The sequence below is a fragment of the Lynx canadensis genome, chromosome A2 (genome assembly GCF_007474595.2).
Source record: "Lynx canadensis isolate LIC74 chromosome A2, mLynCan4.pri.v2, whole genome shotgun sequence".
In the NCBI taxonomy this organism is placed as follows: Eukaryota; Metazoa; Chordata; class Mammalia; order Carnivora; family Felidae; genus Lynx; species Lynx canadensis.
The window spans coordinates 77,825,704-77,897,792 of NC_044304.2; the positions used below are offsets into that span (position 1 = coordinate 77,825,704).

At 38.6% G+C, this 72,089-nt stretch overlaps 1 protein-coding gene across 1 annotated transcript; it reads left to right on the forward strand.

Annotated features, from left to right (window-relative positions):
- The first annotated feature begins 3,694 nt into the window (after nt 1–3,694).
- NAMPT (nicotinamide phosphoribosyltransferase) lies at nt 3,695–42,995 on the forward strand. Its single transcript, XM_030307779.2, has 11 exons — nt 3,695–3,853; nt 19,510–19,666; nt 21,032–21,135; nt 23,074–23,202; nt 27,111–27,269; nt 27,862–27,998; nt 32,880–33,105; nt 33,911–34,030; nt 36,745–36,885; nt 37,970–38,104; nt 40,080–42,995. Exons 1-10 carry the CDS (start codon nt 3,797–3,799, stop codon nt 38,069–38,071), a joined length of 1,332 nt encoding a protein of 443 aa, XP_030163639.1. The 5' UTR covers nt 3,695–3,796; the 3' UTR covers nt 38,072–38,104; nt 40,080–42,995.
- The last annotated feature ends 29,094 nt before the right edge of the window (nt 42,996–72,089 follow it).

Here is a 72,089-nt window from a genome sequence, read left to right on the forward strand (position 1 = left end):
TATCTGAGTACCTCTGACACACATCATATGCCATCAGTGATAAGCAAACCACACTTAGGAAAACACTGCAATAAAAAATCTTGACAGTTTTTATAGTTCTAATGGTCTTTCTCTCCATCATTGATTTTGGCCATTGAGTCCTAAGGTGACCATCAGGAAAATGCATAAATACTTATGACCCCCAAATCCCCATACATCATAACATATGCACATTTGCCTTACTTTATCTTTTTAAGTTTATTTATTTATTTTGATAGAATCCCAAGCAGGATCCATGCTGTCAGTGGGGCTTAATCCCAGGAATCATGAGATCATGACTTGAGCCAAAATCAAGGGTTGGGTGCTTACATGACTGAGCCACCCAGGGGCCCCCGCCTTACTTCTACAGATGAATCAAACCTTTTTATTTTTGCTCTTTACCATTATTTCCCACTTTATTTGTTTGGAATTAGAAAAATGTATGTTTGGATATAATAGGAAACAAAAACACAACTAATAAAGATGGGGAAATTGATGCAGCATACATAGATTGGGAAACTTCTTGCAGGATATGACATGTGGAGGGTTTAACATCAGATGGATGATCAACCCAGCACTGCCCAGGTACATAGTGGGTGTAGCAGACCACAGGACATTTGCAATGGAATGACTGTGCACAATCCATGTATGTGTGCTAATCCTTCCTGTATGTGGGTTACACTTATTCTATCACTTCTGTACTTTCAGAAGAAGACTCAGCAGTTTCCTGGGTGTGTCTGTGTGACTGCAGTGAACCCAGCAGACTGAGTCATTAAAGGGTCACCAGCACTGATAATCGGATCCACGAAGACCCACATCTTTCTGTAGATGAGTCCTTTTCCTTGGGAAATCACAACTCTGGATGGTCCCCAAAGTGCCATGGAAGTTTGAATGAACTTCTGTGTAATTAAAAAGGTTTTCTTTTTGTCTTTGTGACAACTGTTGATGCTTGGTAAAGCTAGAGGAAATTATAAAGGGTGATGGATAGGACCATTGTCAGGAGTTGCAGATGGGTGAATCCCAGACCTACTTCTCTGTTTGGGGTTTACTTTTTTTTTTCCTGTTTTTGTTTTGTTTTTGTTTTGACAGTGTTTCTTACTGAAGTGAAACGTGGTCAGACCGGAATATCTGAGGCAACCTTTAAACACAAACATGTACCAAAGTCTGTCTGGAAGAGTGTGGGGCAACAGAAGTGATGTAGTAACACCCACTTTGCCTGATCAAATGTATGAGTGGCAAACTTTCACAGCACTCTGAGGGATACAAATAAGGAGCTGGATGCCCAATTCACCCTGCTTGACTGGCTATTTGGTAGGAATGGTAGATTAATCCAGGGCTTTGAATAAAGTGAAGGGGCCCAAATAAGTCTTTGTATTGACATTATTTGTCATGTGTGGGTACTCACGAGAACAGTTTCTCAGAAACTTTTACATGCTACTAGATAAACATACTAAATGCTAGCTGTTAAACTGTCTTTCAAGGGAGGCTATTTCAAAATGAAATCTAAACTTTGTATTTGGTAATAATTTCATGGTTCTAAACCCCAATTAATTCAAAATTGGTCCTGCATCAAGCATGTAGGTAGTTACATACAGTGTGCCTGATTCTGTCTTAGAAAAATGGTGATTTTCTGTTGCTAACATATCTTCTTTTCCTCTGGAGATGGCGTTGATGGTTTAAGTCACTGATAATGTGTGTAGGCCTTGTGACTTTCTACATTTAACAAGCAATGTCAATGAAATATTAACATTTTTGCTTGTCCTGATATTAAACTTTTTCACCTTAACAGTGCAAATACAACGCCAAGACTGTAAGATCAAATTTTATTTTGCCTTAAAAAAATGCTACCATAAACAAAGCCCATTTTGTAATCAGAACCCTATTTTTTTCCCGTGTAAGGCAGCATAGAACAATGGTCAGTTATACATACATGGATTCCAGGAAGCGAAGCCAAAAAAATTTGTCATTTAAGTAAAGTAGGTTATGGAAATTTTAAAATGAAGAAACAAGCACCAAATTAAGGGAGGCATACAGGATCATTTTCCTTCTTTGAATCACACTGCATGACTTAAAATTTCCCAAAATTAAAAAATTTTAAATAATTCACTTAAATGTTTTAAAAAGTTATTTTCCCCAGTAAACACAGAGTCAACCAAAAAAAAGCCTCTTTTGTTTTCAACCTTTTTGGTGAAAATTACTCTAAATGTATTATTATTTACTACTCTGGTGAGTGTACTGTCACTTACTACCTTAGTATCTCACCACTTCCATGATCTTTGCCTGTACGGACTCCATAGATGAAGGTGACTGTCCAGAACCTGTACTTACTCCAAGACCATAGTCTAGACCCAAGTTGCTATTAATTGAAGAGGTCTCCGTTTTCTTGTGATGAATTTCTCCATTCACAATGTACCTGTTTCCACCCCACTCTGCAGATAAAATGAGAGATTTTCACTAACTTGAAAAATAGTCTGTTAAGTTCCTGTACCAGTTTTCACTGAACCGTCCCCTCCATGGCTACTTGTAACTTGTAAAACCTAAATCTTACAACTAAAAAAATAATAATAATAAAATAAAATTTAAAAAAAGGCAGCACCAGCTACTGACCATGTGGACAAAGGAAATCTGTTTCACGCAAAAATGCAACCACGTATGGGAACTGCGCAAGTGGATGGTCTGTACTTAGATGAAGTCATCTGACGTCGTTTCCCTTGCTTCTTATTTGGAGGTTGCCAAACCATTTCCCAAGATTTAACGATTCCAACAATGATGAAAGTCAGTTTTGCACCGTGTCAAAATCTTGGCCCGTTGCCGTTTACTTCCGGGCACTATTAGATTCAATCAGGCCTTGTAGTTTCATTAGATGTGAGGACTGAATTCAACCCCCGCCTTCCCGCGCAGGGTATTTTCTCTGGGAAAATATCAAAACATCATTGAAAGGATCAAAGAGCTCAGCCACACAGGCGGAGGAAAGCGGAGTCGATGTGGCAGAGTAAAGGGGCCCCTCAGACCTTATTCCTCACCGCAGCTCTTCCGATTTTAAAGAGTGGGTTAGAAGGACCAAGAGGGACAAGAGGGATGGAGGCAAAAGGTTCGCTTTTCAATCCCAGCCGGAGACAAAGGTAAGTAACTGCGCGGGGGGGGATGGGGAGAGCGGCAAAGGGAGGCTCCTCGGCCCCCAGCCGGGTGGCGTGACTTCTGGAGGACTCAGAAAACGGGCCAGGACTGGGTAGGACGGGAAGGTGTCACGCGGCGGGCGAACCGGCTAATCGCAGAAGAAGCGAGGCTGGGAATTACCCCTCCCCCGCCCCTCACCGTCCCGCCGGGAAATGAAACCGAGGCAGGAACACAAATCCCCAGCCGGGACTGCCCAGCAGCCTCCGGTTTCCCGGAGCCAGCGTGCGGGAAAAAGAGCGCGTGCCTCACGTCCTCTCCGCCCAGCCCCGCCCCCCGCGCGTTGCGCACGCGCGGCCGCGCCCCGCCCCTCGCCTCTGCTCCGGGATGATGGGGCGGGGGCGGTGAGCCGAGGTGAGGAGTCGGTCGGAGTCCCTGGGCTGAGAGCGCGAGAGCTGCCGCCGCCACCACCCCCCGCCGCGTCACGGCTCCCGGGCCCGCCCTCCTGTGGCCCCTCCTCCCCACTCCTCTTCCCCCCTCTTCTCCCCCGCCCCTCCGGCCGAGCGGTGACTTAAGCAACGGAGCGCGGTGAAGCCCATTTTTCTCCTTCCTCGCCGCCGCGCTGGGCAGCTCGCGGCGCGTGGCCCGCACACTCCCGCCCGAGATGAATGCTGCGGCAGACGCCGATTTCAACATCCTCCTAGCTACTGACTCCTACAAGGTAGAGGTTCGGGGCGGGGGCAGGTGAAGGAGGAGGAGAGGGCGCGTTCGGGACGAGCGCGGGGCTGTGGGGCGGGGGGCGGCCGGTCTGGGGTCGTGGCGCTGCGCGAGCCCGAGGGAAGAAGCGGGCGAGTGGCGGCGGCCGGATGAGGCAGGTGAAGCTGGCGCCGCAGTGGGGAGGAGGTGGATGGAGGAGGGATGGAGGGATGGACGGCAGGAGGCGGGGCTTTGGGGTGCGTGGTTGGGGGGGGCGCGGCGAGGGGCTGAGGCGGGCCCCAGCCGGCGCCGCCCGCCTGCCCGCCGCGGGGCTCGGGGCTCGGGGCTCAGGCGGTTGTGGCGGGGTCGGGGCCCGGGAGGCTTGGGCGTCACCGGCCGAGCGCACGCTTTCCCCAGGAGCTCGGCCTTTTGGCCTTGGCCGGGTCGGATTGGGCCGGCCTGGGCGAGGGCTCTGCCGAGGAGAGCGGGTCAGTTAGGTAACGGCTCCTGGGGCTCGGCCCTGGAGAAAGGGAGTGGGGTTTGAGAAGTGGGTTTTCCCCGCCTAGCTGAATCGAGTGCACTTCCCCGCCCTTGCTGAGCAGGTACGTCCCTTCCCGAGGAAGAGGTGGGCGAGGACCTAGTAGGGGTGCTAGTAGGGGTGCCGCAGCAGCCAGCCACGTTCCTCTGCCTGTGGCCGGGGTGTGGAGGACACCTATCTGCCTTCGGGAAACATGCTGGATTCCCTCGTCCCACTCCACTGGGCTCCGTTTCAAACTCGTTTGCTCCTGGTGATCACTCGTGCTCCTTATCCCTGTTGTAAAGGCCGATCCCCTACCCTTACTCCATTAGGGTCACTACAGGATTTCTGTGAAAAGGAATGTGAATCACGAGTTAAATGAACTGTAGTTTTAACCCTGGAGAACTTAGAGTGGCACAACACAACATTGTGTTAATATGCCTATTGGACACTTCAGTGTATTGCTGCCCCATTAATTTTGTTTGAAACCCACACAAATTAGTAAAGGAAAGAATGATTAAAGGAAAATGTGGCAAAGTTTTTCCCCCTAGTTTCCAAATTACATGAAGTAAACTGAACTATACTTTGCTAAAGCATTGTTGGCCAACACACTTAAAAGATGAAATGTCAGGCCAGAAAACCCACTTGAACAAAATAAAGTTCAGTTTTTACTTGACAACGTGGTGGTTTGAAATACAAAGGGAAAGCATATTTTTGGGTTTAGTTGTGAGGTTTTGCTTTTTGTTTCTTTCCTTAAATTTAATTGGACAAAGTATTTTGGAGAATCCCGTTTTACTTAAGTTCTGTTTTGTTCATTTCTTCCCAGGAGTTTAAGATTCTACTAACGATAATTTAGACGGGTAGTTACTTAAAACAGAGCCAAGTTTCCTTAACAAGTGGTCTTTTAAATTGAATTTTAAAGTGGAAATCTACACCATTGTAAGGAGATCAAAGTATTACCAACTATGGTTTTCTAAGCCTTAAAACCTTCTCTTGTCTTAGGTCCTAGCATTTTGAGTATCTTCAGTAGTGATTTTAGAATGGTCTCATTCATAGTTTTCTCTTAAATTTTTTTCACCCAGTTTTTTTCCTAACTAAATCTTTAAAATGATTTCCAATTTTTATAATATAGTAATTTATGATTTAATTGAAAATGGGAAATAGTTGATGGGTCTAACTTTTAAAAACAAAATGAGTGTAAATTCCTTCAGTTTGTGGTTCCTCGAGCCATTATACGTAAGGAATGTAAAATTGCCTTAACATCAGTTTTCTGGGATGCTTTTAATTAGAAGAATGAATTACCATAAAGTTTTCTAATCTAGCAGGGCATACTTAATGCACTAGTAAAATTTGTATCTCTTTAATAGCTTATTCCTGCCCATTTTCAAATCAGACTGGTATATTTTATTCTCTAATATGAAGCCTATTTGTTTTTTATATGTTTTTAAGTTTTTACTTTAATTTCAGCTATTTAACATACAGTGTAGTATTCATTTCAGGTGTACAATATAGTGATACCATCACCCAGTGCTCATCACAAGTGCCTTCCTTAATCCCCATCACCTATTTAACACATCTCCCCCCCCCCCCCCCCCCGCCTACCTCCCCCTTGGTAACCATGTTTGTACTCCATAATTAAGAGTCTGTTTTTTGGTTTGTCTGTCTTTCTTTTCCCCTTTGCTCATTTGTTTTGTTTCTTAAATTCCACGTATGTGTGAAATCATGATATTTGTCTTTGACTAGTTCACTTAGCATTATACTCTCTAGTTCCATCCATGTCTTCACAAATGGCAATATTTCATTCTTTTTCATGGCTGAATAATCCATTGTGTGTGTGTGTATACACATATATACACATATATGTATGTATACATATATATGTACACACGCACACACACCACCTCTTCTTTATTCCTCAATGGAGGAACAGTTGGGCTGCTTCCATATCTTGGCTATTGTAAATAATGCTGCTGTAAATATAGAGGTGTATGTATCCCTTTGAATTAGTGTTTTTGTGTTTTGGGGGTAAGTACCCAGTAGTAAAATTACTGGATCGTAGGATAGTTGTATTTTTAACTTTTTGAGGAATCTCCATACTGTTTTCCAGATTGGCTGCACCAGTTTGCATTTCCACCAACAATGCAAAAGTGTTCCTTTATCTCCACATCTTCGCCAACACCTGTTGTTTCTTGTGTTGTTGATTTTAGCCATGTTGACAGGTGAGAGGTGATATCTCATTGTAGTTTTGATTTGCATTTCCTTGATGGGGAATTGATGTTGAGGATCTTTTGATTTATCTTTTGGCCATCTGTATGTCTTTGTTGGAGAACTATCTGTTTATGTCTTTAGTCCATTTTTTAATTGGATTATTTGTTTTGTGGGTGTTGAGTTGTAGAAGTTCTATATATATTTTGGATTCAAACCCTTTATTAGATACGTCATTTTGAAATATATTCTCCCACTCAGTAGGTTGTCTCTTTTAGTTTTGTTGATGGTTTCCTTTGCTGTGCAGAAACTTTTTATTTAGACATAGTCTCAATAGTTTATTTCTGCTTTTGTTTCCCTTGCCTCAGGAGACATATCTAGAAAGAAGTTGCTACAGCCAAAGAAGTTACTGCCCGTGTTCTAGGATTTTTATGATTTCAGGTCTGACATTCAGGTCTTTAATCCATTTTTAATTTATTTTGTGTATGGTGTAAGAAAGCAGTCCAGTTTCGTTCTTTTGCTTGTAGCTGGCCAGTTTTCCCAGCGCTCTTTGTTGAAGAGACTGTCTTTTTCCCATTGGATATTCTTTCCTGTTTTGTTGAAGATTAATTGATATGTAGTGGGTTTATTTCTGGGCTTTCTAATCAGTTCCATTGATCTGTGTATCTATTTTTGTGCCATACTGTTTTGATTACTACAGCTTTGTAATATATCTTAAAGTCCAGAGTTATGATGCCTCCAGCTTTGCTTTGCTTTTTCAAGATTGCTTTGGCTATTCGGGGTTTTTTGTGGTTCCATACAGATTTTAGAATTGTTCTACTTCTGTGAAAAATGCTGTTGGCATTTTGATAGAGATTGCATTAAATGTGTAAGTTGCTTTGGTTGTATAGACATTTTAACAATATTTGTTCTTCCAGTTTATGAGCATGAAATGTCTTTCCATTTCTTTGTGTTGTCTTCAGTTTCTTTCATGAGTGTTTTACAGTTTTCAGAGTACAGGTCTTTCACCTCTTTGGTTAGATTTATTCCTAGGTGTCTTACTATTTTTGGTGCAAATGTAAATGGGATTGTCCTCTTAATTTCTCTTGCTGCCGCTGCAGTATTGGTGTATAAAAATGCAAGATTTCTGTATATTGATTTTGTATCCTGCAACTCTGCTGAATTCATTTATCAGTTCTAATAGTTTTTTGGTGGAATCTTTTGTGTTTTCTATATATGGTGTGACCATGTCTTCTGAAAACAGTGAAAGTCTTACTACTTCCTTACCAATTTGGAAGCCTTTTCTTCTGATTGCTGTGGCGGGAACTTCCAGTACTGTATTGAAAAAAAGAGGTGAGAGTGGACATCCTTGTCTTTTCCATGACCTTAGGTGAAAAGCTCTCCATTTTTCCCCATGCAGGATGATGTTAGCTATGGGTTTTTCACATATGTCATTTACTGCATTGAGGTGTATTCCCTCTAAACCTACTTTACTGAGGGTTTTTATCATGAATGGATGTTGTAGTTTGTCAGATGCTTTTTCTACATCTATGGAAATGATCATGTGGTTCTTATCCTTTCTCTTATTTGTGTGCTATATCACATTAATTGATTTGCGAATAATCAGCCACTCTTGCAGCCCAAGAATAAATCCCACATGATCGTAGTGAATAATTTTTTAATGTATTGTTGGATTTGGTTTGCTAGTAATTTGTTGAGAATTTTTCATCTGTGTTCATCAGAGATATTGGCCTGGAGTTAGTGGTGTCTTTATCTGGTTTGATAACAGAGTAATGCTGGCCTCATAGAATATATTTGGATGTTTTCCTTCCTTTTCCATTTTTTGGAATAGTTTGAGAAGAATAGGTATTAATTCTTTTTTAAATGTTTGGTAGAGGGACACTGGAGTTGCTCAGTTGGTTAAACGTCTGACTTCGGCTCAGGTCATGATCTCACAGTTCGTGAGTTCGAGCCCCACATTGGGTTTTATGCTGACAGCTCAGAGCCTGGAGCCTTCCTCAGTTCTGTGTCTCCCTCTCTTCTGCCCCTCCCCTGCTTGCCCTCTGTCTCTTTCTGTCTTTCTCAAAATTAATAAACATCAAAAAATTTTTTTAAATGTTTGGTAGAATTTGCCTGGGAAGCTGTCTGGTCCTGGCCTGTTGTTTGTTTGGAGTTTTTTGATTAGTGACTCAATTTCTTTGCTAGCAATAAGTCTGTTCCAGTTTTATGTTTCAGTTTTGGTAGCTTATACGTTTTTAGGAATTTATCCATTTCTTCTAGGCTGTCCAATTTATTGGTATATCGTTTTTCATAATATTCTCATAATTGTATTTCTGTGGTGTTGGTTGTTATTTCTTCTCTCTCATTTGTGATTTTATTTATTTGAGTCCTTTCTCTTTTTTTCTTGATTAGTCTGGCTAGAGGTTTATCAATTTTGTTTGAGTTTTTCAAAGAATTAGCTCCTGATTTCATTGCTCTATTCTATTGCTTTTTTTAGTTTCTATATCATTTATTTCTGCTGTAATATTTATTATATCCTTCCTTATGCTGGTTTGGGGTTTTGTTTGTTCTTTTTCTAGCCTCTTTAGGTGTAAGGTTAGGTTGTTCATTTGAGACTTTTATTGCTTTTTGAGATTGTCCTGTATTGCTTTAAACTTCCCTCTTAGAATCGTTTTTGGTTGCATTCCAAAGGTTTTGAACGATTGCGTTTTCATTTGTTTCTGTGTACTTTGCAATCTATTCTTTTATTTCCTGATTTACGCATTCATTGTTTTTTAACCTCCCTTGCCATCTCTCCAGATTTTTTCTTGTGGTTGACTTCTGGTTTCCTAGCATTGTGGTCAGAAAAGACGCATAGTGTGTCTTTGATCTTGAATTTGTTGAGGCTTGTTTTCTGGGCTAACATGTGATCTATTCTGGAGAATGTTCTGCGTGCAATTGAAAGGAATGTGTATTCTGTTTTAGGATGGAATGTTATGAATATATCTGCTAAATCCATCTGTTCATTCAAAGTCATTGTTTCTTTATTGATTTCCTCTTTAGGTCATCTGTCCGTTGATGTAAGTAGGGTGTGTTAAAGTCCCTTATTATTATTGTATTCTTATCAATTAATTCCTTTATGTTTGTTGTTAACTGTTTTATGTATTTGGTGTTTCTATGTTGGAGGCATAAATATTTACAATCGTTATATCTTCTTGTTGGATTGTCCCCTTTTTTATTATATAGCATCCTTTGTCTCTTGTTACAGTTTTTGTTTTACATTTATTTTTGAGAGACAGAGAGAAAGCACAAGCGGGGGAGGGGCAGAGAGCGATGGAGATGCAGAATCCAAAGCAGGCTCCAGGCTCTGAACAAGCTGCCAGAACAGAGCCCAATGTGGGGCTCGAACCCACGAACCACAAGACCAGAACCTGAGCCGAGTTGGACACTCAACCAACTGAGCCACCCAGGAGCCCCACAGTTTTTGTTTTAAAGTCTACTTTGTCCGATAAAAAGTATTGCTATTCCAGCTTTCGTTTGACATTATTTGCATGGTAGATGTTTCTTCATCCCCTCACTTTAAATCTGCCAGTGTTTTTAGATCTAAAAGGAGTCTCTTGCAGGCAGTATGTAGAAGGATCTTGTTTTTTATCTATTCTGTCACCCTATATCTTTTGACTGGAGTGTTTAATCCGTTTACATTAAAAGTAATTATTATAAGATATGTATTCATTGCCATTATTTTTTTGTGATTGTTTCTGACGATGTCTCTGATTCATTCTTGTCTGTCTCTCATGGTTTTCTGGTTTTCTGTAATATATTTGGATTTCTTTCTCTTTGTTGCATGTTTATTAGTGGTTTTATATATGTGCTTACCATTAGGTTTGTATGTAACCTCTTTGGCATATAGCAGTCTATATTAAGTTGATGGGCGTTGAAGTTTGAACCCATTCTTTACTCCTCTCCTCCCCACATTTTAAATATATGTTCTCATATTTTGCATCCTTTTATTTTTTAAGTTCCTTGACTGATTTTTTACAGAAATACTCATTTTTACTGATTTTTTGTTTCCTACCATTATACTATCCCTTCTGGTCTCTGTTCTGCTCAGAGACTCCCCTTTAATATTTCTTTCAGGGCTTGTTTGGTAGTCGTGAACTCCTTTAGCCTTTGTCTGGGAAACACATGATCTGTCTTTCTATTCTGAATGACAGCCTTGCTAGATAGAGTGTTCTTGGCTGCAGATTTTTCCCATATAGCACTTTGGAACTAACATGCCACTACCTTCTGACTTGGGAAGTTTCTCGTGAAAGATCCACTGATAGCTGTATGGGGTTTCCCTTGTATGTTACTGTCTTTTGTTTTGCTCCTTTAAACATTGTTTCTTTATTTTGCCACTTTAATTACTATATGTTTTGGTGTGGGTCTGCTTTTGTTGATTTTTTTTGGAGGGTCCTCTGTGTCTCCTGGATCTGGATATCTGTTTCCTTCTCCAGGTTAGGTAAGTTTTCAGCTATTATTTCTTCAAATACATTTTTCATCCCCATTTCCTCTCTCTTCTGGGATTCCTATAATATGAATGTTACTATGTTTGATGGAGTCATTGAGTTCTCTAAGTCTATTCTCATTTTGCGTAATTCTTTTTTTCTCAGCTTGATTACTTTCCATTGCTCTGTCTTCTAGATTATTAGTTTGTTTATGTTCTTCCAGGCTGTTGCTCATTCCATCAAGTGTGTTTCTCATTTCATTTACTTAGCCCTTTATCCCTTCTAGGTTATTCGTTATTTCTGTGTTAATGGTCCCACTGATGTCTTCCACTCTTTTCTCAAGTCCAGTGAATGTTTTTATGATCATTACTTTAAATTCTCTGACATGTTACATATATCTGTTTCACTTAGATCTCTGCCCATGGCCTTTTCCTGTTTTTCATTTGGAACAAGTTCCAAAATGTCTTCTCATTTTGTCTTAGTCTCTTTGCCTGCTTCTCTGTGTTAGGAAACTTAGCTATGTCTCCTGTTCTTGAGGGTAATGGCCTTATAAAGAAGAGGTCCGGGGCGCCTGGGTGGCTCAGTCGGTTGAGCGGCCGACCTCGGCTCAGGTCACGATCTCGCGGTCCGTGAGTTCGAGCCCCGCGTCGGGCTCTGTGCTGACAGCTCGGAGCCTGGAGCCTGTTTCGGATTCTGTGTCTCCCTCTCTCTCTGTCCCTCCCCTGTTCATGCTCTGTCTCTCTCTGTCTCAAAAATAAATAAACTTTAAAAAAAAAAAAAAAAAAAAAAAAAAAAAAAAAAAAAAAAAAAAAAAAAAAAAAAAAAAAGAAGAGGTCCGATAGTACTCCATTGTGTAGTGTCCCCTGTTCCCCAGGGCCTGGCACTTCTAGGAATGCCTCCAATGTGTGCTGCATGTGCTCACCTGTTGTGTCCTTTAGGCCAATCATCTATAGAGGTTCTCTTTGTCTGCCATGGGCAGTATTTGGTCCCTAGCCTGAATGTGGTGCATTTTAACTAGGTGTGCTCTGTTCTGTTTGTGAAGTGAGACATGTCACTATCACCAGTAGAACTGAGGCCCTGCAAATCTCCCACCTCAGGAAGTGCCATGTGCTCAGGGTTTGGCCCTCTTCTGGGCCAGGGGGCCCAAAGTGCTAGGACTGAGGCAAATGTGAATGGGAGGGGCAATTCCACCCAAGTGCACGGTGGCAGTGGGTCGTGGGGGCTTGGTGTAAGCAAGTTAGGTAGGGAGTGTGGGTGTTGCACTGATTCCCACAGGTGGCCCTGTGCTTATGCTGAAGGACAGGGGGAGTGAAATGGCTTCTGCCAGGGCCTTTCTTCCCAGAGGAGTCTATGAATGCTGCGTCTCTGGGACATGCTCCAAGATGAGCAGATAACCTCCCCACTGTGTGCCCTGGCTGTTTTGCAGATCACTGTTTTCACACTGTATGTTCATGGGCTGTTTGCCTGCCTTTTCTATAGGGGCAGGGCAGTGCCCTCAGCTGTATCCCGGCCAAGCCTGCTGACCTTTAAAACTCCAGGCTTTAAGCCCTGCTGATTGCAAGAACTCACAAAATTTGGCTCCTCTCACTTTCCAAGCCAAGTGCTATGGGGATTCTTATTCCTCCGTGCTCCCTTGTGTGTTTGTCTGTCTGTAGCCCTTCTCCCTTCCACCATAGCGGCCACGATCCGTTTCTCCCAAACCACGTCTCCATACTTATGCCTTCTTTTTTGTGGCCTCTTCTCTACCTTTAGTTGTGGGATTTGTTCTCCCGCCTTCAGGTAAATTTCTAGGGTATTTAGTATGATTTAATAATTATCTAATTGTTTTGGGACAAGGAAAGCGTAGGGTCCTCTTATTCTGTTGTCTTCCAAACTGGTCTAATATGAAATCTTTTAGTAAGATTTTTAATATCCCCCCAAAAAATATCCCTTAAGAGGATTTAGTCAGGTTGATATGTTTTATACCAATGGTTTACAACAGCACAATAAAATACATTGTGTATTCCATACTAATATTTTTAAATTTTATTTGCCTTACATATTTAGTGGTCTTTATAGGCTATATCCCATTTTTACCTTTTTATCTTCTTAGATGAAAAAGAGACAAATCAGAATCTTGATGTTAGAAGCAATGAAATTTTTATTTGGCAATTAAATGAAACTATTAGATATCCTTATCAGTACTTACAGAGTACTGGCTAGTTACAGTAGTGAACCTAGTGGTTTTAGACATGTTGATGGATAAGAGAATAACATTGATTTCTTTCTTTTTTTTTTTTTAATTTTTTTTTAACGTTTATTTATTTTTGAGACAGAGAGAGACAGAGCATGAATGGGGGAGGGGCAGAGAGAGAGGGAGACACAGAATCCGAAGCAGGCTCCAGGCTCTGAGCCATCAGCCCAGAGCCCGACGCGGGGCTTGAACTCACAGACTGTGAGATCGTGACCTGAGCTGAAGTCGGACGCTTAACCGACTGAGCCACCCAGGCGCCCCAACATTGATTTCTTTCTAAAACTGAAGAAAGAATAGTTGGTCGTCTAAGGACCATAAAAAGGTATTTTGCAAGTAGTAGGATAGTGCTTAAGCACATGACAGCACAGGTGCTTTGTTTGTCCTTGTATCCTCTCCAGAGGGTTCATTTCTATAATCGCATACTATATCATACATAATAAGGAACTGAGGAAACAGGTAAATGTGGTTGTTTTTCCATTTTCATCCTGGGTTCCTGTTTAATCATTTCAAAATGGCATAAAGCACAGTTATCTACTGGGTTGTATTTACATTGTGCTAGGCCAGGTAAGGAAGGGTGCATTGAGGGGTGTTAGTCACTGCGGTGCTTAAAAGACATTTGGAAATTTTCGTGAAGGAGACAGGTCAGGTTTCTGTTTGGGGGTGGAGGGTTCACCACCTATCTCTGGGGTAGCCAATAATTAGTTTACAAATAACTGGCTCATTAAAAGATGCATTTCTGTTCCTTGTTCCTTTTCCTACTGTGTGGATAATGTTTGTAACAATCTACAGCAGAGAATAGTTTCATTATTTCTGAACATTTATCCTGTTAGATAAAAATGGAAGATGTTGTCAATTAAGTTGAAAAAAATATATATAGTGTATAACAGTAATCTCTAAGCAATTTGCACATCACCCATTGTTATGAAATGTGTATTAAAGCATATCACCCATTGTTATGAATTGTGCTGTCCAGCGTGGGTTGCTTCTCAAAAGGTCATTTGTAAACTGGTTATCTAGAACTCAGACCATTTTCATCAATTCATTTAATAAATATTGGAGATCTCCTAGGTATTTAAAAGACAAAAGATGTCTCTTAAAATTCAGAATAGGTGAAAATTGTTTTTAGAGAAGTTACAGAAGATTATATAATTTATGATGATGAGGCACCCAGGGTGGCTTTTGTAAAACAGATTTTGCTGTCTCATTAATGGCGAATAACAAACCTTAAAGGTTTGGGCTTTTTGGAAAAAGAGTTGGGGATAGATGAGAATCCTCTCACTGGCAATTTTGTCCTGGCTGGGACTTTAGCAACCCACTGTCTTTCTCTGACCTGTCCCCATTTTTCATAGTTGCTTCTCTTTCATTGCTTCTGATCTGGCAGCTAAGTTATGTCACAGCGGCTCTCCTGGCAGCCTGATCTTTGTAAGGAGTGGAGGACTGTTGCAGTTTCTATGTCAAATTACCTGTGCATTCTTTTTTTTTTTAATTTTTTTTTCAACGTTTTTTTATTTTTGGGACAGAGAGAGACAGAGCATGAACGGGCGAGGGGCAGAGAGAGAGGGAGACACAGAATCGGAAACAGGCTCCAGGCTCTGAGCCATCAGCCCAGAGCCCGACGCGGGGCTCGAACTCACGGACCGCGAGATCGTGACCTGGCTGAAGTCGGACGCTTAACCGACTGCGCCACCCAGGCGCCCCAACCTGTGCATTCTTACAATGCAGTTTTCCAGTAAGGTTTATACTATAAGTTATAGGAAAAGCCCAGGCAATAGAAATAAAATCTTGTATGTAAGTCATGAATATAGTTCAGAGGAAGATTAACTTAGATCAGTAAAGTTTTGTAAGATTTTGCAAAACAAAGATACCAGAAGCTGGTGTCCTCTTTATCAGTTGATTAAATCTTTTTCAAGGGTGCAGCCAAAAAAGTACAAATTATCAAATGCTCTGTGCCAAAGAAAAAGGGGTAGTGTGATTATAACTGATTTGACAATTTCCTCTCTCCCCCAAAATGTAATCCAAATATTTTTAAGCCGTATTTTTGAAGTTATTATTGCTTCAAAAGCCAAATAGCAAAGAATTATTTTCTGTGGCAACAGAAGTATTTCCAGGACTTGAGAAATTTTTAAAAATGTCGAAAAGAAGATTTATTGATTTATTTATTTATTTATTTATTTTTGCTATTTTAAGCACAGTAGCATTGAAGAGACATAAAGTTTTAGCCATTCATTGTAAGGCTGAGTGGATCCTCTTCTGAGTGCCCTTATAAATTTTGGAGATAGTAAAACTTATTCTGTGGCATTATACATGTTACCCCATGTGCTCTTATATACACGTGGTATTGTTAAAATGTTGGCTTATGATAATTACTTAGCTGTTAAAATTATAACTGGTAAAGTAGGTTAGTAGTGATTGCCTTTGGACATGTGATCCCATTATGAGAGGAAAGCTCTTGAAAAGACACCAAATCGACTTTATGGAAAATCTGGAGAAGCTCAGGAAAAAGTTAAGAGTCTGCTCTCACAGAAAGATTCTATGCAACTTAAATATTTCTCATATTTCTCTTTAAATGTCATACTTGGGACAAGGATATTTACCCTAGCAATTATAATTTTTAGAAGCTTTTCATGAAGTAAATCACTCACATGACTGTGAAATTAGGTTCTGTTAAAAGAACTACATTTTCTTGTGTGCCTGTGTTCTTTACCACACATGTATTTATGTACTGGTAGTGCTCTATTAGCTGTAGGAAAATCATGCTAGTTTAGGAAACATTTTTAGGAGTAAGGTTTGCTGGGGATATTATGAGAAATTAGCTATTCTCATCTTATAAAAAATGTCAAGTTTACTATAGAACCATTTTTCCTATTGATGGAAGCTAAAGTAGTGCTAAGAAAACCAACGTGATTTTAGAGCTTCTTTTGTGTAGTTTAATTTTGAATACTGTGAGACTTTGTTAGCATTACATGACATATTTAAAACAGCTCTAATCCATTCCTTCCACAGCCTTTCCCATCTCCGTAAACGGCACCCTTATTCACCCAGTTGCTCAAGCCAAAAATGTAGGAAACAGTGTTAATCCCTCCCCCTTATTACCCCCACATCTAGTGTTTTAGCCTAATTCTCCTTTACCTCCAGATGAGCCACTGCTCTCACCTAAGCTAGTCTTTGGTATAGTAATCTTTTACCTGATGGTCCTGCTTCCTCTTTGGTCACCTTGTAATCCATTATCCACCTCACTGTCCAGCTGATCCTTATAAAATATGAATCAGATCATATTCATTCCAGCTTAAAACATCCAGTGGCTTTCTGTTGCACTTGATGTAAAATTCAAGCTCCTCGTTGTTGTCTGTAAGCCTTACGTGATCGTGTCTCTGCATCTCTCTGACCTTACCATGTATGTACTTCCTCCTTCTCTGCACCTCTAAGAACCAGCCATGCTGGCCTTCATCGTGTCCTGTCCCTTACGTCAGTGTGTCTTCCATCTCCTTGTTGTGTAGGTCACATGTCACCATCTCGGAGAAGCCTTCCTGGCCCCCTATTTACAGCAGTCTCTCAGGCCCCCTTTGGCCTATCATTTTCTTTTAAGTTTCCAAACCTCCATCTGTATCTGAAATTATGGTGTTTATATATTGGTTTTCTCTGACCTTTCAGCCCTCATTAGCCCTTTGAGAATAGAAACTGTCTCAGTCCATTTTATTTCCCCATCCTCAGAATCTGAAACAGTGCCTGATACATAGTGGACACAGGATGTATATTTGTGAATGAACTATTTATAAAATAACAATTAATTAATTTGATTTTCTGCCTGTATCATCTCATTTTCTGAAGGTTCCCAGGTTCAGAGAGACCAGCTTAGCAGAAAGTAAAATGAAGAGGATAGTAAACCTACCAGAACTAGAATCATTGTAAATCATCTTTTGGCTGTATTTGTAGAATAGTATTTACTAAGAAGCTCGGTTTAAAAATTTCCCCGATTTAAACAATGGTATAAGCCAATACAAATATATCTAACTATACTGTTTTTTTCTATAAACGTATTGGGTGTTCATTGGTAGGTGGTTAACGGTAAATTAGATTTCATGGTTGATTACCTGAGAATTAGCTGCTTTAGCAGTTCAGTTCTTAAACCTAGAGAACTGCAGAACAGTTCTCTAAAGCTGTCCAAAGAAGATGTTTTTTTAACGTTTGTTTGAGAGAGAGAAAGAGCAAGTGTGCACAAGCAGGGGAGGGACAGAGAGAGGGAAAGAGAATCCCAAACAGGCTCCATGCTGTTAGCATGGAGTCCAATGCAGGGCTCGATCTCACTAACCCGTGAGATCATGACCTGAGCCAAAATCAAGAATCGGACACTTAAATGACTGAACCATGCAGGTGCCCCTGTGCTAAGGTTTTAAGCACCATAATTAAAAAACATGGCAGAAGTAAAGCTTTAAAATTATAAACATGTTCAGTTATTGGCCAGAACTGGGACTCTATTTGTCTGATCGAAAAATTTTAGTATACTTTTAGACCAAAGAGGAGAGTTAAATGCTTTAGGGACATTTCCATTCAGCTTTTAACTGTTTGGTCTACTCAGAAGATTCATTTACCTTCTCATACTTTTAAATTTGATGTAGAAAAAGTAAATTTATAAAGATGTACCTTTGAGTATCTGAACTGTAAAACAGGTCAGGCTAACTACTGAGAGTCACAACTATGAATCTGGCTTTTATAAACTTGCATTGATGTGATCCAGACCTTCCTTCAATTTTTACTTCATCATAGTTGACTTTTCTTCTACCTCACTGCTTATTCCCACTAAAGGAGTTAAGAGTTATTTAGATTGTAAACTGGGCATTTTCATTTTTATGTACTTCTTGGGTATGTTTTTAGATAGTGTTCTCTTTTTCTAATCAGTTGAAATAGGGTATCATTCATACGTATATAAATGTTGTTTTTGCATTTTAGTGAATCGGCTTGAAGATTTAACTGCTTTGGGTTTGGCTTTAGCTATTTCACTGAGCTGCTACTTCAGCCTCCAGTGGTATCAGTCTCCAGGTTCTAACCTTGGAAAAAAAACCCTGGTGTAGTACCTCTAGGTTTAAAATTGACCACCCAGTTGCCTTCAAGCAGCGTACAGGTGCTGTTTTCATAGAGTGACAAGTTGCTTCTGTTGGAGCAGAAACATTAAACATTTGTGATCTTTTTTTCTTTTGCTCTCTATATAGACTATATTCATCTTAGAATTTTTGTGCTAAGCTACAAAGGTTAAAGCCAAGTTTCATTGGGATTAAGATTGTGCAGCCAAACAAGGAAAGCATTGGTTTCCCTAAACTGAGGATCAGAGCTAACCAGGAACCATGGTTCATGTCACAGTGGTCATTCATGAAACTTGTGCTGCAAAGATTATTCCACCATGACCTACCTTACCACCCTGTACCTTAAGTTTTAGGACATGACCATTCCTAATGTTACAACAGAGCAAATACACATTATTCTCCCAGTTATTTTCTATTGGTAAAATGTTTTAACCACATTAAAATATTAAAAAAAAAATCCAACTATAATGAACTCACTTTTTTCTTAAAACAAAGATTAATTTTCAACAATGACTCTTACCCATATTTTTGGAAAAATTTATAATACTTATTTTTACGCTCCTAAGTATTTGATGTTGCATTGGATAGACTTATTTCCCAATTTGGTGGTAATTGGAGAACAAGTAGTACTATGAAACAAGATATGTTTTCTCCTGCTGTTGCTTTCATCCAGGTTCCATGTGTTATTGTGAAGATCGGAGTCATTCTCCCTACCTGGCTGTACGGATGAAGAAGTCGAGTCATGGGAAGCATTGCCTATTGACTTCTCAAACATACCACATTTAGATAGTAACAGTACCACACTCTTCCAGTACGTTCTTTTATATCCTGGTTATGCCCCTGCCAGGCAGCTACGTCTCTCTTCCCCTGCAGGAAGACCATTCCCCAAGATCAAATGAGATAACTTTCTTCAAACTTTATTTTCAAGTGCCTGTCCAGCTTAGAAGCCTCGTACTTCCTTAAGTTCATTTGATTTGTTTATAAAAGTTAATACTCTCCTGTGGTTTTCAAAGTAAGATAGTGAACATTAAAAGTATCCTAATAAGTATGATACTTATTTTTTATTCTTTACAGCCAGGAAAAGAAGCTGATGAATAGCAAATAAGTTTAGTTTCTTTGGTTTTAAATAATTTCAAGCCCTTTCAGTCATGATTTCTATTCTATTTGAATGTTTTCTAACTCAAGTATTGCTTTCGCCTTTAGGTTACTCACTATAAACAGTACCCACCCAATACCAGCAAAGTTTATTCCTACTTTGAATGCCGTGAAAAGAAGACAGAAAACTCAAAAATAAAGAAGGTGAAATACGAGGAAACAGTATTTTATGGGTTGCAGTACATTCTTAATAAGTACTTAAAAGGTATTATTTTTCCTAGTACATTTCAAACACTGCTTTTATGTAGCTCTTTATAATTTTTCTCCTATATTATATTCTTAATTTAAAGGAACTCATTGAACAGTTTAATTTTGATATTTACTAAACTATTTTGACTATTTTAGGGTTTTTTTTTTTGAATTGTAAAAATGTTAATTTGAACACATAAATCTTATAATTTGGTATATGTGATTGGTTCTAAATATGAGAAAGGTTTTCTGAAACTAATAAACTTGGGAATAAGTTTAGAAAAGTCAGTAATTTTCTGAGGCTAATCTGGTATGTTAATAGATTTTAAGTCCTTAATTCACAGTAGAGGATTCATTATTGACCTGGGAACTCATTTTGAATCATGGTAGCAATTAGAATATTTTTATCATAGTCATTTTTATTGGCCTATCATAGTCATTTTAAAGGCCTATTTTTCAGAACTACCTGATGCTGCGGCCTTAGTCTCAAATGTATTTTAAAATGGAAAACCCCCAAAATAATTTCTGTGCAGTTTTATTTGAAAGTCCATTTCTAGTTTGTTTTATAATGGTATTTCAAGGACGGTGTGGGGGGGAACAGTTCCCAAAAGTTTTATACATTTTTGGAAAATTTCATCTCTGACCTTTTGAAACAAAAATAATCTCAGAATTGAATACAGATTAAGTTGAATTTTACACAGATAAAAACTGAAAATTTTCCATGATCTTGACAAATTTTTAAGACTGATGTCACACTTCAGTTTTACAGCTTAAAAACTTGATACAACATGACATTATTAATTATACCTAAAATATACTGACTACCTATTACAGGCCAGCATTATGCTAAGTGCTTCCTGTGTCTTAACTCAGTCCTCACAATCATCCTGTGAGTGGGTACTCTACTATTACCCTAATTTTACAGATAAAGATAACTAAAAGTGTACTTGAGGAGCAAAAACTTAAACTTAGTAATTGTGAAAATTATTGGATTATCATCCCTGAAGACATCCTTTATGAATAAAGCAAAAAGATTCACCTGGAAAATTATCTGTATCAAATTTCAAGAGTATTTAAATTAATAGTGAGAGAACACGTCTTAGAAGTTAACTTATTCCTGGGATTAAGAAAAAAAATACTCTGTGTAATAGTTGCTTCTGCACACCTGTTTTTCAAACTGGAAATTAACATAGGGTGAGTGATCAGAAGTGCAGATTCCATTTCTGGCTCTGCTGTTGACTCTGGGTAATCATTTAATCTCTCAGTTCTTGTTTTTTTTATCCACAGAATGGTGAAATAGGTAGAGACATGAATCCTACCACAACTCAGCAATTCATAGAATGCCTTTAGAAATGTAAACAGGAAACGTTTGTCCTTTTAGGTAAAGTTGTGACCAAAGAGAAGATCCAGGAAGCCAAAGAGGTGTACAGAGAGCATTTCCAGGATGATGTCTTTAATGAAAAGGGATGGAACTACATTCTTGAGGTAAAAAATGTTTTTAATGTTTTGCTCTACTTTGGTTTTTCTTTCAGTTCAAAATTTCTTACAAAGGAATTTGAATAGAAGACTGTTCTATAATTACAACTTTTTTCTGTCTGGCCCAAATTTAAGAGCTATTTTAGACATTCTTGGGAAAAGTTAAGGGTAACATTTAAATATTTTTTTATGGTGGCAAATAATTAGTATATAGAATCTATAGCAGGTCTCAGTAATTTGTTGTAATATAAACAAATGATAATTTAGATTGTGTTTTTCAGAAAGGTGATTTCCTCTTTTCTTTGAAAATATTAGGAAGGAGCATCATTATTTGGCAATTTTGAAATTTTGGTCTATTTTCTTGGCTGTAGCTTATCTAAGGCAATAGATGCAGTGAGTCTATCATTACCCAGTACTTCTAGGAAATTTCCCTTACTGAATAATTGGAATGGTTTGGTGTAGATCCATAAAGTTGGCTTTCATTCTTTATTGTACTATGATATTAATACCTAGCATGTTTGGATCAGTTACTTAATTTTGAGCATCTAAAGATACGGGAATTGAGTTAGAAGAGTTGAATGGTGGTGATTATTACGAAGATAGGTTGGGAATGGGATCTTTAGGCATCTTGGCACGTTAAGTGTTAATTCATTTATATCTTAAAAACAAATGTCTTTTCCATTGTAGACTACCATCAACAAAATAATTAGAAATACTTTAATTTCAGGCCTATGTTGTCATACTGAGTTTTACTATTTTTTACTTATGGGTCTTTGAAGAAGTCAAGTAAGCACTCTGTGGTATAATTTCCTCGTATCTTAAGTAAGGTCAGTAAAATCTGGGGGCTAATTCCTGCACTTACCCTATTTGGTTTGTTGCGAAGAGAATAGGAATAGATAAGTATTAGGCTATATATAATTCCCAGTAGCCAGGGTGATAAATCTTTTGATTTTTTTATGTTCAGAGAATCGTAGGGATCTAACCTAGAGATGGTCTTATCTAACCCTGTTGGAAGAATAGTCTGAGACGAGAAATGTTGAATGACTTGCCCACAGTCTGAGTCCAGATTGTTGAGTCCGAGCTGGGATTTCTAAGGCAGTATTCTTTCTGCTGGATCATGAGACTTCCAGTGCTTCTCATTAAACAGACTTTTCTTTTATCTATTTACCTGTCCCAAATCACATAAAAACTACTAGGATTTCTGAAATAATTTGCCTTCCTAGCCAAAATGTAGCCACAGCCCTTACCTTTAAAAGAAGGGAGGCGTAATTAAATATCTGATCACATAGTCTGTAGCAAATATGTTGCAGCCTAGTTTTGGAGAGAATTGTTGTACTTGGGTATTCATTGCCAAAGCTCTAGAAAGTATACTTAATGATTGGTCTATCCACTCTACGAAAACAGTTTCAGGTCTACTACCAGAATAAAGGGAAAACCTGCTTAAGGTTCTTGTACTGTCAGGGACCTCTCTTTTTTTTCCTTTTTTTGTTTGACATTATTTTGTTCATGTTGCTCTTTAATAGTAGTCCCTTATTTTATCTTTTAGTATTTAGCTTTTGTTTTACGAAAATGGCGACTTAGAAGAAGGAGTGTTCTTGGAAAATTTTTGGAATATGTTGGAATAAACTCTTCTTTTTTTTTTGAAATCTTGAGAAAAAACAACTTTTTTGTTTTGACCAGTTTGAGATTATCTCTATCTTCTGGTAGAAATGTTCTTAGCAGAAGTACTTGGACTACATAAAATGTAAAAATTAATGTCGGTGTCTAAACTGTTAATCATCTTAGCTAATTTTAAGAGAATGAGGATATTACTAGCAATATAATAACATGTACAATTGCAGTTTCTGTGAGAGTAAGTTTAGCTTCTGTAAAATATGAAGAACCTATTAAAGCAGGTATCTGATTATCATTTGCTAAATGAATAATTTCATTATTGTCTTTTACCAGAAATATGATGGACATCTTCCAATAGAAATAAAAGCTGTTCCTGAGGGCTATGTCATTCCCCGAGGAAATGTTCTCTTCACAGTGGAAAACACAGATCCAGAGTGTTACTGGCTTACAAATTGGATCGAGGTGAATTGTTTTGTTTTGTTTTTAATTTTTATTTAACATTAATTGACAGATACCATATGTTTTCACTCTTATGTGGATCCTGAGAAATTTAACAGAAACCCATGGGGGAGGGGAAGGAAAAAAAAAAAAGAGGTTAGAGTGGGAGAGAGCCAAAGCATAAGAGACTCTTAAAAACTGAGAACAAACTGAGGGTTGATGGGGGGTGGGAGGGAGGGGAGGGTGGGTGATGGGCATTGAGGAGGGCACCTTTTGGGATGAGCACTGGGTGTTGTATGGAAACCAATTTGACAATAAACTTCATATATTGAAAAAAAAACATTAATTGAAGATGTAAAAACCATTCAATTGGGATTCTAGTTTTAAAATTGCTGCTGATAAAGCTGTGTAATCTACACTTTACTAAATCTTTCCAGGCCTTAGTTTCCTCATTTAAAAAATGACAGTTGAACTAAATAATCCTTAAGGTTCCTTCCAGCAAAATCTAACATTCTAAGACTTTATCTGTGTGAAATTATTAAGAACTAGTACCGGTAAGGCTCAGTTAGCTTCCGTCTCGTTTGTTGCAATCTGAAATCTATGTTGTCATAGAAAAAAGTGAGAAAAACAGCACAGGTATATTTTTAGTGATTTAAGATATTTTGCGGATATTCTGTTCTAATTATACAAAGGGAATTTTGTTCAGATTTTTAACAGCTTTCTTCATTATCTAATCAGTTTAGAGCTGAGGCTGGCTTTACCACCTGATATGTCTCATCTAAACACACTCAACACTTGCTGATCATTAAGTCCAAAAAGGAGGATACATAATAGACTCTGAGTTTATATTGCAAGGCTTTTTATTTGTTTTCCTTTCATTTGGACCCAAGCAGTCCTGTCTTGACGTGCTCATAGTTTTGATGTTATTTACATAAATAACCTAGTTAGCTTCTCAACAGTTTGGTTTAGATTTTATCTATTAGAGGAAATACTCTAGAAAGTGACTATAGAAATACCACTTTTCTATCTGAGAGGTGTTTTTTACTTAGTGCTCAGAACGGATTCTTTATCTTAATTAGTTTATTAAGCTAATTTGTTGTACTGTAAAATAATACATTTGAGGTTATTTATAAGGACTAGAAAATTTAGGGGAATTAAGAGGTCCAAGAATATGTTTGAAATACAATTTCTAAGTTGACAGAAAATTTAAAACTTCTCTTTATGGGACATTAACTTATAGTAGGCTAATAGGCCCAGAAAAAAATGTTCAATTAACCAAAATAATGATTTTAAATGGTTTACTGCTGTGTCTTAAAACTTTGAATTAACTGTGAACTCAAAAGAAAACTTATCTCATTATTAGTTTTTGTACAGGTGTTACAGTATTTGTACTGGGAAATATGTGATTTTAAGAGGATGGTATTATTAAAAACACAAGAGTAAGCGTTCTTAACCACAACATCTTGTCTACCCGTATATCCTTTTACCTTCAATGCCAGAAGAGCCCAAACAGATAAACCTTATTTTGAAAATCATCACTTTTTTCTGTTTTCTGATTGAGGGTTTAGTCAAGAAGTACTTTTCCCTGTGTTTGATGGAATTCCCATAGAGCAGACATTTATGGAGGACTAGTTCCCAGTTCACCTGCCTCATGTATGTTTTTCTTTATCTTCAGAAGGTGAAAAAAACACCAGCCTTTGAAAACAACCACCACCAAAAACCTGTTGTCATAATCATTATTTTGGTGTATTTCACTAAAACATAAAGTTAAAAAATTTTATATATAGACCCCTTAGAGGAGTAGTTTGTTAGCAAATAAAGAAATACCACTTTTAATATAAAAATTATTAAATGTGGGGTGCCTGTGTGGCTCAATTGAGTGTCCAGCTCTTGATTTTGGCTCAGACTTTGTGAGATCGAGTCCCACTGATAGTGCGAAGCCCATTTGGGATCCTGTTCTCTCTCCCCCACTCTCTCTGCCCCTCCTCTGTTCTCTATCAAAATAAATAAACTTAAAAAAATTTAAAATAAAAATTTTTTAAAGTAAAATCCAGTGTGGGAGTGCTGGCTTTTGAAGGGAAAAAACATACATAGGTGCGTGTTTTTATATGCTTCTGCAACAGAACTTCCATCAAATTTACCTTCTATTCTACTAATATATATGATTTTAAATAACTTCAGTCCTTGCCAGGTATTTTTATCTAAGCCACAGTTGTTTATGGTCTGACACAATCCCTATTTTAGTTTCTGACAGATCCTGTGTTTTATAAAAAAATTGTGTTTACACTAGATACCAAGTCTCCAGAAGAGACTTTTTCATAGTAACTTTGCATCCTTTGTGGGTTTCTGTTGTGAGGGTTAGAGAAGGTTTATCCTAATCTTATCCATCCCCAGCCCAAGTTTACCACCATGTATATGAAATCTGTTACCAAGTCCAACAAACTTGTTATTTACAAACTTAAAGTTGTTGTTCAGGCAACCCTTGTTTTGAAACATTTTAAATAATAGTCCTAAATAGTGTTCCTTCCAGTAACCTCTCCCAGTGTATGTTCAAAGTTACTAATAATATCCTTTGATTGTTACTCACCATACACTGAATTTTAAAACCCACTAAAATTATTGGATTGCTTTAGCAATATCAATACTGGTGCTCAAAGAAACCTTAATTCTCAAGTCAGATTTCAAAACCTGTTTAAAAGAGCCTAAAGGTTTTGCAAAGGTGTCTCAGACTTACAAAGGGGCTGAGGAATGAACATATTGAGCTAAATTTAACCATTTCTTCCAACCAAAAAGCAAAACAAAACCTTTTTGCTATTAAAAAGAATTGTAAAATAGATGGTGATCTCACAGTTTTACAGCACATGCAGAAATGTTTCATGTGACTTTTTTTTTTTAATTTTTTTTTTTTTAATGTTTATTTCTGAGACAGAGCATGAGTGGGTGAGGTACAGAGAGAGAGAGAGAGACACAGAATCTGAAGCAGGCTCCAGGCTCTGAGCTGTCAGCACAGAGCCTGATGTGGGGCTCGAACTCACAGACCGCGAGATCATGACCTGAGCCAAAGTCGGACGCTCAACCGACTGAGCCACCCAGGCGCCCCTCATGTGACTTTCTTAAAATGACTTGCTAAAAGCCAAGGATGTAAAGCATAACTCAGTTAATAGAATTCTCTAGTGCTAAGCAAAAGTATATCTGAACTAAATAACCTACCAGTAGTCATAATAGATCTAAGAAAAATTAGGTCCAAGACTATAAAGAGGAGTAAATGAGTAACTTCTTTAGACCCAATACACCATTCAAGGTGTATTCCCGTGCTGCTGCGTAAACTGTTTGATGCAGGTCCACATCAAGTAAAGAAATTGAAGATAGCCTAACTTACTTAGAAACTTCTACGGTGGGGCACTCAGGTGGCTCAGTTGGTTGGGTGTCCGGATCTTGATTTCGGCTCAGGTCATGATCTCACCATTTGTGGGTGTGAGCCCCGAGTCGGGCTCTGCACTGACAGTACAGAGTCTGCTTGGGATTCTCTGTCTCCCTCTCTCTCTGCCCCTCCCTGACTCATGCTTTCTCTCAAAAATAAAAATAAACTTAAAAAAAATGTTTTTAAAGAAACTTTTATGGTAATTGCCTCAACATCCAAGTATGAGTGTAATATTATTTGCTTTGTGGCACTTTGGATAGAAACTAGGTAATCTGATGTTCTCTACTGTTAAGGTCCTGCTGTGCTTATCCTTTGTGTTGCTGATCTGAGAACTGAGCTATGCACTCTATCTGGAATGCACGTGGTAGGCATCCTGCAGTACAGTTGAGACGTCTCACTAGTATTTCCAGTAGTATGGAGGTCTAGGACATACCTCCAGAGAAAGCAGGGAGTTTCCTCAGAAAAACTCAGCATTTTATGTTCTAATATTTGTGATTAATTTTATCTACAGACTATTCTTGTTCAGTCCTGGTATCCAATCACAGTGGCCACAAATTCTAGAGAGCAGAAGAAAATATTGGCCAACTATTTGCTGGAAACCTCTGGTAACTTAGATGGTCTGGAGTATAAGTTACATGATTTTGGCTACAGAGGAGTTTCTTCCCAAGAGGTATGGAAGTATGAAGTGCAATTCATTTAATAAAATGTGGTCTGTTGGTTAGATTACCATTATAAATTTGGGGGGAATTATTGATAGTGACCTTGGTTCTGAGCAGGCTACATTTTGAAATTCCAGAGATTCAGTCAATATATATATATATTTATATATATATATATAAAGTACCTACCATGTGTTAGCTTCTGTTCAGAGTACCTGGAATAAAGCTTTCAGCAAATGTCCCTGTCCTTTCTATATTAGATGGATGATGGATGGACAGACAGACTTAAGTGTTACATATTATAATAAATATAGCAGATGTCAGATAATGCTACAGAGAAGCACAAGGCGCAGGGTAAGGGAAAAGAGGCTGGTGGGAAAAGGGGGGGTGGGTCATTATTGGTAGGTTTCTTTGAGGAGGCAACAGTTGACTTCTTAAATATTTAGGAAAAACTTGATCTTTGCCATAAGGAACTATTATGTCTGATAATGGTATCTCTAAGAATATCTGAAGACAGATAGTCCTTTGAGAGCTATGCTGCTTTATACCTCAAAGTATGGGTCTTTTTCTTTTTTGGATTTTGGTTTATGGTTTATTTTCCAGACTGCTGGCATAGGAGCGTCTGCTCATTTGGTTAACTTCAAAGGAACAGACACAGTAGCAGGAATTGCTTTTGTTAAAAAATACTATGGAACGAAAGATCCTGTTCCAGGCTATTCTGTTCCAGCAGCAGAACACAGGTAAAATTCTGTCTTCATCTGCCTATTATCTAAACATTTGTTTTCTGAAATGATTTTTTTTTCACTCTTGTATTGGTAATTCAGTGATATTTTGCTTAATTTCAGAGCCAGGTACTACAGTAAATCCTCATGAATTTAAGCCATACAAACTTAGCATTTATACTAGGCATAAGGACTAGTATCAGCGAGGTAGAGAACTTTGAACCATCCTCATGAAAACAATTTAAGAGCTTGCTTTCAACTCTCACATTCCCATGTAAGTTTTATTTTAGGGACTTTTTCAACTGCTCTATTGCCATATGCAGATAGGTTTCATGTGTTAAATCTAGAAGCACTCACTGTAAAACTTGGTCACTTTTTCCCTTTTCCTGCTTTTCTACATGACCTCGCGTAACCTTACCCTGGAAGCTGTCGCTTGGACCCAGTGCCCTCAATTGTAGAAAAGCTAGTAAGGCCTTTTGATGAAAGGAAGAGAGTTCATATCCTTCTTACGCTTCCTTATGTGACGTTACTAAACATCTCAAGTTAAACTAGGGGCTGCGGCTGGCTGCCCTGCTCCTAGTGATAACTTTGTCGGAAGGCAGTGGAGTTTTTACAGTGTACGACAGCCTGATTTCTGGTTCTTAATAGCAAAAAATACTTACAGTAATGAGTTTGGGAAAGTTTAGTAAGTTCTGCTCATACTTGGATCTTGCAGGGTGCTAAAACCAGCAGTGAGTTTTAAAATAAAGCTGAGCTTTTATCCAAGGCAATCTACTGGGTGCTAAAAGGGATAGGAAGATATAAAAAACTGACCCTATATTCAGTATAAAAATAATACACTACAAACACTCTGCTCTGTTGATTAAGTACTTTTAAGGTGTTAAAGTGCTCTAGTGTGCAAGGGAAAGAAAGGAAAGATGTTCTCTTCCTGGCAGGACTGAGAAAGTTTTATAGAGACAGTATATGAAATCTTCATTTCTTGAAAGAATGGTTAAATTTAATGGGAGACGTGAGCGAGCAATCATTCTGAGTAAATCTTTTTTGCGTGCCTACCACACATCCAACATTGTCTTGAAAGAGCAAGAATGAAAGAGGAGAGTGACTGTGCTTTGGGAATAAGGGCTGAAACAGATTTTGTAGGGAACATGGGTTAGACTCAGAAGACAGGTTAACCTGTAAACGCCCTTAAATTCATCTTGACATTGAATGTTAACTATGTGCACATCATGCGAGGTTATTCTAATTCCTTTTTTAAATGGGAGTGGGCATCGAAGTTTTGAGCGTAAGCAGCTTTGTCATCAGAGAAATATTTTAGGATGGTTGTTTTGATAGGATATATTATGAATTGATAAAAAGAGAAATAAGAAATTAGGAGGCTGAAGAGGAAGCTGTTCTAACAATTTGGAGAGATGCACAAAGGTTCAGAACGAAGTGGCTCAGTGAATGTTAAGAAGTGGCTAAACACAGGCAATGGCTTAGGAGACAAAGTTGATAGAACTTGAGGATTCGGATTGGAGCTGGCGGAGGGTAGATTCCGCTAATATTTATGAGCCTTGCTGTATCAGTAGGGCCCTTGTTAAGGATTCTGACAGTCGAGACTCATCAGAGTCGGAACACAAGGATGTTGGTTCTACAGTTACAGTATTTTTATTTTGGACTTAAGTAATATCCATATATTAGACTCTTACTGATGGTTTTGCTTCACAGTAGTAATATCACAAGTATGAATCTGAGAAGAAAGGTATCTTCTTTAGGATTTTCATGTTAAAACAGGGTGAAATCCATTTCAAAGTCTCACAGTAGTATTTACTACATTTGTAAAATTTACTCTTTAATATATAAAAATATTTCAGATGTTCTTAAATAGAAAAGTCTTTTAAACAATACATGGTATAGTGAAAAGAGCTTGGAACTCAAAGGTGGGAAACCTGAGTGACCTAGTGACCCTACAGCTGACATTCTGGGTGGCCTTGGGCAAGTCACTTCCCTCTCTCCCTCCGTTCCTCCATCCAGCCAGACAAAAGGAAGAGCTAAAATTTAATGTCTCCAACATCAGAAGGTCATTAAGGATAAATGAGCTAACATCTAAAATCACTTGGCCACCTGGGTGGCTCAGCAGTTGAGTGTCCACCTCTTGATTTAGGCTCAGGTCGTGATCCCACGGTCGTGGGATCAAACCTGGCATCAGGCTGGGTGCTGAAAAATGTGGAGCCTGCTTAAGATTCCCTCTCCTTCTCCCTCCCCCCTCCTCCTTCCCCCTCCTCACACTCTCTCTCTAAAATAAAAAAAATTAAAAACTTCAAAATAAGAGAACTCTAAAGTTTAGAGCATTGCCATTATGGTTATAAATATTTTCTTAAGGAATGTATGAATCTGGACTTAGAAATATGCCACTATCATTGTTTTAACACAACTTTTCTGTTTTCTTCCCAATGTTCTACCAGTTCACATACTCAGATTATTTCTATTCATATAGTGGGGTTTTCATATTCCTGATTTACTTATTCTGAGATTGTGTAAAGCAAAGCCAAGCATATGTTAAAAAAAAAAAAAAACAACACTGAACCCAAAGATGTGGGGAGAGTTTGGTTGACCAAAAAATTTAAGAGAGACATTAGACTATTTAATATGGAACCCAATTTAAAATCATACATCATGTGGTTAAGTGCTTACATTCTGTGGTTGATGTGAGCTTATGTAAAACTGCCTTGTTAAACTATATAAGTAAAACAAAAATAAATCAATAGACATTGAGAAAAAAAAGAAATATGCTATTGTGTAACCTTTCCCTCAAACTTTGGAAAGGTATCGATTTGATGCTGGAAATTAGAATAATAACATTAGGAGAATTCATTGAACAAATACTTATGAGCTCCATATACTATCACCGGACGAACAGGTGTTAGGATTGGATTATGTAGAGAGGGTGCTGCAGGAAGTGTCTCGAGGATGATGACGTAATAAAGGTAATCATCTCCCTGCCTAACAAGTAGATCTGGAGTCCAGAAGAAAAACCTGGACTAAGGGACAGATTCTGGAAACCCTTACCATGAGGGGATTTTTTAAAAGCCTTGAATATTTTTCACACAGGGAGTTGTATAGAGGAAAGCACGTGTGCAGGTCAGAGCCTATGTTGGACTGAAGGAGAACATGACCTCTGAGGGGGACTGTAAAGGAACCATAGAAATAGGAAAAAATAAATACATGAAAATGAGAGAGAGGTCACTGAAGTCATGGAAAAGGAAAGCTCAAGTGCCAGAGAAAGGAAGTAAGGTAAAGACTGAAAATGAACTTTGCTAGATAATACAAACAGCAGAGTTAGATGACTGTATCAGTGCATTGCTGGTAAAACAGAACTGTGTAGTCAAGGAGCTCTACCTGTAGGAGGTCATTATTACATTACAAAGCTCTCTGGCATCGGTATTGAGCTTAATTCTCTCCATCCTTATTAAGAGGACAATAGTAGTTGACATGAAGAAGGGGTTTTTTTTTGCATCTGAATTTTCCCTTCAGCCTGCAGATGTTGGCATGAAGTCGGGAGTTGGCATCATAACTACTAGCAGCCTCTGGAGTTGTTAAGAAAGAAGAGTGTTCACTCTAAAATGAGTTTTATGTAAATAGACTGTCTCTCTGTTTCAGATAAGAGTAGTCTCTGGGTAGCTGGCTCTTTATAACCCTGAAGTGTACATGCTCTGTTATCATCAGTGTATCATTGACAGCAAGGGAAAATAGTCTACCCCAGTCCTTTAGGAAAAATAATAAAATGACAGTTTCAAATATAAATTAGTATGACTCTTCAAACAGTTCTGAGATAAACTTATACCTACATGGGGTTATATAATAAGTGAAATGGGCTCTCTTTCCATTACTTTACTTAGGAAAATGGATGGGGTAGAGGAGAAGACTAGAAAACTAGGGAGAAGGAAAAATTGCTGGGCATGAGGAATTGGTAACAGTTTTTCAAATTCATTATTAGATTCTGTTTAAGAATTTTTTAAATGATTTATATTAATCAAGAAGTACTTGTTACAAATAATTATTCAGTAAGAACCATTATTGAGGACATTGTGAAAATCACTGTAACGGTTTTTGCCTTATTAGGCAAAACTCACATCTTATTTCCCATCATAATTGTGTTTTGCTCAAACTAAGTATTAAAATTCTTACATTCCCTGGGCATATATTAATTTTATAGATGAAATAAATGACTGCCTGTTACTGGCCATTTGAAGATATAACAGGTAAAGGGTTGGTTGGCTGTATGTATGTATGGTATAGTATAAATAACTGCCTAAGTAGTTGCCTTTAAGTATAAGAGTTTTAAAGATAAAAAAGACTAGTGTATGTCCCTGCTATTATTGGTATATGGTTTTGAAAGCTCACAGAAGGGAGCAAGTCCTTGCGTTACGTAGTGAAATAACGGGAGTATGTGTTCATTGTTTCTCACATCTTGGCATAATGTACAGAGTGCATTCAGTAGCTGCTTGTTTTAGTCAACTAATTTTATTTTTTAAGTGAACTCTACATCCAGCGTGGGGCTCAAACTCACAACCCTGAGGTCAAGAGTTGTAGGCTTCCAACTGTGCCAGCCAAGCACCCCCTAGTTAACTGATTTTAAATGAGTAGGTTCAGGAATACAAAAAAAACAAAAACAAAAAGTTGGTTGAAAATAGGAGTTAAAATAACTATGAGACAGGAATAAGATTCCTTATAGTATTAAACATCAACCAAGGGGTGGTTTGGCCCAAATAGTCGATGATCCTTATCACATGAATTCAGTAAACTAAATCTCACCTTTGCAGTGTTGATGGTATTAGAAGTATATAGTACATCAGATATGATTTAGGAATAGATAATGTGTCTGCCTAAGTAAATCTGTATTTTCATTTTGTTTTCTAGTACCATAACAGCTTGGGGGAAAGACCGTGAAAAAGATGCTTTTGAACATATAGTAACACAGTTTTCATCAGTGCCTGTATCTGTGGTCAGCGATAGCTATGACATTTACAATGCATGTGAAAAAATATGGGGTGAAGATCTAAGACATTTAATACTGTCAAGAAGTACAGAGGCACCACTAATAATCAGACCTGATTCTGGAAATCCTCTGGACACTGTATTAAAGGTAAATTTTAATACATAACTTGATTATTAAAATGCCTGTGGACCCACTGTATCAATACTGTTGTAGTTTCATTTATGCACATGGCATTTCAGAACCATTTCTGGACCATTTCTGGAACAGGCCCCTTATTTTAGATTTGCAGCTCAGGGAGAGTAATAAATTTGTCCAAGGCCACACATTAATAACAGAAAAAGGATACCCACAGTTCTGGGTTATTTATATACTGTCGAATAGATAATACTGTTGAACAGATATTTTCTGCTTACCTTGAAAATTAATAGTATTAATCCTGTGCTTTGGTTACCAAGTTTGTGTTTTTTCTTTACTACAAGTCATTGCTATACCTTTGAAGTTTTTAGTGCAAAAGAAATATGTGGAAGGTGATGTGGAATAAAAAGAATTCAAAAATGCTTTTCAGGTAGTGATTCTTTAGAGATACTGTTGATCCTTAGTAGAGCATTGTTGTTTTGTTTTTTTAGTATTCAGGACTTGGTTTGCCTTCTTCAAAAATCATTAATAAGAACAAGTTATTTGATGCCTATTGCTAGAAAAATATTGTGTTAGGTGCTTTACTTAAGCTATGTCATATAATCTCTGTGAAAACCCTATGGTAAATATTACTCTCTCTCCAGATGTGGGGTCAATCTCATGAACCATGAGATCGTGACCAGAGCAGAAACCAAGAGTGGGACTGAGCCACCCAGGCGCCCCAGCGAAGTCCTTTTTTTTTTTTTTTAACTTTGAAACCTTTTCACACTTTTTTTGAGTTTGTTATTTTGTGTTGTATGTGTATTTTCCCCTACAGGTTTTGGATATTCTGGGTAAGAAGTTCCCTATTACTGAGAACTCAAAGGGCTACAAGTTGCTACCACCTTATCTTAGAATTATTCAAGGGGATGGAGTAGATATTAATACTCTACAAGAGGTATGTGTTTTATATTAAAGTTCCAATAAGGCAACCCTTATAATTAAGCTCTTATTGGTTTGATAAATAGCACATTAATGATTTAAACACAGTTTGTGATTCTTTTCATAAATGTTAATGATAGCATATGTCTTTTCTGTTAATTGCTTAAAGTTTGTAATAAACGCAGTTGACCCTTGAATAGCGCAGGGGTTAGGGTCATGGACACTCCCCTATATCCCACACAGTCAAAAAATCCATGTATAACTTTTGACTCTACCAAAACTTAACTCCTAGAAGAATGCCATTGACCAGAAGCCTTACAATAACATCAACAGTCGATTAACACGTATATATGTATTATGTACTGTATTATATTATATACTGTATTCCTAGTAAGCTAGACAAAAGAAATATTTTTTTATATAATTATATATTATATAATAGATATTTTATTAGAAAAAATATTAGGTAAAATATTAAGAAAATTGTAAGGAAGAGAAAATACATTTATAGTACTATACTGTATTTATCAAAAAAAATCTGTGTATAAGTGGACTGGTGCAAACAAACCCATGTTTCAACAGGCAGCTGTACTAGTGAGTTAAGGTCTAGGTGTATCAGCCATACCACACTTAACTACTCTCTGTCCTTAATTGGGCACCCTTGATGAGCCTGAAGAAGCATCACCATGAAACAAATGCCAACATTTCCTTGTATATAAAACAAAACATTTTGACACTGCTTAAGTAGGTGTGTTTTATTGGAATGGAGCTGCACATACTTGACAATTTATTATAAAACTTGAATGGTATTAATGTATGCTTTCTTAAAAAGTATAAAATGTTTATCACCTCTTCTAAACATTAACTGTCATCACTGTTACTGTTAGATTTAGCCAAACAGTGTTCTAGTATCTTAAAACTTTTGCCTCTTTTTCCCCCAAATAAGCTTTTAAAGAGTTATTATTTCATTTTAACAAATACCTAAAATACTCCATAAAAATTAAGGCTATCATTTGATATTATAATTTAGACTACTATTGTAAAACCACTGATATTTTAACGTCTATCAGCCTCAGATGGTATCCATTTTCATAACACAAGTTATTAAAGGATTTTTCTGTTTGCAAGAATTTGGTGTGGTGAGAGTAAGGGCAGTATTCAAAGTGTAAATAGTTTGTGTTCCAAAAGATCCATATAAAAGAAAGAACTATTGCATATAACAAACTGTGTTTCTGTGGTGATGTGCATGTAAAGTTCCAGAATGAGGTTTCTGGAATAGATCTCTTGCAATTACAGAAATGAGGTTTTTTCCACCCAGCTCTCCCAAACCGCTTTACCTAAGAAAAGTGGAAACTCCCCAAACTCCTCTAAGTGATTTGGTGTTGGGACATTAGGGGCTTCCATGTGAGAAGGAAGGAAGGCATAAAGTCCACAATGAGGAGGAAGACCTAAGTACAGAAATCTCAGCGGGCATTTTTTTAATAGCTGTTGTCTCCTTAGCTAACATAAGGGTTTCTTACCTCATCATCAGTTAAGAACTGTTACCCATACCTGCATTTTAGCCAGTTTAGCAGGTACTGTCACCCACATTTCTCCCTCTTTCAGATGAAACATCATGGGCAGGGACCTGTGCCATTGTCAGAAAACCCATTAGCTCTTCTCATGGCTCAGACCTGGCATTCAGCTCTTTAAAAGTCAGGTGTTTCAGTCAGGTATTTGAACTTCCCTTTAAAAACCAGTTTCCTTTCCTTTTTTTTTTTTTTAAATGCTGAGAATGCAAGTGCATTTTTTAAGTTGAGACTCAGCTTAAAACTTGAACTTTTTTTTTTTTTAACTTTACGAACAAGGAGTTAAATATTGAGACAGGTAGTCTTTATTCATCCCTGACCAAGGTTTCACCAGTGCCAGTTTGTGTTAATGCAGATGCACTTGTGTGTTGGTTTACATAAAGGGTAATACCTGCTTTCTTCATCCTGGAGGGGCTCAAATAAGTTTTCCGAAGTAGGAAAAGGAACCGTATGGTTTTGCTTCCTACATATAGTAGATGCCTTGATTTTGACACAATGAAAAATCTGTTTAACTTCAAACTTCTCTCATTGTCAGCCTCACTTTTGAACTTAGGTCTTCATGGTCAGTCTTCCCTGTGACATGTCATGAAGTTGATGGTATAACCCCACTCTGGGGTTTTTGTGTACCAGAATGAATCCACTTATTTCCGTAAAGAGGCAAAAATCTCTTTTGTGTTAGACACAATTCACTAGGTGAATCCTTGACTCCACAGCCATACCCCCAGGAGGTCACCCCGTACACAACCCAGCTCTCCTGAGCAAACACACGAGTGGTCCTCCACTGTCTCCCTGGCAGCTGTCGACACATTTGTGTTCAGGTAGATTTCCGGCACAAGACCTTACGTGTCTTATCACCAGTTACTTCTCATTCCCTCATTTCCTTCATTCCCCCGACCCTAACCACAGCCACAGTGACAACACAACAAATTCAGGAGCTCTGAATGAAATCCTCCTTCTGCACTTACACCTCAGCCCGGCATTTTTGAAGGTGGGTAGGTCTTTTAAAAGAGAAAATGTGGACTATAACTCTGTAGGCCTTACTCTTCACTGTGTATGGTGTTATAAAATGGCTCCAGGATGTTTTACTTTATTCATCACTATGACCCAGGGGAAATAACCTCCTTCCTTTTTCAAATTACTTAAGTGTTTTTTGATCTTCTAGATTGTAGAAGGCATGAAGCAAAAAAAATGGAGTATTGAAAACATTGCTTTCGGTTCTGGCGGAGCTTTGCTACAGAAGTTAACAAGAGATCTGTTGAATTGTTCCTTCAAGTGTAGCTATGTTGTAACCAATGGCCTTGGGGTATGTCCTTCAACTTTTACTCTTGTGTTAGTACCTTCTTTATGTGTCAGGTAGAATGCAGTTACTGAATGCAGTAGTCAAAGGATATGTCCTAAACTATGTTGTCAGCTACCACTGACCTTGACTCAAAGCAAGGAAAGAAAAGAGATCTTAGGTAAAAAAAAAAAATGACATGACTTGGAGAAAGGAGGAAAAAGACGATTATTTGAGAAGTAATGCAGGCCAGTCATTGCCCACTCGTTCAGTATTAGAGTCAAAAAGTTTACCATTTTGAAGGGGAATGTCAGCTAACCCAGCCATCATATATGAAAGATAAGCAGGTGTGTAAGCACCATCAGTGTTTTAGGAAGGTGGAGCATGGAGTGGGAGTTGTGATACCAGAATCCTGTTCTAATAGCCTTAGAACGGGACCCCAAGCTGCCTGTTTCAGGCAGCTGAACAACAAGCGTCTTCGTAGGCTCTTGAGACTCTATGGATCCAAAGGTGGGAGTGGGAGATATTAAGAATTCTTCAGAACACCTGGGTTCTGGGTTGGTTCCTTGCTTTCCTCACCTCTGTCTTTGGAACCTTCTGGGGTTGATATCTGCTTCTCCTCCAGACCATCACTCCTTGCTTCTATTATGTTGACCTCCTACCTTTCTGCTCTTTAAACAAACCTTGTGTTCTCCTCAGGTTCTCTAGGTCTTTGCTTTTCATAGTAACAAGGAATAAAGTAAAAGGTAAAACAAAAGGAAAAGTTATGGAGTATGGAATGGAAGCCTTTACCTTAGTAAAAATCTTAGTTCCCTTGCCACAGATTATATAATACAGTTGACATAGTTTTTTTTGTTTTCTTTTCCCAGTAGCCTGCATGTGCTATACTGGAATGTTAAGATATTCAAAACTTCAATTTTGTTCATAACCCTTTTCCCTAACAGAGGACTCTGTCTTCCAACAGAGGCTAGAGTTCTGTTCTAAAAAGCCCGATGTGGATTCGTTTAGTTATACCATAAAGTGCCTTAGGTTTATATATAAATTATGTATAAACTTTGTTCTTTAATGGGAATAACATTCCTGATTAGTCTTTTATTTCTCTTTCTTCCAGATTAATGTCTTCAAGGACCCCGTTGCTGATCCCAACAAAAGATCCAAAAAGGGCCGATTATCTTTACATAGGACACCAGCAGGGAATTTTGTTACACTTTGAGGAAGGAAAGGAGACCTTGAGGAATATGGTCATGTATGTTATCTTGCTGATCTTCCATATTATGAAAGCGGGCTCTTACGTTGCGTTTTTAAAGTATCTCCAGAACGTTTTATCTTGAAGGACAAAGTACTTTTGCTGTAAAACGTGTGCGGTTGCTAACCTAGCAACCAAAATAAGATGAAAACCAAGAAGGGGCTAGATCATAAATAAGAACTGTGCATACAGTGGGTGACAAACTAGGACATTTCATAAAAAAAGCAAAAGTTCATCCACACAGTGAGCAGCAGGGTAGTGGCTGATGAACTTCAGCAAGCCCTCGTGTACTCCACCGTACTGTTAGTGCCAACTTGGCAGCGAGTCCTTTCTGAAAAGGAACGGCTAAAAATACTTAAAGGAAGCTATTTATGTTGTAAAACTGGTAATTTAATAAAGGAAGGGCTATCCAAATTCTAAGGTGTTGAAAGATAATCCCATTTTTTAAAAACTTAACAGAATCCAGTTGAGATGGTTTTCTGTAGTCTCCTGTGCTTCTCACAGCAATTCTGGGCTACAAAAGCAGATTATGTTATCTTAATATAAGATGTGAAAACATTATGACTGGATTCTGATTACATAATAATAATAGGTGAAACCTACATTAAACCAAGTTTTCTGATTCAAGTCAACCAAACTGGAAAAGTTTATAGTGTGCTTAAGTGGTCCATATGATCTGATGCTCTTTAACATAAAAAATACACTTATATTTGTAAACTCAGAAGCTACAAAATGTATTTTAGCCGCTGGATTGAAAAAACTCATTTTTAGAGGAAAACTGCTCCAAACATAAAACACTAATTTATCACTGTAGATTCTTTATACCATTTCAGATATTCTACTTATGGTATATGTGATACTAAGTTTTGAGCTAGAACTGAACATTTTACTGTATTTAATGAAAAATAAGTTCCTAAACAAACTTTTCAATATAGCCTGTTGTTCAGGTCGTTGAGTAGCCTTCACTGAACTCTTGTAGCTACTGAGAGTTTGCCGAATGAGTGTGTCCAGATGGACTGATAAAGTCAGTGTAGACAAAGTCCCAACTATGGCTTTAAAATGCATTGATTTCAAGAGTATGTAAATGACACCCTAGAACATCTGAGGCAGTAATCAGTTATAATCATCTAGGCATTTTAAGAATAGGAACCACCATTCCTTGATGATATTTAACTTTATGAAAGAAAAGGTTATGCACCTCAATCTTGATGGAAAACTTAGGCACAACAGATTACATCTGTCGATTTTTCAAAGGAAATCAAGGGCAGACAATTCCTTAGGGAGTCGAAAGTGGCTTTCTCAGACTCAAAAGGGAATTCAGTTTTCTCAGTTGACTGTTGTTACCCTTGCATCGATCAAATGGATTATGTGTATCAGTAACTTCTGTAATATACACCGAGTTTTTAAATCCGTCATTGAGCATTCATCAAGAAGCCAATACTTACTTCTGTTCTGGTTTGGTTTCTTGTTTTTTAGGTTTTTTTGTTGTTGTTGTTGTTCTAAGTCCAAAACCTCCGTGACTAGGAAATTTATTAAATTCCAGGGTTATAAGTTTAATCAGTGTTGAGTCTGTTGTCTAGGAACAAGGAAGGCCTGGCAGGCTTTCCTTGCTCACTGTCAGTCATAATTATCAGCAACAGCCATGATTCTTCTGGGCAACCAAGCAATAAGCATCTTCCACCTGGAAAAATAAAGAGAAGGATCAGCTACCGTTTTCGTGTTTTCCCTTCAAGGAAAACTTTAACGAATATTTAGATCATTGCTTTATATAAAAGCTAAATATTTCTACATAGCCATTTTAGATAGTGCCATGCTTTCCACCTGCTCCACCAGCACTGCGTGTAAACATTCATAATTTGAATGCCATCAAACATCTCTGTATTTGACTAGTGAGTCTGACTCCTCAAAGCCTTAACTTATTTTGCTTGATCGTCTGATATAACGGTTACATTTTAGTCTTATTATATTTGTGCAGGATCTTCTCCATACTGTCTTCAAGAATGGGAAGGTGACAAAAAGCTATTCATTTGATGAAATCAGAAAAAATGCAGAGCTGAATATCGAACTGGAAGTAGCGCCTCATTAGGGTTTATGACTGGGTGTGCGTGCTCGCCTGCGTGGTGTGGTACACGTGCATGCATGCACGTGGGCACCGGCGTGTGAGTATGTAATCATGTTTATTGTACAGATGTGGGGGGTTTGTGTTTTATGATACATTACAGCCAAATTATTTGTTGGTTTATGGACATACTGCCCTTTCATTTTTGTTTTTTCCAGTGTTTAGGTGATCTCAAATTAGGAATGCACTTAACCATGTAAAAGATTAATGATAAGTAAGCTTTTTAGGGCCCTTTGCCAATAGATAGTAATTCTATCTGGTATTGATCTTTTCACAAATAACCGAACCCAGAAACTTTTATATATAACTGAAGATCACATAAAACAGATTTGCATAAAATTATCATTGATTGCTTTATGTTTATATTTAACTTGTATTTTTGTACAAACAAGATTGTGTAAGATATATTTAAAGTTTCAGTGATTTAACAGTCTTTCCAACTTTTCATGATTTTTATGAGCACAGACTTTCAAGAAAATACTTGAAAATAAATTACATTGCCTTTTGTCCATTAATCAGCAAATAAAACATGGCCTTAACAGAGTTGTTTGTGTTATTGTACAATTTGAAAGTTATGTCAGGACATACCCTATAGAATTACTAACCTCACTGCCCCTTGTAGAATATGTATTAATCATTCTACATTAAGAAAATAATGGTTCTTACTGAATGTCTAGGCACTGTACAGTGATTATATATGTTGGTCATTGTATTGTACCAGTGAAATGCCAAATTGAAGGCCTGTACTGCAATTTTATATGTCAGAAGATATTGCCTGTGGCTCTAACATGCACCTCAAGATTTAAGGAGATGTTTTTAGAGAGAATTTCTGCTTCCACTACAGAATATATACATAAATGTAAAATATTAACAAAAGTGGAAGTAGTGTATTTTAAAGTAATTACACTTCGGAATTTATTTTTCCTATTCTATAGTTGATATGACTGAAATGAATTACTGGAATGGGTAGTGAGTGTACTTATTTTAAATGTTTTGATTCTGTTATATTTTTCATTAAGTTTTTTTAAAATTAAATTGAATATTAAATTGTATGGACATCATTTATTAAACTGAATCCCTCCATAAATAATAAGCAGGTTCTTAAATGAGGATAAATTAAAGCATGAGGACATAAGTTTGAATAGAAAAGTCTTAACCAAAAATAGTAAGTTGGCTACATGCAAAGCAAAGCGTTCAACATCAAAATGTTCTAGAGTGATTAACTGCTAGATTCTGAGTCAGTCATCTGACTAGAGACCAGGTTTGGTTTGGTTTTTTAATGATTCTGTTTTATTTATATCTGTTGTTCTAAGGCAGGAGGCCGACTAAGGCCTGCAGGCCAAATTCAGACTGCTATTTTTGTAAATACCTATGTCTATGACTGCTTTCTCAGGGCAGCACAGAAGTCAAGTAGTTACATAGTGACCATATGACCCACAAAGCCTGAAATGTTTATTACCTGGCCCTTTGCAGAAAAAGTTTGTTGACCCCTGGGGTCTAAGAAGAGGAGCGTGCCTTGAAGTATAAGAGAAATGTTGAGTTCGGGGAAGGGAGGAAGCTTTGTTGATAAGGAGTTTGTCTCTCTTTTATCCTTTCTTTATTTAAACATCTCATCTTGGAAGACTGATTTTTTGAAAGCTTTAACATGACATTAATGTGAAATTTTAAATACTGAAAGCCATAAATCATCTGTCCTAAACAGTTACATGAGAAGGTATTTATCAGTGGACTAATCGAAGTAGAAGTCTATTAATGTCTCCTATAAACATCATTAAAAAGAACATGGTTTTTGCAGATCATTCTAAACCCTTGTTTATGAGAATAAGCATATTTTATTAGAGTTTTCATCCTGTAATTCCTGTGGAAAATAGTTTTAAGCTGATTCTTTTAATGTATCTAAAAATTAGTAATATTAAGAAGAACACACTTTCTTCACAAAATGTGATGGGGGTTAGAGAATTAAAAAAACCATATTTATCACCAAATAACAACTTTGATAAACCATCCATAATTTTGGTTTTCTTTAAACATAGGAATTCTAATAAACAGTATTCTTTGTGGCTGGGACTTTCAGCAGTTTCAGAGTAGCTGGAGTTTTACTTTAAAAAAATCTACACTTGTACATGGCCGTAGATTGTAGAAGAGGTGGAATGATTAATTCTTTTAGCCACTTGGAACCAATGAATCTGAATTTCTGTCACTAAGCACTTAGTATTTGGCCATCCCCATTCTCAGTAGCAAATGGTTAACATAGTTCTCAAGTAGGATTCCACTGTGTGTCACCTTTAAATCAGTCTAACTCTTCCAGACAAAAGCAAATGGCATGTATGGGTTTGCTTAGGTCCTTAGATTTGCAGTTGACATCAGTTAATCCCTCTCAATTCATACTATCATGAAGTATTTGTATTTTAAATAGAAGATAGGAGTTCTGTGTTAAGACTCTTTATTTGTACTCTATACTTAAGTCAAATGGTTTTAATCCCTTATTTCCTTTCTTGAAATAAATTGTTATGAAAAATATTTTATAACAAAATTCATCTTGGAAAACCAGAAAGAGAAAAATGGCAAGGTAATTATTGTTCTGTTTGCCATAATTTAGAATTCAGCACTTAAACAAGTATTTTGTAGTTTTACATTCCTTTTTAACCCATTCAGTGGAGAACGCTCAGCTTTTCTCCCAAGTTGTATGTTAATTCTAATATGTATACAACATCAAATATAAACATGTAATTAACATGGAAATAAAGTTTAGCTCTATAGCGAAATGTTAAATTTGACTGTGTGCTTCAAATAATGGCCATTTCTAGACTTACCCTCTTTTAGGTACGCCTCTATTTTCTGCCTTGTGCAACCATCTGAATGGCAGTGCCTCTTATTAAGGACACTGAGAGAGACCAGATCTGGAGGGAAAGGGCAGAATTTCTAGGTTAAGATCTTTCATGAGATGCTATAGAGACACTTAGATCTGGATGTTAGGTAGCTGGATATACAGGTTTGGGGACACGTGAAAGGGTACCTCACTAGGAAGCATATAAAATATGGCCTGGCAAACCACATGCAAAATCCAGCCCGTCTGTTTTTGTAAACAGAGGCTTTTGGAATAAGCCATGCCCATTAGTCTAATTCTTGTTTATGGCCGCTTTCACGCTACCATAACAGAGTTGAGAAGTTGCTAAAGACAGACTTTGTACCCTGCAAAGCCCAATAATTTTACTTTATGGCCCTTAAAGTAGAAAATATGCCACCTGCTGTAGAGTACAAGGAAAAGAAAACTGAGGGAAAAACCAAGGAACTCTACAAAAGTTAAGTGGCAGAAGATAAGAAGGCAAAGGAGACTGACAAGTGGTAGCCGAAGAGATGAGAGGAAAACCAGGAGGAGTAAAGGAAGAAGAAGGGAGTTTTCGGCACAGTACGGAATGCTGCTGAGAGACCAAGTAGAGTGAGGGATTAAAAGCATTGACTGAATTTAACCGGGAAATAACTAGTGGCTTGCAAACATTCCCTCCACAGCAGCTGAGGCAGCACATGGCAGAAAGAAGCTATCTTACAAAACTTTGAATTTTGGACATGAAAAGGAGAGAATGAAGCAACAATGTGTCTCCCTTTCCCCTTTTAGCTACTGCTTTACTTTCTAAAAAGGACCCGGGAAAGAGGGAGAAGTTGAAGATAAGAGAGCCAAAAGGAATCAGTGATGCTTTGGGTTCCATACAAGGTTGGAAGAGGATGGGGTCCAAAGCGCCTGTGGAGAAACTGGCCGGCTTTCACATGGAAGGGGTGCTTCTATTCTAGAAAGAAGGAGAAAGGGGATAGGTGCACATGCAGGCTTCAGTTTCCTCGGTAAAGTCAGAGACCAAAGGAGACTGGACTTTTGAAAAAGGTTTTAAAATGGTTTTTGTGGAGAATGAAGTGACCAGATGTACAGCAGGATGATAGAACGGTATGGAGGACCCACCTATTTGGTGACTGAGAATTTAAAGTTTAATTTGCCTGTTGTGATCTTTGTTGTTCCCCTCCATAGTAGCACCCCAATGCCTGGGTACAGACAGAGAAAAAATGGAGATACTTGCTGTTTTGCCAGATGAGTTTGATCAAAGGGATGCTAATTGAATAACTGCTGAAACAGTGGTCCTACATATTTAAACTGTGGATAGGTAAGGACATGAGGGCTACACAGAGCATTGGGAAGACAGTAAGGAGCCTGATGGATAGTCTGATAACAGATCTGGGCTGCTGGGAGTTGCTGGAACAAGCAGGTTTGGAAGGACAGGAAACACTAGTCTCAGACTAGGATGTGTGGATTAGTGATCAGAGAGGAGCAAGGTCATGGTGGAGTGTGATCTTGCAGTGGCTAAATGAAGATCATGAGATCAAAGGAGAACAGGAAACCTGAAAGGACAGTTGGGTGGGATGGTGGACATTAAAATCATCCAGGAGGACGGCAGAAGTTGAAGTAGAGAGGAAAGCTAGGTCAGGCACCGACATGTTCAGTGAATGAAGAGAAGGGACCAGGAGGTCAGCAGGAGGCAGCATCAGTGAAGGGTGTGAGCCTCAAAGAGATAGGGCAGAGGAGACCACGGACTCAGGCCAGCCTGCAAGAGGAGGAACTCAGGGTCTGAGCAGGCATGGACGAGTACAGACTGATTAAAAAGCACCTGTGTATTGCCAAAGGTTTGATGTCCTTTACCAGGCCCTCAGTCAATATTTGTTGACTTGATGAATGAAGGGAAGGAATAATTTAGATTTAAAAAAGTCTTGATTTTATTAGCTTGCTACAAACATCCCTTCCACTGACACAGGCCCAAGTGTTCAAGCCTTTAAATACGTTTTTGAATGTGTTTTGTCTTGAATGTTAAGATTTACTTTTTTTTTTTTTTAAAGCAACCAAAGCATTCTGCAGCCAATTAAAATCAGTCCTCTCTCTCGTATTCGGGTTCTTCTCGCCTTGTTTTAAATTATTGTTTTATTTGAAGATATCTGTTCCCTAGAGACAACTCCATCTTTATTTGGTTCACAGTTCTTCATTCTATTAAAACTTATTTATTAAAATATTTGTTTGGGTTATTCCAGCAAAGAGAAATACGCTCTTGAAAGGAATTTTAGAATCATTCAAATTACCAACTTCACCAAAATTTTTTTAATTAACATAAAAGTGGGTCCTTGATGATCAGGAATTTTGCCTGTATGCTATCACATGGGTGGCCAAGCCTTCACTTTACTGGTACAAAGGACTCTTGGTGACTTAATTAGTATTCATAAGGGACATGGAACTTTTACCACTTTTCAGGGCTTGTGCTGCTCTCTTGGTGAGTAGTATAAGCTGCCAGGTCACTTTTCTGCCAGTCTATAGCATAGTCTCCACAGAAAAATAAACTCTTCGTTTATATTGATTTATATTCATCCCAGAAAAGCAGTATCATTCTTTGACAACAAATTTATTTTATCCTGTAATTGGCTATTGAGCTCTTACTTCTTTGACTTAAAACTTAGGAAAGGCATAGGTTTTAACGAAGATGGATTAGCTACTGTGCTTATGAACAGTCCTGATGCATGAACTGGCTACAAGTTTGATTCTGATGCGGTCTTCCTGAGTAGCCTGAAGATTCCTAGCAGATTTCTAAGCTTGGGAAAAAAACAACTCTTATCTTCAACCTCTCTGTTTCTATTCCTTCCTCTTCAGGAGCAAACATGTTCCTGTTTCATCCTTTTAGGACACGTAAATCTTGTTATCATCAGCTCTACGCTCCCTTCTTCCATTCAGATCCAGAGTTCTCAAGCTGTGCACATTTACCGCCTCACTGGTTCTCGTCCCTCATACAGTGACCTCTTGATTGCCAACTGAGTGTGTTTACTTCTGATCTCATCAGAGGATCTCTTCTGTATTTGCCACTAATAATTCATTCCTTAAAACTACTCCTTTGTCCTCTGTTGTAATATGATGTCTCCCTTCTCTTTCCTGGGCTCTTATTCACACACTTACCTTTTAAATGTCCTATCCCATTTATCTCCACATTCATCTTGGCTGATCTCAGCCATTCTCATGGTCTCAGCTATCCCCTATCTACTAAAGCCTCCATGCATTGATCTCTAGCCCAGACCTCTGAATTTTTCTACCTGTGATGCATTCCCACCCAGAGACCTACTCAAATACAGCAGGTCCAAACTTATCATGTTCCTGGATTTCTACCTAATTTGGGGGTTCAACCACCCACCCAAATGAGACTTCCCACTCCATTACCCCACATGTGATCAGACTCACAGTCCTGTTGATCTACATACTAAATATTATGATATGTCTTCCCTCTAACTCTCATTTCAGACTTGCGAATCTCTTCCTGAAACAATACAAAAAATATAACGAGTTTTCCTATCCCAGACCCTCTCCCTCCCATTCTACTACCAGAGTATATTGATAACAAAATCCAATAGCTTTAGTCCCCTGCTTAAAACATTTGAAACTCCCTCTAGCCTCCAGGATAATGCTCAGAATCCAGCCTAACCCACAAAACTCTCTGATCTGGCCCATGCTACACAGATAGCCTGTTTTGCTTTTAATTTTCTGTGCCAGCATCACTGACTTGCTCTACCTTACATTCACGCACACATATTCACAATACACAATTTTCTGCCTTGCTCATGCTGACCTCTCAGCCAAGAATGCCTTCCTCTGGCTAACACATTTTAGGTGATTAGGTGATAATGCCTCCAAGAAGCATTCAACAACTCGCTTATCTGCCATCCTTACTCCACATGCCCTTCTGGGCTCCACAAGTATTGAGTGTATTTCTAAACTAGCACTTGCAATCCATAGATCTATGTCCTAGGGTGTAGGATGGTGTTTTATTCATCCCTGCTTCCCGCATTCAGCGCACAGTACACACTCAAATGTTTGTTGAATAAATGTCATTAAGATGAACACTTAAAAAGTTGATTTATTTTGAGAGAGAGAGCGCACAAGGTGGGGAGGGACAGAGAGAGAGAATCCCAAGCAGGCTCTGCACTGACAGCCAGAGCTCAATGTGGGGCTCGAACTCACAAACTGAGATCGTGACCTGACCCGAAATCAAGAGCTGGATGCTTGACTGAGCCAACCAGTAGCCCCAAGACAAACACTTTTCTATAATGTCTACATAATGCTAATACCCTGAACATTTCACTAAGTGTTTAAAAAGTAGAACATTTTTATTAAGTTTTTTTTAATGAATAACTTTCAAAGCATGATCACATGCTACTGTCTTTTTGAAAAATCATTACAGTATATTCATGAAATAAAGGGTTTCATCAAAATGTAGATTAGAGCCCAGAGATTGGATGATGGCATGAAGTAGGAGGCCCCTAGGTACGCCGGGTCCCGTGAATACGACGAGATAAGTATCCAATCATTCTAAATCCCCCAGAAATTGACCTGAAGACTGGCAGAACAAACTCCACAACTAAAGGTACAGAAGAAGCCATCATGAAGAAGTTAGGAAGCGGGGAGACGCGGTTTGGGAGAGAAACGGATCGAGGCTGCTGTAGTGGGGAGGAAGCTGCGGTCGCGGAGACAGGCTAGAGGCAGACTGACACAGGGAAATGAATGCTCATAGCACTTGGCTTCGAAAGTGACAGGGGCCAAATTTCATGAGTTCTTGCAGTCAGTAGGGCTTAAAGCCTAGAGTTTTAAAGGTCAGAGGCTTGGCTGGGATGGAGCCCAGGCGGAGCCCAAGGGCACTGTGCTGCTGTCGCAGAGAAGGCAGGCGAACAGCCCACAGACCTACAGCATGGAAACAGATGTGAAGCACGCCTGAGGCACACAGCGGGGAGGTGTCTGCTCGTCTCCAAGCACATCTCCGAGAGACAGGGTTCATGGAGAGACCCTTCTGATGATAAAGGAACGGCCGTTTCCCTCTGCCACCCCTCAGCGTAAGCACAGGGCAACCTGAAGGAACAGCGCAGCACCCACACTCCGTACCTACCTTGATCACACCAAGCCCCGACACCCAGTGGAACCGCCTTTCTAGCCCTGCTGCCTGAGTCCCAGTGTGGTGGGCTCCTTCCCCAGAGGGCTTCCCCAACCTACTGTGCACAGTGTCTACCAACTTGGGAATATCGCAGGGTCTCAATTCTGGTGGTGGTGAGGTCTTGTTTCACACGCACCAAAGCTAAAACAGCACATTCAGGCCAGGGATGAAATTTTACCACCCACAACAGGAAAAAAGATCCTCTGCAGATGACTGCCCTGAAGCATAAAGTAGCCAGGACACGACAGCCGAGCACACAGCAGCACACGTTGGAGACATGCAGAAGTGCCAGGTCCTGGGGAACAGGGACACCACATGGGACGGTACCACAGGACCACTTCTTAATGAAGCCATTACCCTCGAGAACAAGAACAGGAGTTGCAGTTCTTTCCTGACGTATGGAAGCAAGCACAGAGACTAAGACAAAATCAGACAGAAACTTGTGCCAAATGAAAGAACGGGACAAGGCCATAAGCAAAACAGATTAATAAGTAACATGCCTGATTTTTCTTTTCTTTTTTTAATGTTTTTTTTTTTTGAGAGAGAGCATGAGTGGGGGAGGGGTAGAGAGGGGGAGACGGATGACCTCAAGCAGGCTCTGAGCTGTCAGCACAGAGCCTGACGCAGGACTCAAACTCACAAACCATGAGATCATGACCTGAGCTGAAGGTGGACGCTTAACTGACTGAGCCACTGGGCACCCCAACAGAGAATTTAAAGTAATGATCATAAAAAAAAAAACCTCACTGGACTTGAGAAAAGAGGGGAAGGCATTAGTGAGACTATTAACACAGAGATAAGGAATAACACAGCAAAGATAAAGGGCTCAATAAATGAACTCAGAAACATGCCTGATGGAATGAGCAGCAGGCTGGAAGAACATAAACAAATTAATAACTACAAGACAGAGTGATGGAAAGTAATCAAGCTGAACAAAAGAGAAAAAAAATTATGCAAAATGAGAATAGATTTAGGGAACTCAGTGTCTCCATCAAATAATACTCAAATTATCAGAGTCCCTGAAATAGAAGAGAGAGAAAAGGGGGAATAAAATTTATTTGAAGAAATAATAGCTGAAAAGTTACTTAACCTAGGGAAGGAAACATATCCAGGTATAGGAGACAAAGAGGACTCCCCCCGCAAACCCCCAAAATCAACAAAAGCAGATCCAAAGACCTATTGCAATTAAATTGGCAAAATACAGTGATAAAATGTAAAAGCAGCAAGACAAAATAAGACAGTGACTTACAAGGGAAACCCTGTAAGGTTATTAAGGGATTTTTCAGCAGAAACTTACCAAGCAAAAATGGAATGGTATGATATATTCCAGTGCTAATTGGGAAAAATCTGCAGCCAAAAATATCAAGCAAGGCTATCTATCTTTCAGAATAGGAGAGAGAGTTTCCCAGACAGCAAAGACTAAAGGAATTCATGACCACTAAACGAGTCCTGCAGGAAATATTAAAGGGGACCCTGAGTGGAGAGACTAAAAGTGACAATATAAAAATAGGAAACACAAAAGCAATTAAAATGAATATTTCTCTAAAACGTCAAGGAACTCACAAGATAAAACGAAGTAAAACATGACAACATATACCTAAAATGTGGGGAGGAGTAAAGAATGGGTTCAAACTTAATCTTCAACTTAATATAGACTGCTATATGCCAGAGGTTACATACAAACCTAATGGTAACCATTAGGTAACCATCAAAAACCACTCAAATATGAAACAAAGAGAAAGGAATCCAAATACATCATTAACTAAAACCACCAAACCATGAAAGACAAAAGATGAGAGAAAATCTTGAGAACCACAAAAAAAAAAAATAAATAAGTAAGGTGACAATAAGTACATATCAGTAATTACTTTGAATGTAAATGGACTAAACACTCCAATCAAAAGACACAGGGTGACAGAATGGATTAAAAAAAACAAACCCATCTACAACCTGCCTACAAGAGACTCCTTTTACACCTAAAGACATGTGCAGATTGAAAGTGAGGGAATGGAGCAACATCTACCATGCAAATGAATGTCAAAAGAAAGTTGGAGTAGCAATACTTATATCAGACAAATTAGACTTTATAACAAGAGACATGGAATGATACTATATAATAAAGGGAACAATCCAACATGAAGATACTATAAATATTAATGCTTCAACATAGGAGCACCCAAATACATAAAACAGGTAATAACAAATATAAAGGAACTAACCAATAATAAATACAACAGTAGTAGGGGACTTTAACAAGCCCACCTACATCAAGGGACAGATCATCTAAACAGACAATCAGCAAGGAAACAATGGCTTTGAATGACACTGGAACAGATGGATTTGACAGATATATTCATAACATTACTCCCACAACAGCAGAACACATTCTTTTCAAATGCACACAGAACATTCTCCAAAATAGATCACACAGGCCACAAAACAAGCCTGAACAAATTAAAGAACGTCAGAGTCTCACCATGCATCTTTTCTGACCACAACATAATGAAACTAGAAGTCGACCACAAGAAAAATACTGGAAAGTGACAAATACATGTATGTTAAATAACATGCTACCAAACAATGACTGGGTCAGCCAGGAAATAAAAAAGAAATAAAAAAGTACATGGAAACAAATGAAAATGAAAATGCTATGGTCCAAAACCTATGGGATGCAGCAAAAGTGGTTCTAAGAAGGAAGTTTATAGCGATACAGGTCGAACCCAAGAAGCAAGAAAATTCTCAAACAACCTAATTTTACACCTTAAAGGAGCTTGAAAAAGAACAACACATAAAACCCTAAACCAGCAGAAGGAAAGAAATAATAAAGGTTAGAGCAGAAATAAATGATACAGAAAGAAAACAAAAACAACAGAACAGAGCAATGAAACTAGGAGCTGGTTCTTTGAAAAGATCAATGAAATTGATAAACCTCTAGCCAGATGCATCAAGAAAATAAGAGAAATGACTCAAATAAAACCACATACGAAAGAGGAGAAATGACAACCAACACCACAGATATACAAATAATTATAAGAGTATTATGAAAAAATTTATGCCAACAAATTGGACAACTTAGAAGATAGGGATAATTTCCTAGAAACCTACAAACCACAAAACTGGAACAGGAATAAATAGAAAATTTGCATAGAATGATAACCAGCAAAGAAATCAAATCAGTATTCTGAAAACTCCTAAAACAAAATCCAGCACTGGATGGCTTTACAGGAGAATTCTACAAAATATTTAAAGAAGAGTAAATATCTATTCTTCTCAAACTACTCAAAAAAAAAAAAAAAACAGAAAAGGAAGGAAAACTTCCAAATTCATTCTATGAAGTCCAAATTACCCTGATACCAAAACCTGATAACAGACACCAAAAAAGAGAACTACAGGCCAATATCCTTGATAAACATAGATGCAAAAATCCTCAACAAAATACTAGCAAAACTGAATCCAATAATACATTAAAATATTCACCGTGATCAAGAGGGATTTATTCCTGGGTTGCAAATGTGGTTGAATATTCACAAATCAATCAGTGTGATACATCACATCAATAAGAGAAAGGATAAGAACCATATGATCATTTCAACAGATGCAGAAAAAGCATTTGACAAAGTACAACATTCATTCATGATAAGAAATTTTTTTTAAAAACCCACAATAAAGTAGGTTTAGAAGGAATATACTTCAACATAATAAAGTCCTTATATGAAAAATCCACAGTGAGGGGCACCCAGGGTGGCTCAGTCCAACTTTGGCTCAGGTCATGATCTTAGGGTTTGTGAGTTCAAGCCCCACGTCAGGCTCTGTGCTGACAGCTCGGAGCCTGAAGCCTGCTTCAGATTCTGTGTCTCCCTCTCTCTTTCAAAAATAAACATTAAAAAAGAAAATTAAAGAAAAGCCCACAGCGAACATCCTACTCATTGGGGAAAAAGAGAACTTTTACCCTAAAGTCATAAGACAAAGATGTCCAGTCTCACCACTTTTATTCAACATACTATTGGAAGTCCTAGCCACAGCAATCAAACAACTAAAAAATAAAAGGCATCCGGATTGGTAAGGAAGAAGTAAAACTTTAACTATTTGCAGATGACATGATATGTAGAAAACCCTAATGACTCCACCAAAGCCTACTACTAGAACTTATAAATTCAGTAAAGTCACAGGATACAAATCAATATATAGAAATCTGTTTCATATCTATATACTATTAATGAAGCAGCAGAAAGAAATTAAGAGAATAGTCCCATTTACAATTGCACCAAAAATCATAAGATACCTAGGAATAAAACTAACCAAAGAAGTGAAAGAACTATACTCAGAAGACTACAAAATACTGATGAAAGGAAATTGAAGACGACACAAAGAAATGGAAAGACGTTCCATGCTCCTGGACTGGAAGAACAAATATTGTTAAAATGTCTATACTACCCAAAGCAACCTACACATTTAATGCAATCCCTATCAAAATACCAGCAACATTTTTCACAGAAGTAGAACAAACAATCCTTAAATATGGATGAAACTACAAAAGACCCTGAATAGCCAAGGTAATCTTGAAAAAGAAGAACAAAGCTGGAGGCATCACAATTCTGCACTTCAAGTTATATTACAAAGCTACAGTAAGCAAAACAGTATGGTAGTGGCATAAAAATAGACACATAGATCAATAGAACAGAATAGAAAGCCCAGAATAAATCTACAACTATTTGGTCAATTAATATTTGACAAAGCAGAAAAGAACATCCAATGGGAAAAAGACAGTCTCTTCAACAAATGGCGTTGGGAAAACTGGACAACACACCAAAGAATGAACTGGATCACTTACATCATACACAAAACTAAACTCAAAATGGATTAAAAACCTACGTGTGAGATCTGAAACCATAAAAGTCCTAGAAGAGAACATAGGCAGTAACTTCTTTTACATTGGCCCATGCAAATTTTTTCTAGATATGTCTCCTAAGGCAGGGAAACAAAAGCAAAAATAAACCATTGGGACTACATCAAAATAAAAACCTTCCACATAGTGAAGGAAACAATCAACTGAAAGGCAAGCTAGAGAACTCAAGAAAGTATTTGTAAACAACATATCCGATAAAAAGGGTAAGTATCCAAAATATATAGAACTTATACAACTCAACAGCTACAAATCAAATAATCCAATTAAAAATGGGCAGAAAACGTGAACAGACAGGTCTCCAAAGAAGACATACATATGGTCAAAAGACACATGAAAAGATGTTCCCCCATCACTTACCATCAGGGGGATGCAAATCAAAACCACAATGAGATACCACCTCACACCTGTCAGAATGGCTGAAATCAACAACACAAGAAACAACAGGTGTTTGTGAGAATATGGCGATAAAGGAACACTCACGTGCTGCTGGTGAGAATGCAAACTGGTGCAGCTGCTCTGTAAAAACAGTATGGAGATTCCTCAAAAAGTTAACAACACAAATCCAGCAATCGCACTGCCAAAGAATACAGGAGCACTAATTCAAAGGGATACACACACCCTTTGCACTGCTTATTAAAGCATTATTTATAATAGCCTAGATATGCAAGCAGCCCAAGTGTCCATCTATTGATGAGTAGATTAAGATATGTGGTATATACATATATATGTGTGTGTATATATATATATATACATAATATGTATATATATACTATATGTGTGTATATATATATATATATACATATATATTACACACACACCTATACACACACACACAATGGAATATTCAGCCATCAATAAATGAATTCTTGCCGTTTGTAATAAGGATGGAGCTAAATAGTATAAATGCTAAGCAAAATAAGTCAAAGACAAATACCATATGATTTCAGTCATGCGTGGAATTTACAAAACAAAAAAAATGAAAAGGAAAAGAAGACAAATCAAGAAACAGACATTTAACTATAGAGAACAAACTGATGGTCATCAGAAGGAGGCAGATGGCTTAAATAGGTGATGGGGAAAAAGGAGTGTGCTTGTTGTAATGAGCACCGGGTGATGTCTGAAACTGGCGAATCACTCTATCATACACCTGAAACTAATGTAACGCTCGCTGTATGTTAACTAGAATTTAAAATAAACTTAAAAAGCCAGAAATAAGCAAAATTAAAATAAGATTTAAAAACTAAGGTATAAAAATGATACATTATTTGTATGCAGTTCACTAGTTATTTTCCTTGGGTCTCACACATCTGAGAATTGGCTTAAATCTATGAACCCCTTGGCAGAAAAATTCTTATTTGCAAATAACAAAAAAATTGCACAGAACAACTCAGTTGTTCCACCAACTCCACACTGGGAGCTCTAGTTAGTAGCAGAGCAGAGATGAGCATTCAAAGCTATATTTACCAAATGTCCTTACCTCTCTTTGAATTTCTAGTGGTGCTCTTAGGAATTGTAAGATTTTAATTACCTTCAATTGTTTTGGTAACAAGGCAAAGTAAGTAAATATAATTTTAACTCAATTCTCAAATGGTTGTTAAATAGAAAATCAACCGAGTAAATTTAAAGACAAGCAATTCATGGAAAGCAGGGAGCATCCCACTAGAAAGGAGCTCCACTGAGCTGTAGAGAAGCCAACATTTTTTTAAAGGCAGAAAGGTGGCAGAAAAAAAAAATTATTAGCAAAGAATTCACTGTTTCATGGCAAGGTCGTCCTCCTAAGGGAAGAGAAGGGCCTATGAGGCAGAATACCTCAGTAGTGCTGGCCAGGTGATTCCAGATTGACTGGCTAAAAGTTTCATTCCTGGGGTGTTGAAACTGCAATTAGGAAAGCATTAAGTCTTGGTTTGCTGGGTTTAACACAAGTGACTTCATTTTGGGCTGCGGTCTCCAACAAAGTTCTGCAGGGTTCACTGATGCAGATTCCAAAATCGGTGGCTATTTTAAATGCCTTTGCTTTTGGATTGAGAAGCAGAAGTTTAGAGAGGAAAATGAAGAAATATGACCAGTGATGTGGGAAGAGTAAGAAGATAACGCAGGAATCTTCTGTGCAAATCAGCACCAAACTTTTGACAAAAGCTTTCTTTGTATTTTTATAACCAGAAGATTTTGTTTCCAGAAACATATGAAGGCTAGGTAATTCTGACCATCCTATCACCAAAAACAACAAAAACTAATGGGTAACTTTTTTTTATTGTTTTATTTTATTTTTTTAATGTTGATTTATTTTGGGGAGGGAGGGAGAGAGACAGAGAGAGACACAGAGCATGAGCAGGGAGAGAGAGGGAGACACAGAATCCAAAGCAGCTCCCGCTCCAAGCTGTCAATAGAGACTGATGGGCTTGAACTCCCGAACTGTGAGATCATGACCTGAGCCGAAGTTGGACCCTTAACCGAATGAGCCACCCCTTTAATAATGTTTTTATTATTGTTTTAGAATAATCTGACAAGACAGTAAAATTACCAGATCAAAATCCAGGTGAAAATAGGACCCTGGAGAAAGAACCAACCCCTGAAGGTGATTTTGTCCTGGGGCGTTTGCCAAACCTTGGGACTATGAACTTTACTTTTTAAGGCCTGACAGGACATGGTTAACAGAAATCAAAGACCCTCCTTCTACAAAGCAGGCCCCCAAAGGGCTAGGGTGAGGATGAACCAATAGTAAACCCACCACCACATAGAACACTGCAAGAAAAGTTGCTTTAGGCAGACAAGTTGACAAAAAAAAAAAACAAAAAACAAAAAATCCCAAAGAACTTACCATTGTAAGCTAGGCCTTGCACCTTTCTGAAGTCCACACACCCTCATGTTACAGAAATGTCAGGCTATACATTTGGTTTAAACTGGACTGGTAGAGTTCCTTAACTGCACGACAGAATATAAATCCTCTCTGAAAGGACTCTCATCGTAAACCCCAAAGGATCCCCAGAATAGTTTTCTAAGGAGAATGACGGCTCACAAAGTAACTAATTACACAAGGAAACAAGACATCATGAAGGCGGGTGACTGCAATGGATCCGTAAAAGGTTCAGATATTGGGGGTGCCTGGGTGGCTCAATCGGTTGAGCACCTGGCTTCAGCTCAGGTCATGATCTCACAGTTTATGAGTTTGAGCCCCGCATCGGGCTCTGTGCTGACAGCTCAGAGCCTGGAACCTGTTTCAGATTGTGTCTCCCTCTCTCTCTGCTCCTCACCTGCTCGTGCTCTGTCTCTCTCTTTCTCTCTCTCTCAAAAATAAACATTAAAAAGAAAAAATAATTAAATAAAGGTTCAGATATTGAAATTCTGAGACATTCTAGAATAACTATGCTTAGTGATTTTTAAAAATAAATAGGGGCGCCTGGGTGGCTCAGTCGGTTAAGCGTCCGACTTCAGCTCAGGTCACGATCTCACGGTCTGTGAGTTCGAGCCCCGCATCGGGCTCTGGGCTGATGATGGCCCAGAGCCTGGAGCCTGCTTCCGATTCTGTGTCTCCCTCTCTCTCTGACCCTCCCCCGTTCATGCTCTGCCTCTCTCTGTCTCAAAAATAAATAAACATTAAAAAATAAATAAATAAAAAAAATAAAATAAAATACTTGGAGTTAAGAGGACAGAGAAGTTGGGGGACCCTGGGCTTTCCTTGTCCCTCAAACACAGCTGTATTAAGGTCAGATCACTTGGAATATCCAGGAAATTGATCTGCAGACTGGCGGAAGGATGTCTGCAGTTGGAGGAGGACGGCGTGGCAGGTGTGACATGTATGGAAGTGAACTGGGTGAGAGAAAAAGGCTGTGCTGCGGAGGGGAGGGAACCCTTATAGTGGAGAGATAAAAGGGAGAGAAAGAGAGAAGGGTAAGATTGCATCATCAGTTTGCACAGGAGGAAAACCTCCCTGGACCACAGACTGGGGAGCAAGAAGTACTGAGTGTTACAGGATATTTTTTTTTACAAACAGCATCTGGAGCTCAACTCTAAGGTTTTGGACATGTGTGACTTTCTCTGGAGCCGAGCTGTAACAAGTGCTCCTGGGGAGGAGGAAGCTGGCCCCAGAGGGCACGGCATGGTATAGAATCTCAGGGGCTCATTGGGAGAGAACATCCCCCTTCCTGGAGTACTTCTGGAAGAGGGTATATTGCCTCCCCAAGGACAGAAGACCTTGAGGGTGCCAGCAAAAGGCCTTTTATCAGCAGGGGACAGAGGTGCTCCCAGAGAGAATATAACCTTTGCTGATTTTAGTGGTGCTACACCATAGATTCCACACACTGCACAGGCGTGGGACTGCTTTTCAGGGACAAAGGACTTCCGGCACAGCATGGAGATGTTCTACCGTGGAGGAGGGGGCAGAACCACGTAGTGCCAGGTCCTTCAACACTTCAAGTTTTGAATCCCAGCCGTGTGCCAAAGAAAAAATGCAGGAGTGTTGTGGCTCAGGTGAGCTGACTCCCTCACTATTCTGGGAGGGATGCCTAAAGACAGGGGCTGTGAGATCCCCTGTCCAGGGTGAGAGATTGGGATGGCGCCATTTCCCCCCCAACACCAACACGGTGGGACTTCAGAGAACGACACAGCGTCCCCCAGTGGAGGTAAGATCCGTTTACACCAAACCCCATCCACCTGTGCCTGGCAGCTGCTTATTTCCTGGGCAAGACTTACTCTGAGCCAACACAGTGAGACTCTCCCCAGAAGACCAGCTCAGCCAGCACCCCACATCCACCAATGTACTGAAAATTGAGTGCTTCAAAATTACACCTGAAGTTTTGGTGGAAATAGGACCAGACTTACTTTTTTTCCTTTTTTTTTTTTTTTCTTTTGGAATCAGGCTCATAGTTCCTTGTTTGTTTTTTTTTTTTTCATTTTCTTTTTTTTGTTTTTGTTTTTTGAATCAGCCTTATATAACTTTTTTGATTCTCCATTTGGGTTTTCGTTTTTGTTTGTTTGTGTTTTGAGATTGGGGTTTGTTTTCCCTTTTTTTCCAGGGTTATTTTAAAAAACAAATCAAAGCACACCTAGTTAAAGGTCCAAAGGCTCCCTACTGCAAGCAAGGCAGAGCTCTGCAGAGGACTGACCAGTGGGAAAGAGCAACCAGAATGCAACAACAGACTGCACACAGCATACACCAGAAACACTTCCTGAAGTGCTAGGCCCTGGACAGTGTATGACCCCTTTTGAATATAGCAGTACTCTCAGGTGCAGGAAACATAACAAGCTTTTAAAACACGCAAAAGACAGAAACATGGACAAAATGACAAGATGGAGGAGTTCTCCCCAAAAGAAAGGTCAAGAAGGAATCCCAGCCAGGGACTTGCTTAAAACAGGTATAAACAATATATCTGAACAAGAATTTAGTTAGTCTTATGACTACTAACTGGGCTTGGAAAAAGCATAGAAGACACCAGAGAAACCCCTGCTGCAGAGATAAAAGACCTAAAAACTAGTCAGGCTGAAATAAAAATGCTATAACTGAGTATAAAACCGACTGGATACAGTCACAACAAAGACTGAAGAAGCAGAGACAGAACGGTGATAGAGAAGATAAAATTATGGAAAATAATAAGCTGAAAAAAGAGGGGAAGGAAACCATTAGATCATGAGGGGAGACTTAGAGAACTAAGTGATTCCATGAAACAAAACAATATCCATATCATAGGAGTCCCAAAAGAAGAAGATTAGGGGGGAAAAGGGCAGAAGTTTATTTCAAATTATAGCTGAGAACTTCCATAATCTGGGAAAGGAAGTAGGCATCCAAGTCCAAGAGGCACAGAGAACTCCCTCAAAATCAACAAAACATGTCAACACCATGACATACCATAGTCAAACTGGCAAAATACAAAGATAAAAAGAGAATTTTGAAAGCAGTTAGGGACAAACAGTCCTTAACCCACAAGGGCATACACATAAAATTAGTAGCAGAACTGTCCAATTAAACTTGGTAGGCCAGAAGGGAATGGCAGGACATATTCAATGTGCTGAGTGGGAAAATTTGCAGCCAAGAATTCTTTACCCAGCAAGGCTATCATTCAGAATAGAATAAGAGATAAAGAGTTCCCCAAACAACTAAAGGAGTTCATGACCACTAAACCAGCCCTGCAAGAAATATTAAGGGGGATTTTGGGGGAAAAAAAAGACCAAAGTAACAAAGCTTACAAAGAACCAGAGAATATTCCCAGAAACACCAACTCTACAGGTAACATAATGGCACTAAATTCATACCTTTCAATAATGACTCTGAATGTAAATGGACTAAATGCTCCAATAAAGAATAGGGTATCAGAATGAATAAAAAAATAAGATCCATATATATGCTGCCAACAAGAGACTCATTTTAGACCTCAAGACACCTGCAAATTGAAATTAAGGGGATGGATAACCATCTTTCATGCTAATGGACATCAAAGAAAGCCGGAATAGCCATACTTCTATCAGACAAACTAAATTTTAAACCAAAGACTATAACAAGAGATGAAGAAGGGCTTTATACCATAATTCAGGGGTCTATCCACCAAGAAGATCTAACAATTATAAATATTTGGAAGCACCCAATTTGGATGCACCAAATATATAGTCAAGTAATAACAAACATAAAGAAACTCATTGATAATAATACCATAATAGTAGGGGACTTTAATAACTCACAACAATGGATGGATCATCTAAGCAGAAAATCAATAAGGAAACAATTGCTTTGAATGACACACTGGAATGATGGACTGAACAGATATATCAGAATATTTCATCCTAAAGCAACAGAATGTATATTCTTCTCAAGTGCACATGGAACATTCTCCAGAATAGATCACATACTCAGTCACAAATCAGCCCTCAACAGGTACAAAAAGGTTGAGATCATACCATGCATTTTTCCAGTCACAATGATATGAAACTTGAGTTTGGCCACAAGAAAAAATTTGGACAGCCCTCAAATACATGGGAGTTTAAAGAATATCCTACTAAAGAATCAATGGATTAACCAGAAAATTAAAGAAGAAATAAAAAAAATACATGGAAGCAAGTGAAAATGAAAATCTGACAGTCCAAACCCTTTGGGATGCAGCAAAGGGAGTCCTAAAAGGAAAGTGTATTATAATTCAGGCCTATCTCACAAAGCAAGAAAGGTCCCAAATACACATTCCAATCTTACACCTACAGGAGCTAGAAAAGGAACAGCAAATAAAGCCTAGAGGCAGCAGAAGAAGGGAAATAATAAAGATTAGAACAGAAGTAAATGATATAGAAGCAAACAAGTAAACAAAAAACAAAACTAAGAGCTTGTTCTTTGATTTTTAAAATGTTTATTCATTTTGAGAGAGCGAGAGCAAGTGCAGGGGGAGGGGCAGAGAAAGAGGGAGACACAGAATCCGAAGCAGGCTCCAGGCTCTGAGCTGTCAGCACAGAGCCTGATGCGGGGCTCAAACCCACAAACTGTGAGATCATTACTTGAGTCGAAGTCGGACGCTTAACTGACTGAACCACCCAGGCACCCTTAAGAGCTGGTTCTTTGAAAGAATAAACAAAATTGACAACCCCCTAGCCAAATTTCTCAAAAAGAAAACAGAAAGGACCCAAATAGATCAAATCATGAATGAAAGAGGAGAGGTCACAACCAACATCACAGAAATATAAACAATTGTAAGAGAATACAATGAAAAATTATATACCAACAAATTGGACAATCTGGAAGAAATGTACAAATTCCTAGAAACTCACAAACTACCAACACTGAAACAGGAAGAAATAGAAATTTGAACAGACCCATAACCCACAAAGAAATTGAATTGGTTATCAAAAACTCTAACCAACAGAGGCGCCTGGGTGGCTCAGTTGGTTAAGTGTCCAACTTCGTCTCAGTTCATGAGCTCACGGTTCATGAGTTTGAGCCCCACGTCAGGCTCTATGCTGACAGTTCAGAGTTTGGAGCCTGCTTCAGATTGTGTCTCCCTCTCTCTCTGCCCCTCCCCCATTTGCATGCGCGTGCACGCACGCGCGCTCTCTCGCTCTCTCTCTCAAAAATAAACATAAAAAAAAAAATCTACCAACAAACAAGAGTCCTGGGCCAGATGGCTTCCCAGGGAAATTCTACCAGACATTTAAAAGACATGTTCCAAAAAATAGAAATGGAAGAAAAACTTACAAACTCATTCTATGAAACCAGCATTACCTTGATTCCAAAACCAAAGACACCACTTAAAAGGAGAATTACAGGCCAATATCCCTGATGACCATGGATGCAAACATTCTCAACAATATACCAGCAAATCAAATTCAGTTATGAATTGAATATGAATCAAATTCCTTAAAAGAATCATTCACCATGATTAAGTGGAAATGTGACACACCACATTAATCAAAGAAAGGTTAAGAACCATATGATCCTCTCAATAGATGCAGAAAAAGCATTGACAAAATACAGCATCCTTTCTTGATAAAAACCCTCAAGAAAGTAGGGATAGAAGAAACATACCCAATATCATAAAGGCCATATATGAAAGCCCCATAGCTAATATCATTCTCAATGGGGAAAAAGTCAGAGCTTTCCCCCCAAGGTCAGGAACATGACAGGGATGTCAACTCTCACCACTGTTGTTCAACATAGTACTTGAAGTCTTAGTTTCAGCAATCAGACAACAAAAAGAAATAAAAGGCACACAAACTGGAAAGGAGGAAGTGAAACTTTCACTCTTTGCAGATGACAGGATACTCTACATGGAAAACCCAAAAGACTCCACCAAAAGTCTGCATGAATTCAGCAAAGTCACAGGATATAAAATCAATGTACAGAAATCTGTGGCATTTCCATACACCGATAATAAAGCAGCAAAAACAGAAATCAAGGAATCAATCCCATTTACAATTATATCCAAAACCAAAAGGTACCTAGAAAAAACCTAACCAAAGAGGTAAAAGAGTTGTATGCTGACAACTATAAAAAACCTATGGAAAAAAATGGAAGAAGATACAAAGAAATGGAAAAACATTCCAGTTCATGGATTGGAAGAACAAATATTGTTAAAATGTCTATACTATCCAAAGCAATCTTCACATTCAATGTAATCCCTACCAAAATAACACTAACATTCTTCACAGAGACCTAGAACAAACAATTCTAAAATTTGTATGGAACTAGAAAAGACCCCAAATAGCCAAAGTAATGTTGAAAAAGAAAACCAAAACAGGAGGCATCACAATTCCGGACTTCAAGCTGTATTAAAAAGCTGTAGTCATCTAGAAAGTATGGTATTGGCACAAAAACAGACATGTAGATCAATGGAATAGAGTAGAGAACCCAGGAATGGACCTAAAAATGTATGGCCAACTAATCTTTGACAAAGCAGGAAAGACTATCCAATGGAAAAAAAGACAGTCTCTTCAGCAAGTGGTGCTGGGAAAACCGGACAGCAACATGCAGAAGAATGAACCTGGACCACTTTCTTACACTACACACAAAAATAAATGCAAAATGGATGAAAGACCTAAACATAAGATAGGACACCATCAAAATCCTAGAGGAAAACACAGGCAGTAACTTCTTTGACCTTAGCCACAGCAACTTCTTACTAGACCTGTCTCTGGAGGCAAGGGAAAGAAAGCAAAAATAAACTATTGGGATCTCAACAAGATTAAAAGCTTCTGCGTAGTGAAGTCAACAACGGACTGGGAGAAGAGATTTGCAAACAACATACAGGATAAAGCATTAGTATTTAAAAGCTATAAAGAGCTTACCAAACTCAACACTCAAAAACAATCCAGTGAAGAAATGGGCAGAAGACACGAATAAACACTTTTCCAAAGAAGACATCCAGATGGTTAACAGACACATGAAAAGATGCTTAACATCACTCATCATCAGGGAAATACAAATCAAAACCACAGTGAGATACCACCTCACACCTGTCAGAATGGCTAAAATTAACAATTCAGGAAACAACAGATGTTGGCGACGGGAACACTTCTGCACTACTGGTGGGAATGCAAACTGGTGCAGCCACTCTGGAAAACAGTATGGAGGTTCCTCAAAAAAGTAAAAATAAAACTACTCTACAACCTAACAATTGCACTACTAGGTATTTATCCAAAGGATACAAAAATGCTTATTCAAAGGGGCACATGTACCACAATGTTTATAGCAGCACTATCAACAATAGCCAAAATATGGAAAGAGCCCAAATGTCCATTCACTGATGAATGGATAAAGATGTGGTATTTATACACACACGCACACACGCACACAATGGAATATTACTCGGCATCAAAAAGAATGAAATTTCACCATTTGCAACAACACAGAGCTAGGGTGTATGATGCTAAGTGAAATAAGTCAGAGAAAGACAAATATCATGAGTTCACTCATATGTGGAATTTAAGAAACAAATGAATATAGGGGAAGAGAAAGAAAATTAAGTTAAAAACAGAGGGAAACAAACCATACGAGACTGTTAAGTACAGAGAACACACTGAGGGTTGCTAGAGGGGGGTTAGGTGAGAAGATGGGCTAAATGAGTGATGGGCATTAAGTAGGGCACTTGTTGGGATGAACACTGAGTGTTACCTGTAAGTGATGAATCACTGGGTTCTATTCCTGAAACCAATACTATACGGTATGTTACCTAACTTGATTTAAATAAGTAAGTTTGTTAAATAAATAAATAATTTAGTAAATAAGTAAGTAAAATAACTTGAAAATACCCGCAGGGAATGGAAAATTTTTAAATAACTCAAGAAAATGCTAATGTTAATAGAACTTGTGAAAATAAACAATACAGAAACAAATTAATCAGATTTGACAGTTGCAGAGGGAACGGAAGGGCAGACAGCTCAGAAGGCATTTTTCAGAATACAGCACAAAACAAATGGACAAAATAAAAAAGACGTCAAGCAACATGGAAGAGGGAAAGGACTAACATATGTGACTAATCTGAGCTACGGAAGAAGAAAGAGAAAACGGGGTAGATGTACATTTCAAGAGATAAGCATTCAGGATTTATTCAAATTTGTAAGGAAGAAGCAACTCTCTAAAGATTAAAGGAGCTCAATGAGGGGTGCCTGGGTGGCTCAGTCAGTTGAGCAACCGACTTCGGCTCAGGTCATGATCTCACGATTTGTGAGTTTAAGCCCTGCATCGGGCCCTGTGCTGACAGCTCGGAGCCTGGAGCCTGCTTCTGATTCTGTGTCTCCCTCTCTCTGCCCTCCCCAACTCATACTCTGTCTCAGAAATAAACATTAAAAATAATAAACAAAGAAAGAAAGAAAGAAAGAAAGAAAGAAAGAAGAAGGAAGGAAGAAAGAAGAAAGAAAAGAAAGAAAGAAAGAAAGAAAGAAAGAGAAAGAAAGAAAGAAAGAAAGAAAGAAAGAAAGAAAGAAAGAAAGAAAGAAAGAACTCGATGAATTCCAAGCACACCCAAACATATTACTGTGAAACTGCACATCAACGATGGCAAAGAAAGGATGTGAGAAGCAGCCGGAGCAAAAAAGTTGGCATTCTAACGAAAGAGACTGACAGCTGAACTCTCCACAATCAAAACCAGAAGATAATGCAACATCCCAAAAGGACAACGTCCTAAAAGGAAACCTCTGCCAACACAGAACCCTATTCCCCCTAAAAATATTTTTCATGAATAAAGATAAAATAAAGACATTTCAGACCACCAAACACTGAAGGTTTTCCACCAGCATACCTTCACTAAAGGAAGTTTTAAGAGAAGAAGGAATAAAGAATAAATGTAGTAGATATCTATGGAAAAACGAAATTGGCTATATGAAATAATGATGCTGTCTTATGGATTTAAAGAATACTTAAAATTGTTTTTTAACAAAACTTAAAAAAAATACTTAAAAATACAAGTATAGCTGAAATCCACAAGTATAGCAAAGTAAATGCAGTTACAAGTGTTCTGAGGCACTTGAATCACCAGGAGATTAAATTTATTGATCAATTTCAGACTTTGTTAAGTATGTATGTTGAATTCATAGGAATAGGTACAAAGTATGTTACTTTCAAACAGGAAAGGTTAAAATTTTTCAAAAGATGGGCAAAACTGAGAGAAAAAGAAATAAAAACAAGTGGGACTAACAACAACAAGAATGATACATTCTCTCTATATAACACATATGAGTAATACATACATATATTCTATATGCACATGAGTTACAAAATAGAATGGTTTGGTATTTGCTTGTGTTTTTTTTAATCCAAGTATTTGCTGCTTACAAGAAACACATCTAAACTGTAAGATGCAGGGTGCCTGGGTGGCTCAGTGGGTTAAGCGTCCGACTTTGGCTCAGGTCAGTATCTCACTGTTTGTAGGTCGGAGCCCTGTGTCGGGCTCTGCTGACAGCTCAGAGCCCGGAGCCTGCTTTGGAATCTGTGTCTCCCTCTCTCTCCCTCCCTCTCTCGTGAGCCCGTCCCCAGCTCACGTTCTGTCTCTCCCCGTCTCTCTAAAATATAAAAATGTAAGACGCAGAAAGGTTGAATATGTTTTCTAAATTAGCAATTCACTAAAAAATAATTGCTATTTTCCTTTAAATCAGATGACCTGTTTGCTCGGGGTTGCTGACCCAGGCAGGCTAAAACAACACATTGCATCACTGGGCTCCAGAATGGTGATAAGTGGCACTCACAAGGAACAGAGCATTCTAGCTATGTGCTCCTGCCTTTCTTTACCAAGCTTTGTGGATAATATGTGCCTCTGGCAAAGAGCTCTTTCGGTCTTCCCACAGCGTATGGGGATGCCCAGGAAGCCACTTTAGGAATGCCAGAAGACATTTCAGGAAAAGATACATTCTGAGAAATAGTACCTGCTGTTGATTCTTTTTCTGAACTCTCTTGTATCCAATTTTTATATTTTTCACATGCATTCACTGTGTATTTCTGCAGGGTTTCAGTGCATCACCTTTGTATCAGTAACGAGTAGGAAAGGGATAGGTTGAGAATTATCTGTGGGGGCTTTTCTGAACTTGAACATTTGCTACTTGCCACAATACAACAGCAGGAAAGGCCTGTGTAATTTGGATAAACCACCAGAGTATTCTTAAACACACATCATTTCTGGTTGAGAACCACTGCTCTATATAAAACACTACCCAGATATTGACTCAGGACTATATGCTCTATAAACCATATCACCTCTATTCTAAACCTTCAGCTGTGTTCCCTCTTCTGCTTGGAGAGCAAAGCAAAGTGAAAGATGTTCCCAGAATGGTTTTATGAGATTGATACAATTTGTCATCACCCTAGCCTGCCTGAGGAAGGAATGTCGCTGTATTTTTCCTATAGGGCGCAAAGAGGAGAATGACTTAGCTCTGGGAAAAGGACACATTTCATATTATTTGCAGGCTCTGCAAGTCTATTAACATGTCAAAATGTGTCCTTTCTGCTCCTCTTCAGATACTATAACCTGGAAAAATAAACCTCTAAGGAGGCCTCTAGCAACAATCTCCACACACAGAAGAGTTCTAGGTATACACTTTTCTATTACATATATTCCCTAAAAGGGGCAAGTGTAGCTGTTATTATCTCCAAACGGCAAGCATTTTTGACAAATGGAATTACAAGTGCTGGCCTCTTAAGACAAGACAGTGGCATGCCCAGGACTCCTCCGGAAATGAGTTTTTCCGAGTGCTGGAGGCGGGTGGGGAGAGCTTTCAGCTATCGAGAGCCACTGGCCCACTGAAAAAAACTTAGGACCATGTAACTGAAAAGCAACTTCATTCAGCATTGTGTGTATGAGTATGTGTGTGTATACATATGTGTGTATATATACATACATGTGCGTGTGTACACACACATACACACACACACACACTCATTCTTCTCCTTAGCTAGTTTTAAAATTAGAAACACAAAACAAAATAATCAATATACATAAGACAAATAGTTAAAAATCTATTTCAATCGCATATTATATCCAGGGACACTTGAAATCTAGACAAGCAAAAAACATGATTCACTGGTTAAAAGGATTCTTTGGCAGTCCTTATCTGTTTCCACCACTAGATGCTGTACATTTCAGAGGCCAGGAGCAAGGCACAGCAGACCTTGAACAATTACATGCTGAGTGAATTAAGTTTCATCATCCTAGCTCATTTCCACCTCACTGTCAAGCCCCTCCACTGTCAAGCCACATCTCATTCTCCAGCGGTCTCATCTACTGCATACCCCCCAAAGCCTCATTAAGCTGAGCCACATGCTGATATTTTTTTAAGGAAAAAAAAAATGATCAGTGGGAACTGGTCAACCATTCAAGTAGCTCTTGTGTATCCGCATCTTGTGGGGGAATTTCTGACTTCTTATTTCCATCTGTTTTACCCAGAAAAGGTCAAATTTGATCATTCCTCAACAGACCCCAAAACTACAAGTGGTTTGAAGCTCTCAGGATTTCACTGTTCACAAGGCCTGACCTCTCGAGGCAGTTAGAACTCCCTGAAGCGCGAACCGGTCGCGCACATATACCTGTGTTACCGGACCCTTACTTTGGGCAGTGCACTCGGATACTGTCGCACCTGTTCTGTTTGCTTCTCTTCTACTCCACTCTACTCTGTTGTTTTGTTTTCTAACGCTGATTCTAGACCACAAAATTGATTTCTGGAACCACTAGTGGTCATGATCTGCAGTTGAAAAACACTGACCTAAACTGACCCAAGTACCACATCACCCTCCCTGGTCTCACATTCACAAGACCACAGCTCTCCAAGAAGCCCCACCTCAAGCAGTTCCCAAGCCAAATTTTGGAGCTCCAAGTCTAACTAGATGAGCTTCAGGAACAGAGTGAGTAAACAGACTTGCACACTGTGCCATATCTTATGTAAAGAAAGACGAGAAGGGAAAGGAATGAATCGTTAGGCTTGCCAACTCTGTGCTAAGCATGCTGGGAGTCTGCATGAATGATCTCCCTTCATCTCTTCAACAACTCTCTGTGGTAGGCATCACCCCCACTTGAGAGGTGAAAAGGCTGATGAGCATAGATGGAAAGCAACACACACAAGGCCACACAGTTAGTAAGGAACAAGATTTCCAGCCAGGACTTTGTGACTCCACGGGCCACCATGCTCATCTTCCTGACCATATTGCATCAGCCACAAGGAAGGACCTTTTCTCTTATGTCTGTCCAAGGGTGGCTTCTCACTCCAGACCTGGCCTTACCTTTTTTTTAAGATTTTATTTTTAAATAATCTCAACACTCAATGCAGGACTCACATTCACAACCCCAAGATCAAGAGTTGCATGCTCTACTGACTGAGCCAGCCAGGCACCCACAGATCTGGTTTTCTATCACTTTCTCCAGGAAGGACCCTCCGAGAAGCCACTATCTGTCAACCCCTAGATGTACAACTGGCACTTGATTTTCCATGAGATTCTGCAGTGCTTGGTCATTGCACATGCAGTGTATGCACAGTATCAAATGTATATGATATGCTCTTCTGCCAAAATCACACCCAGGCTCTCAGTAAACAGGCACTGGCAGTTCTTGGAGCTGCACGTCAGACTCCGTGATTCTCTCCTGGTGCCTCATGTGACCCAGCTACTTGAGAAGGACTAGCTAGAGCATTTCTAGCTATTTTTAGTTCCTTCTGACACTGACCTAGGCTGTTCACTGAGGAGGCCGTAGGAGATGGGAAGGGCTGTATCAGCTTCCTCAAAATGACTTCTCAGGCAGCTGACTGCCTGCAGCTTTGTGACAAGACTGAAAATAAGAAATCATATGTGCATCGCTTTCCAGGTGGGGGAATAAAGAACAAGCAATCCGGACTGCCCGCCAACAATCCAGACGGCCACCTGGGCTGGCTGAGGCTGTGGGAGAAAAGAAAGCAAAGAATATGAAGTGGGAGGTAAGGGCGCTCTGACACGTGGGGCACCAACGAACGCCTAAGGGCAAAACCATGAAAAGAACCAGAGACCGGCGCTCCTTCCTGACTTCCTCCTTCAGCTTTCCTCACAGGATTTCTGGTGGAGATGGAACTAGGAGGGAGTCAAAGGCAAACTAATGCCCCCCCCTCCAGGTGGGGTGCTGCCCAAGAACAAAGGAAAGAGAAAAACCAATGATTAGCTGATAGAGATCGCAGTCATGCAGGACAGGAGGCTCCAGCAGTTTGCAACTGTCTTAATGATTTACAAGAAAGGCAATCTCTAAAACATTCCTCCAAGAAACTCCCAACTGTCTGGTCTTAATGTCAACGCCTTACTAGAGGGAAAAATAACTTTAGCTCAACAATAGCAAGGCCTCCAGTAACTTGAGAGTCCTCTTTAGCCTATGAAAGTCCTTCTGGAATCCTCCCTTTTTCCTTAACCCTCCCCCCAAATCCATAGTATATAATTTGTCACCCCTCACATTTATAAGACAGCTCTTTCTGCCCATGGTTCCTGTCCCTGGGCTTTGATAAAACCACCTTTTTGCAACAAACACATCCCAGTAATTCTTTCTTGGCCGTTGACTCCAAACTCCAACACTTCAAACTGCATCAGTACCATGGGAAACTGAGAGCAACTTGCCCAGGCTGTGTACTTGGAGAAGCACCCTGCACTCATATTGTGGTAACGGGGGCTCAGCCTAATAGATACAAGGCAAATTCCTTTGGTTGGAACATGTCCTTCTTCAGACTGTAATTGAACTGTCCAGTTGCCAATTTGGCATATATTCTGATCCAATCTCATTTTTTTTAAATCTTTATTTATTTATTTTGAGAGAGAGAGAGAGGGCATACATGCATGAGTGGTGGAGGGGCAGAGAGGGAGGGAGAGAGAGAATCCCAAGCAGGCTCCACGCTGTCAGCACAGAGCTGTAAGGCCCTGTAAGGCTCTATCTCACGAACCATGAGATCATGACCTGAGCTGAAATCAAAAGTCAGGTGCTCAATTGACTGAGCCACCCAGGTGCCCCTCCAATCTCACTTTTAAAAACTCTTCTATATCTATTGGTTTAAGGATACGTAGAGAGAGTGCAGATATGTACAGATATACAGAAAAAATATATATGGATATGTAGAATAATCATAGAGAGAGAGAGAGAGAGAGAGATTGTACTCAACACTTTCACTAATAGACCAACACACATTAGAGATGATAATTGATACTTAAGAGAAAGATTGTCTTTTAGTTCTACTACCTTTGCTCAAAGGAGCTCTAGCCCCAAAGAACAAATCAGGCCTTTTCAGATCATTTGAACTGATATTTTTGTCTTGCCATAGACTAAAAGGAAATAGTTTTTAGCCTTTCTCTGATTCTCAGAGCAATAAGAAAAATACTAACATTTTACAGTATAGTCAATGGTTCAGCTTATTATAATCTGAAGACTGATGTGTCTGTGTTCACAGCTACCTCCATTTCAAGTTTTTGACATTTAAATAATCCATCTATCTATGGGCACATTTCTTGATGAAGGGGCAGTAACATCTATTCCAAACATTTTCAGCATTATCAATGGCTGGTTTCTATGATAAAACAGCAGAATTGAGAAGGGGTTCCTTTTCACCCCATTCCAAATGAAACCCAACTTCATTATTTATATTTCTTCACACCTAAAAATAACAATAATTTTTAATATCATCAATGACTGAGTCAGTGTGCAAATTTCCCCAACTGTCCCATATTTCTTTTTTTAAGTTCATTTATTTATTTTGGGAGAGAGGATGCAGAAGGGGCAAAGAGAGAGGGAAAGATAGAGAATCCCAAGCAGGCTCCACACTGTCAGCACAGAGCCTGGTGTGGAACCAACTCAAGGCTCAAACCCATGAACCACAGATCATGACCTGAGCTGAAATCAAGAGTTGGATGTTCAACTGACTGAGCCACCCAGGCACCCCAACTGTCATAATTCTTAAAAGCCTATTGGAAGTACACATGAAGCATTCTCCAGGATATATCATATGTTATGTCACAAAATAAGTCTTAATAAATTTAAGAAGACTGAAATCATATCAGGCATCTTGTCCAACCATAATGGTATGAAACTAGAAATCAGTTATAAGAAGAAAATGGGAAAATTCACAAATATGTGAAGATTAAACCACATGAACAAAACCAGTGGATCAAAGAAGAAATCAATAGAGAAATCAAAAAATATCTTGAGACAAATGAAAACAAGGATTACAATATACCAAAATTTATAGGATGTAGCAAAAACACTTCTGAAAGGGAGAGAACTCCATATAGATAAATGCCTAATTAAGATCTCAAACAACCTAAGTATACACCTCAAAGAACTAGAAAAAGAACAAATTAATCCCAGAGTTAGTAGAAGAAAGGAAATAACAAAGATCAGAATGAAAAGAAATGAAATAGATACTAAAAACAAAATAGAAGAGCCTGATAAGATTAAGAGCTGTTTTTTTTGAAAAGATAAAATAGATATACCTTTAGTCAGACTCACCAAGAAAAGAGAAAGAGAGCTTAAATGAGAAATAAAAGAGGAGACATTACAACTGATACCACAGAAATACAAAGGATCATAAGAGACTGCTATGAACAATTATATACAAACCAATTGGACAACCTAGAAGAAACAGATATATTCTTAGAAACACAACCTACCAAGAATGAATCATGAAAAAATAGAAAATCTGAATAGACCAATTATTTGTAAGAAAATTGTATCGGTAATTAAAAACCTTTCAACAAAGAAAAGTCCAGAACCCATGACTTCACTGGTAAATTCTGTCAAAAACTTAAAGAATTAATGCCAATCCTTCTCAAACTCTTCCAAAAAATAAAAGAGGAGGGAATACTTCCAAACCCAGTGCACAAGGTCAGCATTATCCTGATACCAAAACCACACAAGGACACTACAAGGAAAGTATAAGCCTATATCCCTGATGAAACAGATGTGCCCGACCAAATATTAGAAAACCAAATTCAAAAGTACATTATCAGGGGGCGCCTGGGTGGCTAAGTCGGTTAAATGTCTGACTTCAGCTCAGGTCATGATCTCACGATTTGTGGGT

Excerpts from the sequence above, each read along its gene's own strand:
- NAMPT (XM_030307779.2), top strand. The coding sequence starts at position 3,797 with ATGAATGCTGCGGCAGACGCCGATTTCAACATCCTCCTAGCTACTGAC. Across the intron at positions 19,667-21,031 it reads TCTTAATAAGTACTTAAAAG|GTAAAGTTGTGACCAAAGAG; the intron begins GTATTATTTTTC and ends TTGTCCTTTTAG. Across the intron at positions 23,203-27,110 it reads GGCTTACAAATTGGATCGAG|ACTATTCTTGTTCAGTCCTG; the intron begins GTGAATTGTTTT and ends TTTTATCTACAG.